The sequence below is a fragment of the Rutidosis leptorrhynchoides genome, chromosome 10, assembly GCF_046630445.1.
Source record: "Rutidosis leptorrhynchoides isolate AG116_Rl617_1_P2 chromosome 10, CSIRO_AGI_Rlap_v1, whole genome shotgun sequence".
In the NCBI taxonomy this organism is placed as follows: domain Eukaryota; kingdom Viridiplantae; phylum Streptophyta; class Magnoliopsida; order Asterales; family Asteraceae; genus Rutidosis; species Rutidosis leptorrhynchoides.
Window position 1 is genome coordinate 310,165,084 of NC_092342.1, and position 72,089 is coordinate 310,237,172.

General features: G+C 32.0%; 2 protein-coding genes across 2 annotated transcripts; one reads left to right on the plus strand and one right to left on the minus strand.

The window, feature by feature from the left end:
• The first annotated feature begins 44,603 nt into the window (after positions 1 to 44,603).
• LOC139873061 (probable LRR receptor-like serine/threonine-protein kinase At1g53440) lies at positions 44,604 to 51,596 on the plus strand. The gene is made up of 24 exons (XM_071860991.1): positions 44,604 to 44,836; positions 45,655 to 45,835; positions 46,049 to 46,120; positions 46,272 to 46,340; positions 46,427 to 46,498; positions 46,584 to 46,655; positions 46,748 to 46,819; positions 46,912 to 46,983; positions 47,071 to 47,142; positions 47,229 to 47,300; positions 47,396 to 47,467; positions 47,565 to 47,633; positions 47,741 to 47,806; positions 47,921 to 47,980; positions 48,059 to 48,100; positions 48,198 to 48,247; positions 48,343 to 48,698; positions 49,161 to 49,362; positions 49,444 to 49,578; positions 49,681 to 49,802; positions 49,892 to 50,102; positions 50,199 to 50,436; positions 50,517 to 50,667; positions 51,061 to 51,596. The coding sequence occupies exons 1-24, from the start codon at positions 44,710 to 44,712 to the stop codon at positions 51,427 to 51,429; spliced, it is 3,024 nt and encodes a 1,007-aa protein (XP_071717092.1). The 5' UTR covers positions 44,604 to 44,709; the 3' UTR covers positions 51,430 to 51,596.
• Positions 51,551 to 54,849, minus strand: LOC139873062 (uncharacterized). The gene is made up of 7 exons (XM_071860992.1): positions 54,032 to 54,849; positions 53,294 to 53,533; positions 52,953 to 53,042; positions 52,645 to 52,794; positions 52,451 to 52,575; positions 52,207 to 52,336; positions 51,551 to 51,912 (listed from the first exon to the last, which is right to left on the minus strand). The coding sequence occupies exons 1-7, from the start codon at positions 54,599 to 54,601 to the stop codon at positions 51,787 to 51,789; spliced, it is 1,431 nt and encodes a 476-aa protein (XP_071717093.1). The 5' UTR covers positions 54,602 to 54,849; the 3' UTR covers positions 51,551 to 51,786.
• Between the last annotated feature and the right edge of the window lie 17,240 nt (positions 54,850 to 72,089).

Genomic DNA, 72,089 nt, shown 5'->3' on the forward strand with positions numbered 1-72,089 from the left:
TTTTCTAGGGCATGCCGGTTTTTACCGACGTTTCATAAAAGATTTTTCTAAAATTGCCACTCCTATGAATAAACTCCTAGAAAAGGATGCTCCATTCATCTTTTCAGATGAGTGTATCAAATCTTTTAATATTCTTAAAAAAAAACTCACTAATGCGCCGATCATGATAACACCAAATTGGAATCTACCATTTGAACTAATGTGCGATGCAAGTGATTTTGCAATGGGAGCCGTTTTAGGACAAAGGATTGAAAAACGATTTCAACCTATATATTATGCTAGTAAGACGTTACAAGGAGCACAAACAAACTATACAACTACTGAAAAAGAACTCCTTGCTATTGTCTTTGCTTTTGACAAATTTCGATCATATCTCGTTCTAGCAAAAACGGTGGTCTATACTGACCATTCTGCTCTTAGATACCTATTTTCAAAATAAGATGCTAAACCAAGATTAATCCGTTGGATCTTACTCTTACAAGAGTTTGATATTGAAATCCGAGATAAAAGAGGAGTAGAAAATCTCGCCGCTGATCATCTTTCTCGTCTTGAAAATCCTGAGTTAGAAGTTCTAAATGAATCAGCCATACAAGACAACTTTCCTGATGAATATCTATTGAAGATAGATTATAAAGAAATACCATGGTTTGCAGACTATGCAAACTACTTAGTTTGTGGATTCCTTGAAAAAGGATTATCATACCAAAGACGAAAGAAATTCTTCAGTGATATAAAACACTATTTTTGGGAAGATCCACATCTGTTTAAAAGTTGTCCCGATGGAATAATACGCCAATGTGTATTTGGAGATGAAGCTAGTAAAATTTTAAACCATTGTCACACAGGACCAACAGGAGGGCATTATGGGCCTCAACTAACAGCAAGAAAAGTTTATGAAGCTGGATTCTATTGGCCTACAATTTACAAAGACGCACACCTTCTTTGCAAATCCTGTGATGCATGTCAAAGGGCCGGAAAAATAAGTCAACGTGATGAAATGCCACAAAATGTCATCCAAGTATGTGAAGTATTTGATATTTGGGGTATTGACTTTATGGGTCCATTTCCAAAATCTCATAATAATCTATATATACTCGTAGCCATTGATTATGTATCTAAATGGGCGGAAGCACAAGCTCTCCCAACTAACGATGCACGAGTTGTAGTCAACTTTTTAAAAAGTCTTTTTGCAAGGTTTGGAACACCGAAAGCTTTAATAAGTGATCGGGGTACTCATTTCTGTAATAATCAACTTGAGAAAGTTCTTAAAAGATATGGAGTAACTCATAAAATCTCCACCGTATATCATCCACAAACAAGTGGACAAGTTGAAAATACCAACCGAGCTTTAAAACGTATTCTAGAGAAAACCGTAGGATCAAATCCGAAGGAATGGTCCATTAAATTGGAGGATGCACTCTGGGCTTTTAGAACATCCTACAAAACTCCAATTGGAACCACACCTTTTAGACTTGTTTATGGAAAAGTATGTCATCTTCCAGTAGAAATTGAACACAAAGCATTTTGGGCTTTGAAGACATGTAATCTTGATTTACATGAAGCCGGACGTCTACGATTAAGTCAACTAAACAAATTAGAAGAATTAAGACATGAAGCATACGAAAATTCATTAATCTATAAAGAAAGAACGAAGAAATGGCATGATAAAAGAATCAGAAGTTCAAAAGAATTTAAAGAAGGAGACAGAGTTCTTCTTTTCAATTCACGATTCAAGCTATTTCCTGGAAAATTGAAATCAAGATGGTCTGGACCATTCATAGTCAAAAGAGTTTTCCCATACGGAACGATAGAATTAATAAATTCAAATGGGATTGAATTTAAAGTTAATGGTCACAGAGTTAAACATTACATACATGGTCCGATGGAAGTCGACAACGAAGTTAATCACAATTTCGACACCACAGCTAACTAAGTGTGGGGAGAATCAAGTCTTTAAAGGATAATATGTATTTCTGTTAGAGTTAGATTGTCTGTTTTCGTGTAGTTCTCGAAAATGGAACCCGAATGGTGTTTCCCTAGCAGACCCTAAAGAACTAGTCTTCTCCCCCCATTCTGAATTTTTTTTTTTTTTTAGGTTTTTACGAAATGAAGACTGCCTGTGAACTAAACCATGGTCTAATGCTACACGCTTTGATCACTAAACGTAATAATGACATACTCCCAAGTGAAATAGTATCAGTAATCAGAGAAAGAATGGACGGAGTTAGAAAAGAATCCAGATGCGAAGATAATAAGTTACAATTTGGTAAAGGAAAATCAAAATCCGCAGCGAAAAGAAGAGCACGACACCTAGAACGATGTCACAAATGCGGAAAATGGTCACATGGAGGTAAATGTTCTAATAATCAAACCTATTCAAATACCGAATTTGTTACTTTATGCAGAGACGGACCGTTCATATGTTTAGAAGATAAGATACTGAATGCTCGAGGTTACGCCTATGTAGCCATGGAAAACCAATTAAACTGACTATCTTATGAATGGGATAGATCATATAACTAAGAAATCTATTTCACAGGTATGTCTATACAGTTTTTATTTTTATTTTTATTTTTAACCTTTTGATAATAAACGCTAATTTGTTCGTTAAAAAGTATTAAATTGGTATTGAATAAAATTAGGTTTGGCGACCAAAATTATTGATATCATTCAAAAATTTATTACATCACTGCGAAATTTAACGTTTATTCTTAAGGTATAAATATCTTTAATCAATCAAACCAAAATATTTCAAAAATTCGTCATGAGTTAAATTAGGTCTTGGAACCGAAATAACTTTACCGAAAAGAGGGGCGCATATTTTTGATAATATTTGATTGATTAAAGTGGGATAAAAAGACAAAAAGATTTTTAATTTTATTTTTACCATATTTTTAAAATTAATATTTAAATCTTAAATTAATATTGTAAACTTTGTAAAAACAATATATTTAAAATTGTAAATATTTGAAAAATTAATATAAGTTTAGTATGAATTTATAAATTTTTAAATTAAGTTTGGTGTGAATTTTTAATTTTTAAAATATTAATTTTTAATTTTATGCATTTCAAATTTTAAGTTTGGTGTGAATTTTTAATATTAATTTTGAATTTTATATTTAAGTTGTGTGAATTTAAAAACAAAAATTTACTTTATCTCATTAAGTTAAGAATATGATTTTTAAAATTCGTCGTAAGTTGAAGACTAGGTCTTTGAACCGAAATTGCTTTACCCGAGGAAGGGACGAGAACTTTTATTATCATTATTTTTAATCTTATTGAATTAGAGTATGCCAAAAACATTGAAAAAACCCAAAAATCTTAGCTTTTAAAACAATCGCTACAAAAAGACAAATTTTAAAATTTTGTCGAAGGACGGACTAGGACATCGATCCGAAATGACCTCGTCCTAAATAATAAGGGAAACAAAATTTTAAAATTAATTTCTTAATTGTTTTCAAAAGTTAATGATTATAAAAAAAAAAAAATACCAAACTCCGCAACTCGCGGAGTTTGGAGCATAAATCTCCGCGACTCGCGGAGGAGTCGGGTTACAGAAAAAAAAATAAGAGCTGCAACAGCTCAGTTTCACACTCCACAAACTCAAAAACTGCTGCGAAAAAACTCCGAAAAACCACCCAAAAACACCCCAAAAATCACAATTTTTAACCGTTAATCACCAAATCTTTTGCTAAAATCATGTTGAGAAGGATGCTATCTAAGAATTACTCAAGAAAAACGGTAAATTTCTACACCTAAACACCATTTAATCCGAAATTTGGTGTTCTTGAGCTATTTTTTCTCCAATTTGATTTTGATGCTTTTTAGTGTAATTAGGCTTAAATTGTTTATGTATTATGCTTGTATAACCTAGATTGATGCTGTTTAACATGATTAGAAGCCTTAAACTTCAAATTTTGAATAATCTAGGGTTTGTGTTCTTGAGCAATTTGGGGCTTTTTGATATAAACAGGTTATGTCCGATTTTTGTCATGAATTGTTGCTAAATTGAGTAGTGTAACATTTCTAGGTAGTTAAATGATCCAAACTTTGAGCCTAAACATGATTTTGAGAATTAAAGTGGACTTTTTCAAGTCTAAAATTCATGAACTTGATTTTTGAAAGATAATGCCATTTGAGACTTGTTTAATTGCTAGTAATGATTATTTTGACATGTTATTTGAGTTGAATGCTTATGAACTTGGCGAACATTTTCGTTTATGCTTATTTGAAAAAGTGTAGATTTGATGAAAATATGAAAATGAGCTTAAGTTTGATATAAATTGATAATGTCATTGTAATTATTTTGATTGATGATTTTGCTGACACTAATGCATATTTGGATGCACAAAAATTGTGTTTGATGTGTTTTGCAGAATGAAAGGGGTGAATCTTCATCCCAAGCCCGCAATGCTCCTGCTGAGAATTTGGAACAACAGGAGGTGGATAACTACTACACGCAGGATATACCTCATCCAGTCATGACCTTTTTCGATATGCACTTGGAAGAGTTGCACCCGAACCTGAGATTTGACAGACTTTGGATAGATTATCCAAAATATCAACGGGGTTTGCATACTCTTCATTCTAAGGTTGTTGAGGTACCGAGGGTCATAGAATGGGGACCCTTAGAAGCTGTAGAATTGGCCGGGCCAATTAGGGAATTACTTGTACAGAGGTATGGTAATTCTTCTTTTAATGACTGGGTACATTTATTCACCATACGTAGACCTGTATATAAAGTATGGTGTGAAGAATTGTTATGTAGTATAGAGTTGAATGATCGGGTAGCTAGTTTAACCGATCGTTCTTTTATTAGATTTTTGTTAGGCGGTTCGATGCGCCACATGTCTTTACTGGACATGGCTCAGGCTTTACATATATATACGCCTGAGGAGTTAGCGTCTGCCGATTGTAGAGGGTTGATACTAAACGGTAGAAAGATAGATAAGAATTTTGATACACACAGTGTGTGGAGTCAAATGACAAGCCATCACCGTTTCAAAGGGGGAAATTACTCTTATTTGGATATAGATAGAGCCGAATTAAGAGTGATACATAGGTTTTTAGCTAATTCGATTACACAAAGGGGTAAGAACAAAGAAAAAGTAAATGAACAGGATTTGTTTTACCATATGTGTATTCGAGACCTACAAAGCGCTGTAAGTATACCATATTGTGTGGGTTATTATTTATCAGCTATGGTTCGGGGGATGCGACCACATAGCATAATAGGAGGTGGTATTTTTATTACTTTGATTGGTGAATATCTCGGTGTGGATATAAGTCGGGGGGGATTATTACTAGAAGAGCCGGAACCCCGCGATACTATAGGTTTAAATGTATACCATGGTGCGAAAGTTTTGAAGAGGCGAAATAACGCCGCAGTACGATACCATGGTAGACATCCACAGGTGGAGAGAAACCAGCAGCAAGGTAATGTAGGAGGGGGGAATGAGATGCAAGAAATGCATAGGTTTATAGCTTCTCAGGAATACGAAAATGCTAGACAGAGAGCATTTGAAGATTGGCAAGTTCATCAGAACCAGATCATAGCTCATTGCCAACATATAGGTAGAAACTATATTCCTACACCGAAACCCATCTTCCCTCCTTGGTCTATAGAGATGCAGCCACCATATCCTACGTATGACCCTGCCGAAGCATTCTATAGCACTTATGGTTATGCCTGGAACCCCTATTGGTACCAATATCATCCTTAGTTTACTTATTATTTTTTTTTATTTTGTAATTTGTAATTATTGATACGTTTAATACTTTTGTTAATATTGTAATCATTTTTATAATTGTCTAACTTTTATTCTTAGATTTTAATAATTTTTGAATGTGGGGTAATATACCAAACTTCAAAAATATGTATATATGTTTGCAGTTTATCTTATGTACACAACAGGGTAAAACAACGCATTTTCAAAGACTGGCATTAAGTTCAGCAAAAGCAACTAATTTTGACGACAAGATGCAAAATATATGTGAAATAACAACAAGACGGAATGAACAAATGATGTGCACCATTTATCATTCAGCAAACAAACGCAATATATTTGGAAACTTTGGTAAAATTTAATCATTTTCACACAAATCACCCTCAATAATTTAAATTGTTACTGATTTCTTGCAAATGAGGGCATTGCAAGATCTTAAGTGTGGGAAGGGGTTAAATTCTTTCGGATTTTAAAATTTTTTACTTTATACACTTGGTTACCATTAAAAATACTAGTAAAGCAGTAGTTGTATTAGAATCTAGTGCTCTCTGATAAAAAAGAACAGCCCTAGTCTTATATACTGACTACCCAATTCTAGTAAAATTTTTCAAAATTTTCAATTAAATGAATTCAAATCATGTTTATACATATTTATGAACGATAAAACTAGGTTTTAACACCGAAATTATTGTTACCTCGGAAAGGACATTGATGTTATGCGAGGTGTATATAAAATAGTTATTAATTTTAGCAGAGAAATACTATTAAATACGATACAATTTTACACAAGATATTTATTTATTTATAGAATGGATATACTTAAACCTTGCTACAACACTTATAGGCAGTGTACCTAATCGTACAGTAGTGTAGTTTTTAGTAAGTCCGGTTCGTTCCACAGGGAAATTTTTAAACAAAGCTCAACGCTATATTAGTTTACTTTTATAAAAATACAAATATATATATAAGTAATATTATTATTATAAAGGGGGGTTTTTACCGTTTAATGACCGGTTTGTCGATTTTAAAACTTTAGTCGCAGTTAAAACCTAATAAATAAAAGACTTAATTTAAAGCGTAAAGTAAATAACGATAATGAAATTGCGAATAATAAAAGTGCGATAAAATAAAATTGCGATAATTAAAAAGTACGATAATTAAAAGTGCGATTAAATAAAATAACAATAAATAAAAGTGCGATAATTAGAAGTGCAATTAAATATAAAATAAAGGAAATTAAATATGAAATAAAAGAATTATGCTTATTTAAACTTCCGTAATCATGATGTTTGACGTGTTGATTTTAGTTTTATGCCCATGGGTTAATTGTCCTTTGTCCTGGATTATTTAATATGTCCGTCTGGTTTTTGTCCATAACAGTCCATCAGTCATAAATATAAAGTGCGAGTGTCCTCGTCAAATTATTATTATACCCGAAGTTAAATATTCCAACTAATTGGGGATTCGAATTGTAACAAGGTTTTAATACTTTGTTTAATGAATACACCAGGTTATCGACTGCGTGTAAACCAAGGTTTTACTACTTTGTTAACAATTACACCAATTACCCTTGAATGTAATTTCACCCCTGTTTTAATTATTCTAGTGGCTATTAATCCATTCCCGTGTCCGGTTAAATGAACGATTATTCGTACATATAAATACCCCGCCCATCGTGTCCGATCGAGTGTATATGGTAATTTATAGGGACGCCCAATTGTAAATCTTTATATTAACATTAACAAACTTTCATTTAGTTAAACAAATATAAAGCCCATTAATAGCCCATAGTCTAATTTCCACAAGTGTCGTTCTTTTGTCCAAACCCCAATTATGGTACAAAGCCCAATTACCCAATTTTAGTAATTAGCCCAACATCATGATTACTTCGTTTTAAATAAGCATAATAATAACTTAGCTACGAGACATTAATATAAAAAGGTTGAACATAACTTACAATGATTAAAAATAGCGTAGCGTTACACGGACAGAATTTCGACTTACACCCTTACAACATTCGCTAACATACCCTTATTATTAGAATTAAAATTAAAATTAAAATATAAATTATATATATATATATAAATTTTACGTATGATAAGAGAAGAAAAAGATATGAATTGTGATCAGAATTCGGTTGGCTTTATAGGGAATTTCGATTTTTGGGGCTCCGCGACTCGCGGTGAATTTTGCCTTCAAACTCCGCGAGTCGCGGAGGTTACTTTTACAGCTCAGAGGAGTTTGGCTCTTTGTTTACCGACGGTTTATAATATATATATAATATATATATAATATATATATATAATATATATATAATTAATATAATTAATTATATATTATATTATATTTATATACATAGTTAACTTGTAATTTTTAGTCCGTTGCGTCGAGCGTTGAGAGTTGACTCTGGTCCCGGTTCCGAATTTTCGAACGTCCTTGCGTACAATTTTATATTTTGTATTTTGCGTTTTGAATCTTGTACTCTTGTAATTTCGAGACGTTTCTTATCAATAATTAGAACCTCTTTGATTGTCTTTTGTTCTTTTGAGCTTTTTGGTCGTTTGCGTCTTCAATTCGTCGAATCTGTCTTTTGTCTTCACCTTTTATTATTTAAACGAATATCACTTGTAAATAGAACAATTGTAACTAAAAGCTTGTCTTTCTTGAGGAATAATGCTATGAAATATATGTTCGTTTTTAGCATTATCAAATATTCCCACACTTGAGCGTTGCTTGTCCTCAAGCAATATCGTCTTGAAATACAAGAATCACTTCTTTATTCTTCACACTTTGTACATCAGTGATTTCTATACGGTGGTATAAACAATGGTAGTAACGATATGGTTTACAGTCCCACATGACTATAAAAATTTAGATCCATTAAGGAAATTGGATCTTTATGAAAACATTTGATCTTTTGAAAATTAAATCTAGTTTTTACCCTAGATAAGTTTTCCGGAATAACCCTTTACCGGTGTTTGCAAAATATTTTTGTGGGTTTGGTGGGTTTCAGATTTGAAAATTTTAGCTCAAAACTTGCGGTTTTTGTGTCACCCACTTGCTAACCTTGTATTTGGAAAGCAACACGTCCAGTTTACTTGTCCCGTATATTACCTTTCGGTAAACTACCGTCCGGTTGTAAAGGAAAGCGTTGAACACGCAACTGTTAAGGCAATGTCCCCTGACATGCTTTTAATTATGGTCTATAACGTGTCGGACGCAATTACTATCCTTGGTAGGAGCAATAGTAAAGCTCACCCTTATAATTTTTCGGTATGGCACAAGGTCCTGTCTTTGACCACTATGCAACCACCGTTTTTACGGTTGACACCCGATTTGGTTCAGGTGACCTAATGAATTCTAGGTAAATTCCTAGGATTTTGCGTTCAATGGTAATGAACGCATTGAAAATAGGGTTTTCAGAAAACAAATCGGTTTGTAATTTTGATCAAAATATTTTCTCGTTCAAGCTCAAGTTTAGATATCATTGAATTCCATGAGTTTGTAATTCTCAATCTTTAAGGTCAATCTCTAGGATTGAGTAATATCAGTCTTAAAAGCTGATTTTTAATCTTTAAGGAGATTATCCTTTCTGGGAATCTGATTCATTAGTCTTATCAAGCTAATTTGCACGGTGCCCCCCCATTGTACGAGATAAATCCTTCTCATGGTTAGGATAAATCTGACCACATGGCGACCCTGTTTAATGCTGAGGTCAGTGGATTTCCTGCTGATTTTAGTGATGACTTTTCTAGATTTTTCGTCAACCAACAGCTGGTCTGGACGACAACTTCATGACCTAAATCAAGAAGCGCGTGTCTTTTTCGGAAGACTTTACTTCCTTTTAATGATGGAATTGATTCATCGTGTAGATCCATCTCTTCTTTTCTTTCATCGGGTAAAACAGTTTAGTTTAGTCCAAAGCAAAAGTATTTTCAGTTATTTGTTACAGATATATGTGACATATGTTTAAGATAACTTGGTAAATTTTCCCACACTTGGCTTTTATTTTCCTTTTTATCGTCCTCTATTCCATTTTAAATGAATTTTAACATTTTAGTTTGTTTCTTAATTTATGTCCTTTCCGAGGTAACAATAATTTCGGTGTTAAAACCTAGTTTTATCGTTCATAAACATGATTTTGAATTCATTTAATTGAAAATTTTGAAAAATTTTACTAGAATTGGGTAGTTAGTATATAAGACTAGGGCTGTTCTTTATTATCAGAGAGCACTAGATTCTAATACAACTACTGCTTTACTAGTATTTTTAATGGTAACCAAGTGTTTAAGATAAAAATTTTAAAATCCGAAAGAATTTAACCCCTTCCCACACTTAAGATCTTGCAATGCCCTCATTTGCAAGAAATCAGTAACAATTTAAATTATTGATGGTGATTTGTGTGAAAATGATTAAATTTTACCAAAGTTTCCAAATATATTGGCGTTTGTTTGCTGAATGATAAATGGTGCACATCATTTGTTCATTCCGTCTTGTTGTTATTTCACATATATTTTGCATCTTGTCGTCAAAATTAGTTGCTTTTGCTGAACTTAATGCCAGTCTTTGAAAATGCGTTGTTTTACCCTGTTGTGTACATAAGATAAATTGCAAACATATATACATATTTTTGAAGTTTGGTATATTACCCCACATTCAAAAATTATTAAAATCTAAGAATAAAAGTTAGACAATTATAAAAATGATTACAATATTAACAAAAGTATTAAATGTATCAATAATTACAAATTACAAAATAAAAAAAATAATAAGTAAACTAAGGATGATATTGGTACCAATAGGGGTTCCAGGTATAACCATAAGTGCTATAGAATGCTTCGGCAGGGTCATACGTAGGATATGGTGGCTGCATCTCTATAGACCAAGGAGGGAAGATGGGTTTCGGTGTAGGAATATAGTTTCTACCTATATGTTGGCAATGAGCTATGATTTGGTTCTGATGAACTTGCCAATCTTCAAATGCTCTCTGTCTAGCATTTTCGTATTCCTGAGAAGCTATAAACCTATGCATTTCTTGCATCTCATTCCCCCCTCCTACATTACCTTGTTGCTGGTTTCTCTCCACCTGTGGATGTCTACCATGGTATCGTACTGCGGCGTTATTTCTCCTCTTCAAAACTTTCGCACCATGGTATACATTTAAACCTATAGTATCGCGGGGTTCCGGCTCTTCTAGTAATAATCCCCCCCCCCCCCGACTTATATCCACACCGAGATATTCACCAATCAAAGTAATAAAAATACCACCTCCTATTATGCTATGTGGTCGCATCCCCCGAACCATAGCTGATAAATAATAACCCACACAATATGGTATACTTACAGCGCTTTGTGGGTCTCGAATACACATATGGTAAAACAAATCCTGTTCATTTACTTTTTCCTTGTTTTTACCCCTTTGTGTAATCGAATTAGCTAAAAACCTATGTATCACTCTTAATTCGGCTCTATCTATATCCAAATAAGAGTAATTTCCCCCTTTGAAACGGTGATGGCTTGTCATTTGACTCCACACACCGTGTGTATCAAAATTTTCATCTATCTTTCTACCGTTTAGTATCAATCCTCTACAATCGGCAGACGCTAACTCCTCAGGCGTATATATACGTAAAGCCTGAGCCATGTCCAGTAAAGACATGTGGCGCATCGAACCGCCTAACAAAAATCTAATAAAAGAACGATCGGTTAAACTAGCTACCCGATCATTCAACTCTATACTACATAACAATTCTTCACACCATACTTTATATACAGGTCTACGTATGGTGAATAAACATACCCAGTCATTAAAAGAAGAATTACCATACCTCTGTACAAGTAATTCCCTAATTGGCCCGGCCAATTCTATAACTTCTAAGGGTCCCCATTCTATGACCCTCGGTACCTCAACAACCTTAGAATGAAGAGTATGCAAACCCGTTGATATTTTGGATAATCTATCCAAAGTCTGTCAAATCTCAGGTTCGGGTGCAACTCTTCCAAGTGCATATCGGAAAAGGTCATGACTGGATGAGGTATATCCTGCTTGTAGTAGTTATCCACCTCCTGTTGTTCCAAATTCTCAGCAGGAGCATTGCGGGCTTGGGATGAAGATTCACCCCTTTCATTCTGCAAAACACATCAAACACAATTTTTGTGCATCCAAATATGCATTAGTGTCAGCAAAATCATCAATCAAAATAATTACAATGACATTATCAATTTATATCAAACTTAAGCTTATTTTCACATTTTTATCAAATCTACACTTTTTCAAATAAGCATATACGAAAATTTTCGCCAAGTTCATAAGCATTCAACTCAAATAACATGTCAAAATAATCATTACTAGCAATTAAACAAGTCTCAAATGGCATTATCTTTCAAAAATCAAGTTCATGAATTTTAGACTTGAAAAAGTCCACTTTAATTCTCAAAATCATGTTTAGGCTCAAAGTTTGGATCATTTAACTACCTAGACATGTTACACTACTCAATTTAGCAACAATTCATGACAAAAATTGGCCATAACCTGTTTATATCAAAAAGCCCCAAATTGCTCAAGAACACAAACCCTAGATTATTCAAAATTTGAAGTTTAAGGCTTCTAATCATGTTAAACAACATCAATCTAGGTTATACAAGCATAATACATAAACAATTTAAGCTTAATTACACTAAAACGCATCAAAATCAAATTGGGGAAAAAATAGCTCAAGAACATCAAATTTCGGATTAAATGGTGTTTAGGTGTAGAAATTTACCGTTTTTCTTGAGTAATTCTTAGATAGCATCCTTCTCAACATGATTTTAGCAAAAGATTTGGTGATTAACGGTTAAAAATTGTGATTTTGGGGGGGTTTTTTCGTGTTTTTCGGGTGCAGTTTTTCGAGCTGTATTTTTGGGTTGAGGAGTATGAAACTGATCAGTTTGCAGCTCTTATTTTTTTTCTGTAATTCGGCTCCTCCGCGAGTCGCGGGGATTTACCCTCCAAACTCCGCGAGTCGCGGAGTTTGGTATTTTTTTTTTTTTTTTATAATCATTAACTTATTAAAACAATTAAGTAATTAATTTTAAAATTTTGTTTCCCTTGTTATTTAGGACGAGGTCGTTTCGGATCGATGTCCTAGTCCGTCCTTCGACAAAATTTTAAAATTTGTCTTTTTGTAGCGATTGTTTTAAAAGCTAAGATTTTTGGGCTTTTTTTTTTTATGTTTTTGGCATACTTTAAATCAATAAGATTAAAAATAATGATAATAAAAGTTCTCGTCCCTTCCTTGGGTAAAGCAATTTCGGTTCAAAGACCTAGTCTTCAACTTACGACGAATTTTAAAAATCATATTCTTAACTTAATGAGATAAAGTAAATTTTTGTTTTTAAATTCACACAACTTAAATATGAAATTCAAAATTAATATTAAAAATTCACACCAAACTTAAAATTTGAAATGCATAAAATTAAAAATTTATATTTTAAAAATTAAAAATTCACACCAACTTTAATTTAAAAATTTATAAATTTATATCAAACTTATATTAATTTTTCAAATATTTACAATTTTAAATATATTGTTTTTACAAAATTTACAATATTAATTTAAGATTTAAATATTAATTTTAAAAACATGGTAAAAATAAAATTAAAAATCTTTTTGTCTTTTTATCCCACTTTAATCAATCAAATATTATCAAAAATATGCGCCCCTCTTTTCGGTAAAGTAATTTCGGTTCCAAGACCTAATTTAACTCATGACGAATTTTTGAAATATTTTGGGTTGATTGTTTAAAGATATTTATACCTTAAGAATAAACGTTAAATTTCGCAGTGATGTAATAAATTTTTGAATGATATCAATAATTTCGGTCGCCAAACCTAATTTTATTTAAAACCAATTTAATACTTTTTAGCGAACAAATTAGCGTTTATTATCAAAAGGTTAAAAATAAAAATAAAAATAAAAACTGTACAGACATACCTGTGAAATAGATTTCTTAGTTATATGATCTATTCCATTCATAAGATAGTCGGTTTAATTGATTTTCCATGGCTACATAGGCGTAACCTCGAGCATTCAGTGTCTTTTCTTCTAAACATATGAACGGTCTGTCTCTGCATAAAGTAACAAATTCGGTATTTGAATAGGTTTGATTATTTGAACATTTACCTCCATGTGACCATTTTCCGCATTTGTGACATCGTTCTAGGTGTCGTGCTCTTCTTTTCGCTGCGGATTTTGATTTTCCTTTACCAAATTGTAACTTATTATCTTCGCATCTGGATTCTTTTCTAACTCCGTCCATTCTTTCTCTGATTACTGATACTATTTCACTCGGTAGTATGTCATTATTTCTTTTAGTGATCAAAGCGTGTAGCATTAGACCATGGTTTAGTTCACAGGCAGTCTTCATTTCGTAAAAACCTAAAAAAAAATAAAAATTCAGAATGGGGGGAGAAGACTAGTTCTTTAGGGTCTGCTAGGGAAAGACCATTCGTGTTCTATTTTCGAGAACTACACGAAAACAGACAATCTAACTCTAACAGAAATACATATTATCCTTTAAAGACTTGATTCTCCCCACACTTAGTTAGCTGTGGTGTCGAAATTGTGATTAACTTCGTTGTCGACTTCCATCGGACCATGTATGTAATGTTTAACTCTGTGACCATTAACTTTAAATTCAATCCCATTTGAATTTATTAATTCTATCGTTCCGTATGGGAAAACTCTTTTGACTATGAATGGTCCAGACCATCTTGATTTCAATTTTCCAGGAAATAGCTTGAATCGTGAATTGAAAAGAAGAACTCTGTCTCCTTCTTTAAATTCTTTTGAACTTCTGATTCTTTTATCATGCCATTTCTTCGTTCTTTCTTTATAGATTAACGAATTTTCGTATGCTTCATGTCTTAATTCTTCTAATTCGTTTAGTTGACTTAATCGTAGACGTCCGGCTTCATTTAAATCAAGATTACATGTCTTCAAAGCCCAAAATGCTTTGTGTTCAATTTCTACTGGAAGATGACATGCTTTTCCATAAACAAGTCCAAAAGGTGTAGTTCCAATTGGAGTTTTGTAGGCTGTTCTAAAAGCCCAGAGTGCATCCTCCAATTTAATGGACCATTCCTTCGGATTTGATCCTACGGTTTTCTCTAGAATACGTTTTAAAGCTCGGTTGGTATTTTCAACTTGTCCACTTGTTTGTGGATGATATGCGGTGGAGATTTTATGAGTTACTCCATATCTTTTAAGAACTTTCTCAAGTTGATTATTACAGAAATGAGTACCCCGATCACTTATTAAAGCTTTCGGTGTTCCAAACCTTGCAAAAAGACGTTTTAAAAAGTTGACTACAACTCGTGCATCGTTAGTTGGGAGAGCTTGTGCTTCTGCCCATTTAGATACATAATCAATGGCTACGAGTATATATAGATTATTATGAGATTTTGGAAATGGACCCATAAAGTCAATACCCCAAATGTCAAATACTTCACATACTTGGATGACATTTTGTGGCATTTCATCACGTTGACTTATTTTTCCGGCCCTTTGACATGCATCACAGGATTTGCAAAGAAGGTGTGCGTCTTTGTAAATTGTAGGCCAATAGAATACAGCTTCATAAACTTTTCTTGCTGTTAGTTGAGGCCCATAATGCCCTCCTGTTGGTCCTGTGTGACAATGGTTTAAAATTTTACTAGCTTCATCTCCAAATACACATCGGCGTATTATTCCATCGGGACAACTTTTAAACAGATGTGGATCTTCCCAGAAATAGTGTTTTATATCACTGAAGAATTTCTTTCGTCTTTGGTACGATAATCCTTTTTCAAGGAATCCACAAACTAAGTAGTTTGCATAGTCTGCAAACCATGGGATTTCTTTATAATCTATCTTCAATAGATATTCATCAGGAAAGTTGTCTTGTATGGCTGATTCATTTAGAACTTCTAATTCGGGATTTTCAAGACGAGAAAGATGATCAGCGGCGAGATTTTCTGCTCCTCTTTTATCTCGGATTTCAATATCAAACTCTTGTAAGAGTAAGATCCAACGGATTAATCTTGGTTTAGCATCTTGTTTTGAAAATAGGTATCTAAGAGCAGAATGGTCGGTATAGACCACCGTTTTTGCTAGAACGAGATATGATCGAAATTTGTCAAAAGCAAAGACAATAGCAAGGAGTTCTTTTTCAGTAGTTGTATAGTTCGTTTGTGCTCCTTGTAACGTCTTACTAGCATAATATATAGGTTGAAATCGTTTTTCAATCCTTTGTCCTAAAACGGCTCCCATTGCAAAATCACTTGCATCGCACATTAGTTCAAATGGTAGATTCCAATTTGGTGTTATCATGATCGGCGCATTAGTGAGTTTCTTTTTAAGAATATTAAAAGATTTGATACACTCATCTGAAAAGATGAATGGCGCATCCTTTTCTAGGAGTTTATTCATAGGAGTGGCAATTTTAGAAAAATCTTTTATGAAACGTCGGTAAAAAACCGGCATGCCCTAGAAAACTCCTAACTCCTCTAACATTGGTGGGATGTGGAAGTTTAGCAATTACATCTACTTTAGCTCTATCCACTTCAATTCCTTCTTTTGAAATTTTATGTCCAAGAACGATGCCTTCTTTAACCATGAAATGGCATTTCTCCCAATTAAGTACTAGATTTGATTTTTCGCATCTAATTAGCATTCGTTCCAGATTAACTAGACATGATTTAAATGTATCACCGAAGACTGAAAAGTCATCCATGAATACTTCCATGCATTCTTCTATCATGTCGTGAAAAATCGCCATCATACACCTTTGAAAGGTTGCAGGGGCGTTGCAAAGTCCAAATGGCATGCGTTTGTAAGCAAAAGTACCATAAGGGCACGTGAATGTGGTTTTCTCTTGGTCTTCGGGTGCTATTGGAATTTGAAAATATCCGGAAAATCCATCTAGAAAATAATAGTAACTATTTCCGGCTAATCTTTCCAACATTTGATCTATGAAAGGTAAGGGAAAGTGATCTTTTCTGGTGGCGTCATTTAATTTTCTATAATCAATACATACACGCCATCCTGTTACAGTCCTAGTAGGAATAAGCTCATTTTTCTCATTTGTAATGACAGTCATGCCACCCTTCTTAGGTACGCATTGAACTGGGCTTACCCATGGACTATCAGAGATTGGATAAATTAGACCTTCGTCTAGCAGTTTAATAATCTCTTTCTTAACTGCATCTTGCATATTAGGATTTAGTCTTCGTTGGCGTTGCACATACGTTTTATGACCTTCTTCCATAAGGATTTTATGTGTGCAATACGAAGGACTTATTCCTTTAATATCATGAATCTTCCATGCAATGGCTGGTTTATGAGCTTTCAACACAGAAATGAGTTGTGATTTCTCATTTTCAGTAAGAGAAGACGATATTATTACAGGTAATTCAGATTCACCATGTAAATAAGCGTATTCCAAATGGTTTGGAAGTGGCTTTAACTCTAATTTCGGAGGTTCTTCTATCGATGATTTATATCGATATCTGTCTTCTTCTTTTAGCATTTGAATTTCTTCTGTTGTTGGTTCATATCCATTAGCTATAAGTGTAGCTAACATTTCAGCTTCATCAATTGGTTCATTACCTTCTCCTAAAGAACATTCTCCTGTTCCTTGTAATTCTGGAAATTCTTCTAATAATTCTGCATGTGCATCTATAGTTTGAATATAATAACATGTATCATCTGCAGATTGTGGTTGTTGCATTGCTCTATCAACTGAAAAGGTAACACTCTCATCCTCTATACTTAGGGTCAATTTCTTACCGAACACGTCTATCATTGCTTTAGCCGTGTTTAAGAATGGTCTTCCTAATATGAGAGGAACTTGAGAATCTTCTTCCATGTCCAAAACAACAAAATCTACTGGAAATACTAAAGTACCAACTTTAACTAGCATGTTCTCCATTATCCCTCTAGGATATTTTATTGATCTATCGGCTAGTTGTATGCTTATTCTGGTTGGTTTCAATTCTCCAAGGTCTAGTTTAGCGTATAGTGAATACGGCATTAGATTTATACTAGCACCTAAGTCTGCCAATGCTTCTATTGAACTAAGACTACCCAGAAAACATGGAATTGTGAAACTTCCTGGATCAGATAATTTTTCTGGTATCTTATTCAACAGCACTGCTGAACAATTAGCATTCATAGTAACAGCCGAGAGTTCTTCCATTTTCTTTCTATTTGAGATTAGATCTTTCAAGAATTTAGCATATCTTGGCATTCCTGAAATCACATCAATGAAAGGAAGATTTACATTTATCTGTTTAAACATATCCAAGAATTTGGATTGCTCGGCTTCAAGTTTCTCTTTCTTCATTTTACTCGGGTAAGGAAGTGGTGGTTGGTATGGTTTAACATAAGGTTTATCCTTAACTGTGTTATTTTCATTAACCTTTTCAACTACCGGTTCTTTTTCCTTTTCTTGCTCGGATTGTGGTTCTTGTGGATTAGGAATAGAATCATCTGAATTTACAGGTATTTCAGGTGGTTTAAGTGTAATACCACTTCTTGTGGTAATGGCTTTAGCTGTTTCATTCCGGGGGTTAGCATTTGTATCACTAGGTAGACTTCCCGGTTTTCTTTCACCTATTAACCTTGCTAGGTTACTTACTTCTTGTTCCAGATTTTGAATAGAAGCTTGTTGATTCCTAAATGCTTGAGCATTTTGTTCATTGGTTTGTTTCTGAGATGTGAAAAACTGCGTTTGAGTTTCAACTAGCTTCGTCATCATATCTTCTAAATTTGGTTTTTTATCATCGGTTTGTTGTGGTTTAATCGGAAAAATAGGTCTTTGCTGATTGTAAGTATTGTTAGATACTTGTTGATTGCTAGGACCTTGTTGGTTGTTGTATGGAATATTTCGGTTATAATTCTAGTTTTGATTGTAAATCGGTCTTGGCGGTTGATAATTATTCTGATAATTATTTCCAGGCCTTTGGTTTATGTATGAAATATTCTCTCTTTGTTCCATTGTTAATTCAATACTGAGACAATCTTTTGTCAAATGTGGTCCTCCACACTGCTCACAACTAATTCGTATTGAATGAATATCCTTAGTCATCTTTTCCATTCGTCTCTCCACAGCATCTATCTTTGCGGAAATGGAATCTAAGTCATGGCTAGAATCGGCTCTAGCTTCTTTAGATGATCTAACGATATCTTTTTCTTGGTGCCACTCATGTGAGTGGGAAGCAGTATTATCAATAATTTTGTAAGCATCAGTTTCGGTTTTCTTCATAATAGAACCACCAGCTGCTATATCTATGTCTTTCCTTGTAGTGATGTCGCATCCTTGGTAGAATATTTGTACTATTTGACAGGTGTCTAAACCATGTTGCGGACATCCTCTTAACAACTTTTCATATCTAGTCCACGCCTCATATAGAGTTTCATTTGGTTTCTGTGTAAACGTAACAATTTCTGCTTGAAGTCTTACGGCTTTAGATGCAGGAAAGAATTGTTTAAGAAATTTGTCAACTAAAACGTCCCATGTATCAATCGCCCCTTCAGGTAACGATTCCAACCAATCTTTGGCTTCTCCCTTTAAAGTCCAGGGAAATAACATGAGATATATCTGTTCATCCTCCACTTCTCGGATTTTAAATAGTGTGCAGATCCTATTAAAGGTACGTAGATGTTCATTTGGATCTTCCTTCGGCGCACCACTAAATTGGCATTGATTAGTCACCATGTGTAGAATTTGTCCTTTGATTTCATAATCTGGCGCATTAATGTCTGGATGAGTAATTGCGTGACCTTGGCCAGTGCGTTTAGCTCTCATTCGGTCTTCCATACTTAAAGGTTCCAGATTCTCCATAATTGAATTTGTTGAATCGGTATCACTAGATGATTCTGATTTAATGGTTCGTTCCTCAATAATCTCTGTTTGAATGATTGGTGGCTCCGGAGGAAAGTTTAATGGTTCAGGATCTACGAACCGTTCCTGAATATTTTCCGAATTCTCAATTGTGAGGTTGGGTTCAAAAAATGGATTATCGGAAATTTGAACTGAAGTACTTGGTCGACTGGATGACGATTCTAAAGAAAAATCAACGGCGGTTATATTTGCTAAATGTCTTGATCTAGTTAAAGGTGGTGAACGTACAAAAGGTGATGAACGTCTTGCTCGGTGCATTCACTGAATATCCTATTAGTTTTTAAAAGGAAAGAAAAATTATAATAAGTTATCCAATTAATAGACTTTTCTGATTTTGCCCACGTTTCGAATAGCCAAAAGATGCAGCATGTGATGACCCGGGAATTTCCGACAAAATTTAAACATAATCTTATATGATTCGACTCGATAAGCAAAGTCTATTAAACCGAGTCTCATTATGTTTGAACTATTTCATGATAACATTTGACCTTTAACTATTTCCGACGATTCACGAACCTTTAATTGTAACTAAGAATGTAAATATAAATAATTATATATAAAACTAATTATATTAGTATTAATGAACTATTAAGTAATTTTGTTATTATAAAAGATAACATTTAATAACTAAAGATTTTCATTTTGAATATATATAGTATATTGTATATAAATGATTCAAACATATTTTACCAACGTTATCAAAATATTAAATGTACAATGTTATACTTTGTAGTTAATTGTTTAATATACATAATTAATCATCTACTCAACATTTAAAACATGATTTTATATATATGGTAGTATACATATATACATAAATATAACTATATATATATGATTTTATACATAATTATTATATTATGTATATGTAGAAATTTATAATATATCTATGATGAAATAATGTACTATTTTAATAAATATATATAATACTTACATATATAAAACATTTATATTTTTCATAATTACATACATAAGTATAATATAATTAGTATGTAAATAAATATTATAATATATTTATATTAAAATGCATAAATATATAATATTCAGTATATGTTACAATACATATTACATAATTATTAAATATTACATAATAATATATGATATTAATAAATTAAATTTAAATACAAATATAGTTGTTGTAGTAATGTTATTTGTATCGTCAAATATCAATATTTGTATTCATAATATCACTTTATATCATATAAAGATGAAATTGGATGTATAAATTAGATTATTATTACTAATATTATTATTATCGATAAAATATTAATATTATCATAATTAGTATGGTATTATTATTATTATTATTATTATTATTATTATTATTATTATTATTATCATTTTTACAATTATTATTATCATTAATATTATATTTATCATTATTATTAATTTTATTAATATTATTAGATATTAATAGTATTGTTATTATATATTATTATTATTAATTAAAAAAACAGTAGGGATCTATATTATACGCTTGACCTCTGTATCCTTTATCTCTATTATTATTATTTTTTTTGTTTCTTTCCTGCTCCAAACTCGTGAACCTGTGTTGACATTTTCTCCATTTTTTATCAACCGATCTCTATTATTATAAAATGATTATGTATAATTGCAAATCAAATAAAAAGGAAATCCAATGGGATTAAAGAGCACAGCGATATTTTTTTTTTTCTTCTTCTCTGCACGCTCCAATTTTTTTTTTCTCTTAATTCAATTTCGAATAAAGTTTCAAAATCTAAAAATGCAGAAAGGTTAGAAATCTTTCTTTGAATCTATCTGCAAAATCTCAACTCTCAAATCTTTATATCGATCTTGAATTTTGAAGTCAAAGTTTAGTTTAAAAAAAGTCAACAATTGTTCTTGAGACAAATTCGCGTTCGTGTATATGTTTCTGATCAAATTGACGATTCCAGTAGTTTTTATACATGTTTAGAAAACTATTTCGTGTTATAAACATTATCTATAATGTTATCTATTAGGAAATCAATTTTTTTTGTTTTGTTCCAAGAACCGACGCTGCAGTAGGCCTTTAGTGTTTTTTATTTTTTTTATTTTAGAACCCAAATTATTTTTTTTTCTGTAATGTTTTGAAGCTTTAAAAGGAACCCTGATTTTTTTTTTTTTTTTTTTGGTTATTGATGTTTTGTTGAATCCATGAGACTTGTGGAGAAGAAGAGGAATAGAAGAAAAACAGTTTATATATAAAATTTAAATTCGATATTAGTACAGAGAATCAGAATTGGTGGGATGGTCGAGAGTGTTTGCGTGTGAGCATGTGGTCACGAGATCGAGTCCAGAGGACGGTAGTTTCTTTTTTTTTTTTGAAACTCTTTTCATGTGAGGTAGTTTTCTTTTCTAATTTTATTATTGTTATTATATATTAATTATTATTAGTATTATTATTATTATTGTGATTGTTTTGATTGTTATTGTTATTGTTATTATTAGTATCATACTTGTTATCATATTTGAAAGTATTATAGACATTACTATTATTATTATGATAGGTATTAATAATATTATTATTAGTAATAAACTTATCATTTTAGTATTTTATCATCATTAGGATTATGATTATGATTATCATTATTATTATTATTATGAAGGAAATAAAAATATATTATTATCATCAATATTAGAATTTGTACCGGTTTATAAATAATAGTATCATCAGTACATTTACAATTAATAATATCATATTTATCAGTATCATCATTAATATTTACTAGTATTATTATGATTATCATTTATCATTTTATAAATATTAGAACCCTTATTATTAACATAAGTATGGTATTAGTATTAATATTATTTTAGAGTTATTATTATTAGTATCATTAACAGTTATCATTTTCATTTTTTTTGCTATTAGTATTATCATTATTAATAAAATTATTATTATTATTAGTAAATCATTATTATCTAAATTATTATTTTAACAAATAAATCTTTTGTACACTATATATATACTTATGGTATATACTAGGATTGTATTAATAATTCACATAACAAACTAATAAAATTTCATAAATACAATACTAACCACAAATATATGTATATAAATATATTAATGTCACTATTTATATAAACGTAAATCATTATAGATATATATACATAAAATCGATATATATATAAAATATAACTTAAAATATAATATAAGTATACGTTTTAAAATAAAGGTTAGAATAAATTCTACAAAACTATAATATATAAATAATACATATTAATAAATGAAATTTTGTAACTTACATTATACGTATTAATATATACACAATTGATATAGGTTCGTGAATCCGAGGCCAACCCTGCATTGTTCAATGACGTCATATGTATTTTTACTACAAAATACAGTATCATGAGTTTCATTTGCCTTTTTACCCTTTATATTTTTGGGCTGAGAATACATGCGCAATTTTTATAAATGTTTTACGAAATAGACACAAGTAATCGAAACTACATTATATGGTTGAATGATCGAAGCCGAATATGCCCCTTTTTATTAAGTCTGGTAATCTAAGAATTAGGGAACAGACACCCTAATTGACGCGAATCCTAAAGATAGATCTATCGGGCCCAACAAGCCCCATCCAAAGTACCGGATGTTTTAGTACTTCGAAATTTATATCATGTCCGAAGGAGGATCCCGGAATGATGGGGATATTCTTATATATGCATATTGTTAATGTCGGTTACCAGGTGTTCAATCCATATGAATGATATTTTTGTCTCTATGCATGGGACGTATGTTTATGAGAAATGGAAATCTGAAATCTTGTGGTCTATTAAAATGATGGAAACGATTGTTTAAGTTAAACTAATGAACTCACCAACCTTTTGGTTGACACTTTAAAGCATGTTTATTCTCAGGTACGAAAGAAATCTTCCGCTGTGTATTTGCTCATTTTATAGATATTACTTGGAGTCATTCATGGCATATTTCAAAAGACGTTGCATTCGAGTCGTCGAGTTCATCAAGATTATTATCAAGTCAATTATAGTTGGATATATTATGAAATGGTATGCATGCCTGTCAACTTTCGATGTAATGAAAGTTTGTCTTTTCAAAAACGAATGCAATGTTTGTAAAATGTATCATATAGAGGTCAAGTATCTCGCGATGTAATCAACTGTTGTGAATCGTTTATAATTGATATGGACTTCGTCCGGATGGATTAGGACGGGTCTTCACAGTTGGTATCAGAGCGGTGGTCTTAGCGAACCAGGTCTTGCATTAGTGAGTCTAACTGATAGTCGTTAGAATGCATTAATGAGTCTGGACTTCGACCGTGTTTGCATGTCAAAAGTTTTGCTTATCATTTAGTGTCGAAAAATTATTTGCTTATCATCCTTAAAGTCTAAGACACGTCTTACTGCCTTTATTGCATAGACAGTGTATAGTTAAATTCATATCTTAGCGTATCTGTTATTGTTACCTTTGCCTGACAGCTTCCGTAGATTCCTCCGTAGCTTATGGGATTTTAGTATTATATATGCATATGTAAATTATGTATTGCAGGGTACTAATCTACATCCTATAATCTATTTCTTATCGAAAATCCTTCATCTGATCGTACGAGATGAATCCCTCAACCAGTTCGAGTCCATCTGATTTCGATAGCTATTTCGATAGTTATTCCGACAGCTATTTCGATATGGATTTCCACTCGAGCTCCGAAAGCAGAGTAACCGGAATGAATCGATCAATTAGCCATCATCTATTCTGAATGAATTGGAGATGGGTTCGTAGTCGACTTAATCAATGGAAACGCGAAGAAGGCGATCATTTCCACTAACCAAATTCACCTCTTGACAATGGACCTAAAACGTTTACCGGCGAACCTGTTCGAGACACCATTTTCTCTCTCATTTCCAAAGTATCTCATCACGATCATATACTATCTCAGATTCTAAACCTCATTCATCCGCTCGTCCGAACCGACAATCATCCCGGTGTAATAGAAGAAGTTAACGAACTTCGCGCATAAGTTGTAGTCTTGGAAAATATGGTGCAAAACGTACCAGCTTCATCCAAATCACCGGCACCAACGGTACCACCAACAACCCAAATTTCAATATCACATGCCTCAACATCTCAATCTATACCTCGAGTATAATCATCATTCTACATGACATTCTACATCAGTTATCTTCGTTCGACATGGTGATTATGTAATCTCTAATGTTTTAGAGATTATTTATTCTAGTTCCAACTGAAAACTAAATGAGTTTAATATCATGTTAACTCATTAAATTCATGATTACATCTGAAGAAAATATATATGTATATATGTTTTCATAAAGATTGTAATTAAAAATTCTTTTGTACAAACTGTTAATAATAAAAATATTTTAACGGGTAGGTAATACCCGAGGAATATTTAAATTTCACATTAATAAGTTACACTGTATATTCTTCGAATCTGATTCAACAGTTATTCACTATCCTATTTACAACCACCGGGATACTTATCCGTTCACCAAAGAATAACTATTTTCATTCAAATTCAATTTCATATTTGAATTTTGACCTATCAGAATCCAACAAGTGGCATAATGAAGAAATAATGGACACAATAAAAATTGATTAGAAACAGACTAATTAACAATATTAAATTTTATTAAGAAACCACGCTAACAAAATCCTAGCTAACTGTTCCTAGCTAACTGTTAATTCCGTATTACATTTTATTTATCGCAATTTATTTATCGCAATTTATTTTATCGCAATTTATATTCTCGCAATTTTATTTATTGTCATTTAATTTCTGTTATTTACTTTACGCACTTTATTTATCGTCATTTAATTTCTGTTATTTATTTTACGCACTTTAAATATCGGGACACGTATACAAGGTTTTGACATATCATATCGACACATCTATATATATTATTTGGAATCACCATAGACACTCTATATGCAGTAATGATCGAGTTCTCTATACAGGGTTGAGGTTGATTCTATAATAATATATATACTTTGAGTTGTGATCGAGTCTGAGACATGTACACGGGTCACGATACGTATTAATTAATTCAAATATTATATATTAAACTATATATGAATGATTGCACTGTCAACTGTGGACTATCGACTGTGGACTAATAACATTGGACAATTAAAATGAATTAAAATATTGAATATAACATATGAAACTAAACAATTCTTCAAGTTTGCCACTTGATTTCGTCTTAAACCTCATTTGTATCTTCACGATTACATTCTGCGTTCAAACCTTTCATGATTCTTGAAAACACCTCAATCGATAGGATGAATCAACCGCACTTCATCTACGGAAGGAAAGATTTATGCATATAGTTATGCACCTGAGAAACTCTCGGCAATTGAGTAAAAGTTCAACACGTAGCCGCGTCAGATCCTTTGGCATTTATTAACAAAAACAACTTTGCGATCCCTTTTCAAAATTAGCCAATTTTGTCACAACTCCAACAAGTCAACTTCGACTTTTCGTACGAAACAACCTTATTATAACGTTTATATATACGCGTGCTCTTTTATTGTTACCAGGTAACCTTTCATATTCCATCATATTACCATCAGCGTTTAATCATCTAAAAACACAATTCTCCTGAAACCACCTCGGATTAATAACCGATGATTCATATATCATAGCATTAAATGCAGAGGAAACAGAAAAATGGTAGATGGTCTAAACGGACAAAAGTTTGATGATAAAGAAAGGAGTGTTAGGAACGCTCGATAGAAAATTGGGTATTGAAAAACAGATTGAGTTACCCATGAAGGAGACCAAGGACAAATACAAGGACCAAATCCTATATTCAAAGGATTCAGGTAATTCTGGATCCGTTGAAATCTTTAGAGAATATCTTGCTCCGAAGTCATGTTAAAATCTTGCGGAAAATCTTTCTCCATCAACCGTCGAACTTAGAAATTCCAAAATATCATCATCAATATCTTTGATATTTCTGAGGATATTTTCATAAATATTCTCGTCCGAAATTATATACCTCTTCGTGCTTCCTGTGTATCAATATATTGGAAACATTCAATAGAAAATATAGTACCGAAAAGCAGATTATGCGAAACTATGAAGAAAGCCGTGGATAAATCACAAAGAATAAGTTTGACTTCAAAGAATCCAAATAATTCAATGTCTGCTAAAGTCTATAGTGAATAACTTGCTCCTTACTCTAAACCCTTGCAGACAATAGTTTCTATCATCCTCTGATCTTTAGATATTCTGAGATATTATCGTACCTTTCATTATAAATATCCTCCATATTTCTGGAGATATTTTTATAACTATTCTTATCTGAAATCATTAATCTTTTCGTGCTATCAGTATTACATCATATAGAAACTGTTAGTTTCTATATTCTGTAAATTTTCAAGCTTAAAATATGAATGTTATTGTAGTAATGATGGGAACTGATGCATGAGTTAGTATAATATAATGACACTTGATCAACGTGATTATATTACAGTAAGTCATGCTGAGTTTCTAAATGAAACGTGATGATTCACAGATCATAACGTCATCATGTGCCATGTTACATAACTCTTTCATCCTACTTAACTCCGTAACAAATCAAGAAAATGTATTCTTGATGGTTCTATCTTCCGTGATGTTGATAAATTTGAAAATCAAATCGTGCTATCACGTTCCTTCATGCTTAGAACATTATAATCATTCGAAACTCTATATCTATAAATTCTGGACCATTATTCGCTTGACTTGAAGTCGGGAAGAGAAAACAAAAGCATAGAGCTTTGAAATATAAGGGAGAATATAAAGTCCGATAACAACACATAAATTACAAACCGTGTATATCAATGTTTATCGCAACATAAAGACACGGGAGAATTAAAAACATTATAATCCCGAGGGCGAAGTAGAAGAAAGCAGATTCCTCTGGTGGAAGTTGGAAAAGGAGAATGATTGTTGCGATAGTAAGGATGAGGACAAGGATCAGAACTGGATTAATCATTTTCAGAATCTTTTGGATGTATGAACTAAGAAAGAAAGTATAAGAATGGTGAGAATAATGGAAAGGAAGAGCTTAATTTATACTGGAAATATCAGACGTAGTAATCGGGGCAGATCACCGTATTTAATTAAAGAGATCTTAATTTCCATAAATCCCGAAGAATCAGATTTTATAGATCTTCAAGATTTTCTTTAAATCCCTTAAATTCCGGAATTCAACCAAGGCAATGTCAAAAGTTAAGACGCGCCTTATTTTCTAAATTCAAACCTGACTACGTCAAAAGTTAAAAACAAATCTTTGTTTCTCATTTCATCCTTTTGTGAATAGCTTCATTCGCACTCTTCGAATAATTGAATTATTTTTATCCATATTACTCAATGATGATAAAACTCAAGTTATCAACTCATATTCGTCAGGAAAACATATTTATTGTTAGCTATGACGACCTCACTCAAATTTCGGGACGAAATTTCTTTAACGGGTAGGTACTGTGATGACCCGGGAATTTCCGACAAAATTTAAACATAATCTTATATGATTCGACTCGATAAGCAAAGTCTATTAAACCGAGTCTCATTATGTTTGAACTATTTCATGATAACATTTGACCTTTAACTATTTCCGACGATTCACGAACCTTTAATTGTAACTAAGAATGTAAATATAAATAATTATATATAAAACTAATTATATTAGTATTAATGAACCATTAAGTAATTTTGTTATTATAAAAGATAACATTTAATAACTAAAGATTTTCATTTTGAATATATATAGTATATTGTATATAAATGATTCAAACATATTTTACCAACGTTATCAAAATATTAAATGTACAATGTTATACTTTGTAGTTAATTGTTTAATATACATAATTAATCATCTACTCAACATTTAAAACATGATTTTATATATATGGTAGTATACATATATACATAAATATAACTATATATATATGATTTTATACATAATTATTATATTATGTATATGTAGAAATTTATAATATATCTATGATGAAATAATGTACTATTTTAATAAATATATATAATACTTACATATATAAAACATTTATATTTTTCATAATTACATACATAAGTATAATATAATTAGTATGTAAATAAATATTATAATATATTTATATTAAAATGCATAAATATATAATATTCAGTATATGTTACAATACATATTACATAATTATTAAATATTACATAATAATATATGATATTAATAAATTAAATTTAAATACAAATATAGTTGTTGTAGTAATGTTATTTGTATCGTCAAATATCAATATTTGTATTCATAATATCACTTTATATCATATAAAGATGAAATTGGATGTATAAATTAGATTATTATTACTAATATTATTATTATCGATAAAATATTAATATTATCATAATTAGTATGGTATTATTATTATTATTATTATTATTATTATTATTATTATCATTTTTACAATTATTATTATCATTAATATTATATTTATCATTATTATTAATTTTATTAATATTATTAGATATTAATAGTATTGTTATTATATATTATTATTATTAATTAAAAAAACAGTAGGGATCTATATTATACGCTTGACCTCTGTATCCTTTATCTCTATTATTATTATTTTTTTTGTTTCTTTCCTGCTCCAAACTCGTGAACCTGTGTTGACATTTTCTCCATTTTTTATCAACCGATCTCTATTATTACAAAATGATTATGTATAATTGCAAATCAAATAAAAAGGAAATCCAATGGGATTAAAGAGCACAGCGATATTTTTTTTTTCTTCTTCTCTGCACGCTCCAATTTTTTTTTTCTCTTAATTCAATTTCGAATAAAGTTTCAAAATCTAAAAATGCAGAAAGGTTAGAAATCTTTCTTTGAATCTATCTGCAAAATCTCAACTCTCAAATCTTTATATCGATCTTGAATTTTGAAGTCAAAGTTTAGTTTAAAAAAAGTCAACAATTGTTCTTGAGACAAATTCGCGTTCGTGTATATGTTTCTGATCAAATTGACGATTCCAGTAGTTTTTATACATGTTTAGAAAACTATTTCGTGTTATAAACATTATCTATAATGTTATCTATTAGGAAATCAATTTTTTTTGTTTTGTTCCAAGAACCGACGCTGCAGTAGGCCTTTAGTGTTTTTTTTTTTTTTTATTTTAGAACCCAAATTATTTTTTTTTCTGTAATGTTTTGAAGCTTTAAAAGGAACCCTGATTTTTTTTTTTTTTTTTTTTGGTTATTGATGTTTTGTTGAATCCATGAGACTTGTGGAGAAGAAGAGGAATAGAAGAAAAACAGTTTATATATAAAATTTAAATTCGATATTAGTACAGAGAATCAGAATTGGTGGGATGGTCGAGAGTGTTTGCGTGTGAGCATGTGGTCACGAGATCGAGTCCAGAGGACGGTAGTTTCTTTTTTTTTTTTGAAACTCTTTTCATGTGAGGTAGTTTTCTTTTCTAATTTTATTATTGTTATTATATATTAATTATTATTAGTATTATTATTATTATTGTGATTGTTTTGATTGTTATTGTTATTGTTATTATTAGTATCATACTTGTTATCATATTTGAAAGTATTATAGACATTACTATTATTATTATGATAGGTATTAATAATATTATTATTAGTAATAAACTTATCATTTTAGTATTTTATCATCATTAGGATTATGATTATGATTATCATTATTATTATTATTATGAAGGAAATAAAAATATATTATTATCATCAATATTAGAATTTGTACCGGTTTATAAATAATAGTATCATCAGTACATTTACAATTAATAATATCATATTTATCAGTATCATCATTAATATTTACTAGTATTATTATGATTATCATTTATCATTTTATAAATATTAGAACCCTTATTATTAACATAAGTATGGTATTAGTATTAATATTATTTTAGAGTTATTATTATTAGTATCATTAACAGTTATCATTTTCATTTTTTTTGCTATTAGTATTATCATTATTAATAAAATTATTATTATTATTAGTAAATCATTATTATCTAAATTATTATTTTAACAAATAAATCTTTTGTACACTATATATATACTTATGGTATATACTAGGATTGTATTAATAATTCACATAACAAACTAATAAAATTTCATAAATACAATACTAACCACAAATATATGTATATAAATATATTAATGTCACTATTTATATAAACGTAAATCATTATAGATATATATACATAAAATCGATATATATATAAAATATAACTTAAAATATAATATAAGTATACGTTTTAAAATAAAGGTTAGAATAAATTCTACAAAACTATAATATATAAATAATACATATTAATAAATGAAATTTTGTAACTTACATTATACGTATTAATATATACACAATTGATATAGGTTCGTGAATCCGAGGCCAACCCTGCATTGTTCAATGACGTCATATGTATTTTTACTACAAAATACAGTATCATGAGTTTCATTTGCCTTTTTACCCTTTATATTTTTGGGCTGAGAATACATGCGCAATTTTTATAAATGTTTTACGAAATAGACACAAGTAATCGAAACTACATTATATGGTTGAATGATCGAAGCCGAATATGCCCCTTTTTATTAAGTCTGGTAATCTAAGAATTAGGGAACAGACACCCTAATTGACGCGAATCCTAAAGATAGATCTATCGGGCCCAACAAGCCCCATCCAAAGTACCGGATGTTTTAGTACTTCGAAATTTATATCATGTCCGAAGGAGGATCCCGGAATGATGGGGATATTCTTATATATGCATATTGTTAATGTCGGTTACCAGGTGTTTAATCCATATGAATGATATTTTTGTCTCTATGCATGGGACGTATGTTTATGAGAAATGGAAATCTGAAATCTTGTGGTCTATTAAAATGATGGAAACGATTGTTTAAGTTAAACTAATGAACTCACCAACCTTTTGGTTGACACTTTAAAGCATGTTTATTCTCAGGTACGAAAGAAATCTTCCGCTGTGTATTTGCTCATTTTATAGATATTACTTGGAGTCATTCATGGCATATTTCAAAAGACGTTGCATTCGAGTCGTCGAGTTCATCAAGATTATTATCAAGTCAATTATAGTTGGATATATTATGAAATGGTATGCATGCCTGTCAACTTTCGATGTAATGAAAGTTTGTCTTTTCAAAAACGAATGCAATGTTTGTAAAATGTATCATATAGAGGTCAAGTATCTCGCGATGTAATCAACTGTTGTGAATCGTTTATAATTGATATGGACTTCGTCCGGATGGATTAGGACGGGTCTTCACACAGCAGAGGGGCAGGATTCGTTTGGTCTCAATATAATTGAGGACTGTTTGGCTCCAATAACCCGGTCCACGTACAAATCCAACTATTACTACGAACCAGAAAATTTTGATGTCTATTAATTTAACCACTTAAAATAAATTTTCGTAATTTTAAGAAATTAAGATAAGAAGTAGAAAAAATTCTAAGTCCTAAAAACTAGAATGGCGAGAAATAAGAGAGAAAAAGAGTTCGTCGAAAAAGGTCGAAAAAGGAAAAATGGTTGAAAAATAAAAGGTGACGGAAAAATAAAAGAAACTTATAAAAACTTAAAAATACTTGACTAACCTAACCTTATTACTACAACTAACTTAAAATTATAATCGCAAATTGAAATTACTAATTGGAATGATAATTGATACATAGTAAAAGGTGTCTAAAAATATTAAAGCTTACAGGAAAAACTAAATACCAAATGGAAATAACTTAAAAAGAAACTAAAACTTAAAAAGGCGTCGCAAAATTCTAAAGCACCTAAATTTTAGTCTAAAGAAAAAGCACTTAAGGAATTCTACGGCAAAGCCTAAAAATATAGGAGTAAAAATAACTATGGCAAAAACTAAATTTAAAATTAATTATGAGAGAAAAATACAAATATTATGCTATAACGATTAAAAAGGGACAAAATATAAAAATATACAAAAAGTTGTAAAAATTACAATTTTTATAAAAATATTATTTTTATATTATTATTTTTTTTTTATAAAACTACTAATTTTACAATTTAATAAAACTAATTTAAACAAAATAAAACAAGTTAAATAAAAAGTAAATCTTAAAATAAAACTAATAATAATAATAATAATAATTAGGGTTAAATAATAATAATAATTAATTAATACCCGTAATTAATGCTGAATTAGGGCTTCCTGTTCGCCTGTGTCAGGTACCCTCCGCGAGTCGCGGTAATTAATGAAGAAAACCCCGCGAGTCGCGGGGTTCAGAAATTCAGTTGACAGATTTAATCTTCGACGCGTTTTTTCTTTATTTATTTATTTTTATTTTATGTTTTCTATTTTTATATAAATAAAAGATATTTAATAAAATTTATATTATTATAAACTAAGATAAAGATAAAGAAACTTATAAAACTTAAATATTTAACAAAATCTTAAAAATGCTTATATTTTTGTTTTTTTCTTTTTATATTTTTGAATAATTAAAACGTATTTTTACAAAAGCGAATTTTAATAAAAGTAAACAAAAAATCTTTTTTTCTTTTCTTATATTAGCGTTGCGCTTCCGGCGTTTAAGACTGTTCCCCGGCAGCGGCGCCAAAAATACTTGATGTTATGCGAGGTGTATATAAAATAGTTATTAATTTTAGCAGAGAAATACTATTAAATACGATACAATTTTACACAAGATATTTATTTATTTATAGAATGGATATACTTAAACCTTGCTACAACACTTATAGGCAGTGTACCTAATCGTACAGTAGTGTAGTTTTTAGTAAGTCCGGTTCGTTCCACAGGGAAATTTTTAAACAAAGCTCAACGCTATATTAGTTTACTTTTATAAAAATACAAATATATATATAAGTAATATTATTATTATAAAGGGGGGTTTTTACCGTTTAATGACCGGTTTGTCGATTTTAAAACTTTAGTCGCAGTTAAAACCTAATAAATAAAAGACTTAATTTAAAGCGTAAAGTAAATAACGATAATGAAATTGCGAATAATAAAAGTGCGATAAAATAAAATTGCGATAATTAAAAAGTACGATAATTAAAAGTGCGATTAAATAAAATAACAATAAATAAAAGTGCGATAATTAGAAGTACAATTAAATATAAAATAAAGGAAATTAAATATGAAATAAAAGAATTATGCTTATTTAAACTTCCGTAATCATGATGTTTGACGTGTTGATTTTAGTTTTATGCCCATGGGTTAATTGTCCTTTGTCCTGGATTATTTAATATGTCCGTCTGGTTTTTGTCCATAACAGTCCATCAGTCATAAATATAAAGTGCGAGTGTCCTCGTCAAATTATTATTATACCCGAAGTTAAATATTCCAACTAATTGGGGATTCGAATTGTAACAAGGTTTTAATACTTTGTTTAATGAATACACCAGGTTATCGACTGCGTGTAAACCAAGGTTTTACTACTTTGTTAACAATTACACCAATTACCCTTGAATGTAATTTCACCCCTGTTTTAATTATTCTAGTGGCTATTAATCCATTCCCGTGTCCGGTTAAATGAACGATTATTCGTACATATAAATACCCCGCCCATCGTGTCCGATCGAGTGTATATGGTAATTTATAGGGACGCCCAATTGTAAATCTTTATATTAACATTAACAAACTTTCATTTAGTTAAACAAATATAAAGCCCATTAATAGCCCATAGTCTAATTTCCACAAGTGTCGTTCTTTTGTCCAAACCCCAATTATGGTACAAAGCCCAATTACCCAATTTTAGTAATTAGCCCAACATCATGATTACTTCGTTTTAAATAAGCATAATAATAACTTAGCTACGAGACATTAATATAAAAAGGTTGAACATAACTTACAATGATTAAAAATAGCGTAGCGTTACACGGACAGAATTTCGACTTACACCCTTACAACATTCGTTAACATACCCTTATTATTAGAATTAAAATTAAAATTAAAATATAAATTATATATATATATATAAATTTTACGTATGATAAGAGAAGAAAAAGATATGAATTGTGATCAGAATTCGGTTGGCTTTATAGGGAATTTCGATTTTTGGGGCTCCGCGACTCGCGGTGAATTTTGCCTTCAAACTCCGCGAGTCGCGGAGGTTACTTTTACAGCTCAGAGGAGTTTGGCTCTTTGTTTACCGACGGTTTATAATATATATATAATATATATATAATTAATATAATTAATTATATATTATATTATATTTATATACATAGTTAACTTGTAATTTTTAGTCCGTTGCGTCGAGCGTTGAGAGTTGACTCTGGTCCCGGTTCCGGATTTTCGAACGTCCTTGCGTACAATTTTATATTTTGTATTTTGCGTTTTGAATCTTGTACTCTTGTAATTTCGAGACGTTTCTTATCAATAATTGGAACCTCTTTGATTGTCTTTTGTTCTTTTGAGCTTTTTGGTCGTTTGCGTCTTCAATTCGTCGAATCTGTCTTTTGTCTTCACCTTTTATTATTTAAACGAATATCACTTGTAAATAGAACAATTGCAACTAAAAGCTTGTCTTTCTTGAGGAATAATGCTATGAAGTATATGTTCGTTTTTAGCATTATCAGACATAAATTAAGAAACAAACTAAAATGTCAAAATTCATTTAAAATGGAATAGAGGACGATAAAAAGAAAAATAAAAAGCCAAGTGTGGGAAAATTTACCAAGTTATTTTAAACATATGTCACATATATCTGTAACAAATAACTGAAAATACTTTTGCTTTGGACTAAACTAAACTGTTTTACCCGATGAAAGAAAAGAAGAGATGGATCTACACGATGAATCAATTCCATCATTGAAAGGAAGTAAAGTCTTCCGAAAAAGACACGCGCTTCTTGATTTAGGTCATGAAGTTGTCGTCCAGACCAGCTGTAGGTTGACGAAAAATCTAGAAAAGTCATCACTAAAATCAGCAGGAAATCCACGGACCTCAGCATTAAACAGGGTCGCCAAGTGGTCAGATTTATCCTAACCATGAGAAGGATTTATCTCGTACAATGGGGGGCACCATGCAAATTAGCTGGATAAGACTAATGAATCAGATCCCCAGAAAGGATAATCTCCTTAAAGATTAAAAATCAGCTTTTAAGACTGATATTACTCAATCCTAGAGATTGACCTTAAAGATTGAGAATTACAAACTCATGGAATTCGATGATATCTAAACTCGAGCTTAAACGAGAAAATATTTTGATCAAAATTACAAACCGATTTGTTTTCTGAAAACCCTATTTTCAATGCGTTCATTACCATTGAACGTAAAATCCTAGGAATTCACCTGGAATTCATTAGGTCACCTGAACTAAATCGGGTGTCAACCGTAAGAACGGTGGTTGCATAGTGGTCAAAGACAGGACCTTGTGCCATACCGAAAAATCATAGGATGAGCTTTACTATTGCTCCTACCAAGGATAGTAATTGCGTCCGACACGTTATAGACCATAATCAAAAGCATGTCACGGGACATTGCCTTAACAGTTGCTTGTTCAACGCTTTCCTTTACAACCGGACGGTAGTTGCCGAAAGGTAATATACGGAACAAGTAAACTGGACGTGTTGCTTTCCAAATACAAGGTTAGCAAGTGGGTGACACAAAACAGCAAGTTTTGAGCTAAAATTTTCAATTCTGAACCCCACCAAACCCACAAAAATATTTTGCAAACACCGGTAAAGGGTTATCCCGGAAAACTTATCTAGGGTAAAAACTAGATTTAATTTTCAAAAGATCAAATGTTTTCATAAAGATCCAATTTCCTTAATGGATCTAAATTTTTATAGTCATGTGGGGCTGTAAACCATATCGTTACTACCATTGTTTATACCGCCGTATAGAAATCACTGATGTACAAAGAGTGAAGAATAAAGAAGTGATTCTAGTATTTCAAGACAATATTGCTTGAGGACAAGCAACGCTCAAGTGTGGGAATATTTGATAATGCTAAAAACGAACATATATTTCATAGCATTATTCCTCAAGAAAGACAAGCTTTTAGTTGCAATTGTTCTATTTACAAGTGATATTCGTTTAAATAATAAAAGGTGAAGACAAAAGACAGATTCGACGAATTGAAGACGCAAACGACCAAAAAGCTCAAAAGTACAAAAGACAATCAAAAAGGTTCCAATTATTGATAAGAAACGTCTCGAAATTACAAGAGTACAAGATTCAAAACGCAAAGTACAAAATATAAAATTGTACGCAAGGACGTTCGAAAATCCGGAACCGGGACCAGAGTCAACTCTTAACACTCAACGCAACGGACTAAAAATTACAAGTTAACTATGTATATAAATATAATATAATATATAATTAATTATATTAATTATATATATATTATATATATATTATAAAACCGTCGGCAGAGAAAGACTCCAAGGGTGTGAGCTGTAAATTCATTCTCCGCGACTCGCGGAGTTTGAAGAGGATTTTGCCGCGAGTCGCGGAGCCCCAAAAATCGACTCTGCCTATAAAGCAAACCGAATTCTGATCATTTTTCATAATCTTTTTCTCTCTTCTCTCATATATACGATATATATATATAATTTATAATTTATATTTTAATTTTAATTATAATTCTAATAATAAGGGTATGTTAGCAAATGTTGTAAGGGTGTAAGTCGAAATTCTGTCCGTGTAACGCTACGCTATTTTTAATCATTGTAAGTTATGTTCAACCTTTTTATATTAATGTCTCGTAGCTAAGTTATTATTATGCTTATTTAAAACGAAGTAATCATGATGTTGGGCTAATTACTAAAATTGGGTAATTGGGCTTTGTACCATAATTGGGGTTTGGACAAAAGAACGACACTTGTGGAAATTAGACTATGGGCTATTAATGGGCTTTATATTTGTTTAACTAAATGATAGTTTGTTAATGTTAATATAAAGATTTACAATTGGGCGTCCCTATAAATTACCATATACACTCGATCGGACACGATGGGCGGGGTATTTATATGTACGAATAATCGTTCATTTAACCGGACACGGGAATGGATTAATAGCCACTAGAATAATTAAAACAGGGGTGAAATTACATTCAAGGGTAATTGGTGTAATTGTTAACAAAGTAGTAAAACCTTGGTTTACACGCAGTCGATAACCTGGTGTATTCATTAAACAAAGTATTAAAACCTTGTTACAATTCGAATCCCTAATTAGTTGGAATATTTAACTTCGGGTATAAGAATAATTTGATGAGGACACTCGCACTTTATATTTATGACTGATGGACTGTTATGGACAAAAACCAGACGGACATATTAAATAATCCAGGACAAAGGACAATTAACCCATGGGCATAAAACTAAAATCAACACGTCGAACATCATGATTACGGAAGTTTAAATAAGCATAATTCTTTTATTTCATATTTAATTTCCTTTATTTTATATTTAATTGCACTTCTAATTATCGCACTTTTTATTTATTGTTATCGCACTTTTAATTATCGCAATTTTATTTTATCGCACTTTTATTATTCGCAATTTCATTATCGTTATTTACTTTACGCTTTAATTTAAGTCTTGTATTTATTTTATATTTTACATTAGGTTTTAACTGCGACTAAAGTTTTAAAATCGACAAACCGGTCATTAAACGGTAAAAACCCCCCTTTATAATAATAATATTACTTATATATATGTTTGTATTTTTATAAAAGTAAACTAATATAGCGTTGAGCTTTGTTTAAAGATTTCCCTGTGGAACGAACCGGACTTACTAAAAACTACACTACTGTACGATTAGGTACACTGCCTATAAGTGTTGTAGCAAGGTTTAAGTATATCCATTCTATAAATAAATAAATATCTTGTGTAAAATTGTATCGTATTTAATAGTGTTTTCTGCTAAAATTAATAACTATTTTATATACACCTCGCATAACATCAATCATCATTCAAGTCTTTAGGCTAGTTGAATTAATTGATTACAAATAGGAGGTCTTAGATGACAAGAACATCACTTGCGTCGTGTAATCCCGTTTGAGTGTTTGCACAAGACTACTCTTGGTAAACCAATTAATTAGTTCTCGTACGTAGTCAATCAATCCAGTCTTAATCCTAAAACAACAATCAACATTCGAGGTTAAAAAGTCTAGACGAGCATATTTGTTTAGTTTGATATAAAAACTATCTTTTCATTTTTTTAAAAATCTAAAATACCAAAAATATTGTCTTTTAAACTTATTCCTTTATTGATTTGTCCATCGTTAAACGGCAACCCAATATCTTGTATTTGTTTGATTTCATTTTATCTAGTTAAAACTCAATTTAGTTTATACAATCTTAACTTGCACATATAACTGTCCTTGAAACGATACACGGATTTTACCATTATCTATACTACTACACGATCGGGTACACTGCCCGTTAGTGTGTGTAATCTTTAAAACCGGTATTTTCTATACAACAATTCATATACCACGTTTCACACATCAAGACTGATACACGATCGATTCTACGGTTGACCGTGTGGTTGACCGTGTGTGATCTGACAGAAATATAGATTAATCAGCTCAATTTAAACAGATTCCAAGAAATTTTCAAATAGTCACACAGTTTATTACAAAACAAGTTATTCAACCAACATTATAATAACTTTATCTTCTCTCACTTCCTTCACCTTCTACTTCTCACATCGCTACTACTTCGACATGAGAAAGCCTTTTTAGCTTTCTTCAGCAGCAGTCAGATCTTGGATTGATACTTCTTTATCTTCGCTTGATTCACGTAGATTCGTTCAACTTTTGAATCACGATCCAAGCCGTAAAAAGGATCATTAGCTTCATCTGAAAACTGTTCCTCATCACTGTCGGATATATCTTCCAAGTTCATTTGAGAGTTGGTCATGGCTTCATAGACTCTTTCAATCTCATCAGAGTCATCTTCATCATCCCACCCCATCAATGTTAATGTATGGCGATTAAATATTTGATTGGTTAGATTCATGCGAATGTCATATGTTGTTCTTAGTTTTTCGAATAACTTTGTAAGATGCATTCCATAAGGAAGAGCTCTTGTTGAGTCTTTTGGTACATCGCTCATTCGTATGGCCATAAAGTAAGCCATGTTCACTGGTTCTTGCATTTCTAGACACCAAAGGAGAGCCATCTGAACAGCATGGATATGTGAACGATTTCCCATTTTACAGTAAATATTGTAGCCGATCACTGTGTTCCATGTCCGGAACTTCTTTCGCAGATGTTTGCCCAATACTCCTCGACTGAGGATTTCTTTTCTTGGAGCGTTGTCTTCACACAGTGTTTAAATGGCAGCATCTTTGTTAATGAAATCAGGAAGATAGGTCGACTGTGTCCCGTGTGGAAGAACCTGTGTCCACTTGCTGGAACTCCTAAAAGTTTTCCAAATTCTTGAAATGTTACAGTTGTTCTTGTTGTTTTTAGCCTTAAGGAAACTGATCCGTTGGTATAGACGAAACTAGAGTAAAAGTCTCGAACAAGTGATGAATAAATTGGCCCATTTAGATCAAGAAATACATCCCAGTTTAAATCTGAGAAAGCTGCCACCATTTCAGGAAAATCTTCTGCTTCAATTCTTCTTCCTTCTGCTATTTTTCGATTTTTCACTTTTTCTCTATTGAGTGTCGATTGGTGTGGACGAAAGTTGGATGAGCTTTCTCCTCGATTGGCCATTTTCTGCGTATTGACACTTCAAATTAATTCAAAGTGTATAATTCAATTGTAGGCAACAAGTTTTGCAAACTTTAATTATCATCAATACTTAGATGTTTTGATGTTAATGTTCTTCACATTTTCACTCTTCATTAGTGTCAATGAGTTTGCAACTAGATTAAGATTTTCACAAAGTTTATATGTGTTCTAGACTTTTGAGATCATCATCAACACATGTTTTGACATCTAACATTATTACACTCAATTTGCAACAATGTCATTTATATCATAAGAACAATGTTTCTATGAAAATCTAACCTAGATGTATAATGAACCCTAGAATTGTCCAAAGTTAAATCAATGCATAGATATACTACAATCACTACTACAGTCGTTTCCAAATTGTTCTTCAAGAACAATTTTGATTGTTTGCATCAATTTAAGTTTTGATTCATTCTAGTTAGGGTTTCTTCATAACCCTAATTCATCATACAAACACAATTGAATGTTAGGAAAGCAAGGATTAATCATACCAAAAGTAGGAATTGAGATTGAAGGAATGAACGTTCTTCTTCGTGCGGTCGATCTCCTTAGCCGTGTGTGAAGTGTGTGTGTTTTGAAGTGAGTTGGAAAGAAAGAAAAGTGGGATTTTATTTAATTTAAAACAGAATCAGATCACGCACGGTCGAAGCACGGTCGATCGTGGTGTTAGCCGTGTAGGAATTTTCACACGTACATGGCAGGAGTCTGCGGTCGGGTATTCGATCAGCCGTGATACTGCCGTGGATTCTTCTGATCACCAATTTCTTCACTTCTTCTTTCTTTTAACGCGTTTTGACGATTTTTAGGTTCTATAGAATACTTGAGGACAAGTTTTCTTTTCCTAACATTGAATGATTACATCCTCCCGATATTTAATCATCATTGACACGTAATATACTGTATATATATATATATATATATGTATATATATATATATATATGTATATATATATATATGTATATATATATATATATATGTGTGTGTGTGTGTGTGTGTGTGTGTGTGTGTGTGCGCGCGCACACACACATAGTATACACAAAACGCATCAATCTTGTATTTAGCATGCAATACATAGTTTTTTTTTTTTTTTTTTTTTTTTTTTACGAGGAACCCCCCTAGCGACGAGCCATAATGGCTCCCCTCTAGTTGGTAAACCCCGGGTAAACGGCAAGCCAGGCCTCCACCGCTACCAGGCAAAGCATCCTCTATTCAATCAGTCACTAAATGGAGCTCGCCCCAAGGTATTTGCCTTGAAGGGAATCGAACCCGTGACCTCTTGCTTCATTGGAAGTCCTGGTGGCCACTCAGGCTATGCCTGGATGGTTTGCAATACATAGTTTCACACAAGCACACAATCCTAATATAATTAAGCTTCCTTCAATAATCTTTTAAAATCATTTTTTCAAAACCATTTTGTATTTGTAAGAGAAACCTTTCATTAAAACAAAGTCTTTTGAGAAAATTATTCCCATTAGCATTTTGATCATTGATTTTGATTGATTTTAAGATTACCCAATCCTTGACTTATCCCTACCATTGAATTGTTAGCTTGATCCATTTTCCCCATGTTCTCAATGCTTCTAATAATGGACAATGGACTTTGATTACATGATTTGTGTTTACTAGAGTCGTGACATACATTTCAAGTGTATCTTTTGATGAACCATAAATAGTTATCCTTTCAAGTTTTCTTTTCAAGGTGTTATTTTCATCAATTAAAACTTTGTTAAGTTGTCTAACTTTGTGTAATTCTTTCTCCAAAAGTTTTACTTTGTCACGACTACTATCATACACAAATTTAATAGTCTTGTAATCATCTAACAATTCTTCATAATTAGAAGGATAGAATACATGTACCTTATTACAATCCATGCTTGAGACATCATCTTCTTTGAAAGGAGATTCAACCTCTTCCTCACTTTGACCATCTTGATCCATATCATTCCAAGAACTCATGAGGCAAAAGTCTTCATATCCATTCAAACCTTTTGCTTGAGAATCACCAAGCTTCTCCAAATCCTTCCCTATTCCTTTACCCTTTAAACTCCTAGAGTTTTTTTCTTCTTGAGAACATAGTGAATCTCAACATTCCTTTGCACTTTCACATGAGATTATTTTCAATCTTTCTTCACTAGGAAGAATTCCATGAAGTACTGAAATTGCATCAATTTGTTTCAAAATATCATTGTTTTGAAATGTTGCCTTCACTAGTCTTGAACTAGCTTGTGGAACAAAGTCTCCTACTTTGATTATTCTCCAAAAGTAGTAATCTTTGGATTTGAGATAAGCCTCAAATCTTAATTTCCACACATCAATATCCATCTTATCAAAGATTGGTGCTTCTTTCGTCAATTCTTCCAAGTATCCCATAGTTTGAGTTGATCCGAGAATCGTTGACTCAAGTTTTTGCACAAAACGAATTTTGACACCTTCAAAAACGTTTATAGAACAATGATTTGATACTCCGTAATACATGTTTATGTTTATATGTTTATTATTTGGATTAATTAATCACTATAGAATCGTCCATTATTATTATTAATTAATTATAATTATTATATTAATCTCCATTCCTCATCCTCATTCTTAATTATATTGTTCACATAAAAGCTTTTTGATGCAATATATGATCTTTGGGGACATAAAATCAGAACATCCTATGAGAGTTATAGACAGAACGATTAAGGCGTATATTTTCTTTTCTATTGGAGTATAAGATTTGCATTTATGGAATAAAACCAATCGAAATAATATAGCGGTTCAGTTGAGGTCAGTTTCATAACATATCTCAACTTTAAACCTCACTAGCTTCAAATCATGAGTTAGTCAACATATCTCAACTTTAAACCTCACTAGCTTCAAATTATGAGTTAGTCAAGAAAATGATCGAAAATAATCAGGGGATAATTTGATTATTTTGTGTACATCTAAGTAAAAATATTCATTTTTCGTGAATAATTTGAATCGAAAATTCATCCGTTTATTTGTTTCCGTTTTGCATTTTGATTAAACTTTTCGAAGCTTCTTTTAACCTTTAAAGTTCCATATATGTTAGGTAGATATGAAACGTAGGTAGTTTTCATTTGATAACTTAAGTATAGACAAGAAAGACATAGGTTGTGGGTGATATTTAATTTTCATAAGATGTTTTTAGTTCAAAGGTCAATACTCAATCTTTAAATATGTAAACTGTTATTACTTATTACAGTACATACATATCAAAAGTGTCCGATCGCACTCAATTTCTTTTAAAGGTTAAACGGAAATGTGACCCATCTTCCTATAATTATAAGGAGTAAGGAGTATTATACGGAGTAATTTGTTATTTTATTTTTTAACAATTCCGTATTGTTTTCATTATCAAATATTTAAGTTGAACGTAATGAAAAGCACGAACAATTAACACCTATGCATACATACTCTCTTAAAATCATTTTCCAGTTAGTATCATTTATTATTTAGTATTTATAATTTATTTACTTTTGGTGTAAACCAGAAAAAAAATATGAGAAATTTTATGATTAAAAAAATTTAATAACAATTTCCTACAAAATATCTGCATGGTCTAATTAAAATAACTTTTCATCTTTTACTTCTCTTTACATAATTCAATGGAGGCTTCGTGAAGTGTTTCTATAGGAGTTAAAGTTCTACACTATTTCTCCTTATTTCGAATATTCCTTGATTACCATTTTCATAAGCACGAATACCTTATTTGGCATTCTAAACCGGCATAAAGATTTGAAAAGTCTTTAGCGCTTTTATAATATATTTGCGATTCTTCTCAATTTGTAATCCATTATTTTATTAGTACTGCTAATTTGTAACGTATGCTATAAAAATATTACTCCGTATAATTTGATCGTTATAAATTTCTGATTAAAGATATATTAGTTCACTCAAAATTAACATAAAAAAATCCAGTCAATAATATGACATTCAAGTTGGTCCAATCATATATATTACTTTAACCTTTCTTTCTCATGCTTAATTCTGGTAATTTTATTGGTACGTGATTAAATTTTTGTACAAAATATGGGTGAATGTAACATTCTCTATTTCTCTTTTCGATTATTCATTATGGAGTATGTTTATTTATATACGGAGTATATAAAGTCAAAGGTCAATATAACCCCGTGATATTTAGTTGACTAATGGTCAAAATCATGGACAAGTACATACATACATAAATCATCATGGACAAGTATATACATACAGTTTCTGTTTGTTAATTTTAAATATAATCTTCACAAACACACACATCCATTTTTAATTTTCAACTTCTTAACTCACTCTCAAAAACCATAAATCATCAATTTCTAATAATCATCATCACCGGCACAATTCTGGTTTACGAAGTCCGTCAATGACGTCATGTAACCGGAGACCGGCAACGGCGAGGGCCGGATTAACATACCTCTCCGCTATTCTGTCTATATTGTCAATTCTGTGTGATTTTAGATCTGCTGCTCAACTTTTGCCAACAGAAGAAGGTTTAACATCATTCTCTTTTAATTCTTCATTTCTCTGCTTCTACAAGTTAAAATTCGTTAGTGCACAATTGTGAATATGTGTGTTTGTTAATTTAAAAAAAAAAAAAAGCTAGTGTAAGTTAACTGAATTTGTTAGAGCAGGAATTGAACTACTAACAGAATCAACGAACTACCTGGAAAGTTGTTTCCTAATTTTTAGATATTAACGTGTTTTAATTGATTATATTAATAATAATTATATTATATTTGATTGTTGTATAATTTTATCTGCTACAGAATGAACAGAATTATCATATCCTTTATGTGTCAAACAGTATATTGAATAGAAAGAAGAATAGTCTTTGGATATTAAAGTGAATACGTGGTGCTCATTCTTATTATTATTTTTCTTTCTAGTTGTTGTTTTCTTTGATTTGTGTTTGATTAAATCATTATTAAAGCTTAACTAACTTTTAGAAAAATCAAAACAAAATACCTAAAATAAGTTTAGACTTTCTAACACATTTTTTCTGACTTGGAAACTTTTGGTTGGTGGGTGATACAGTTACGGCTGATTGCCTGTGGTCAACTGGTCAAACATACTACAGTAGTAGTATTTTATACGGATCAATAAAATAATGATCTGTTCTGGTCAAACATGCAACTAAAAATAAATAAATTAATACAAGTAAAGTTGGATTTGAACACTATATCAGGCCAAAAGTTACAAAGTTTATTCTTCTTTGGCTGAATTGTATGATGGATGGACAGGATGGTAATTGTAGATAACTATGCATTTGTTTAAATTTCATTGTTGTTTTTATTATGATGTACAACAGTTGATGCTCTCCAGACAATAGCTTCGAGGCTACAGATAAGGGATTGGCGAGTTGCTAGGAATTCATGCAGCGAAGGTGGTGGTCTTAATAATACGATTTCTTCAAACAACCTAGGGCTTATAGTTTTCGGCAGCAATGTAACCTGCAACTGTAGCACCACTGAATGCCACATTACTCACATGTGCGTATATATCATTTTACATTACATTATTTCCTATATATTATGAACAGATAGATAGATATGTAGGTAAATGGGGTGACATTACCACAAGTTACCTTGAAAAACCAGATACAATGCAGTAATGAAATTACAAGGCAGGACTTATATTTGGGATGTTAGTATATATTTTGTATTAATGTTTTTGAGTTTTGAGTTATTAAATTTGGATTTCAGCCAGATGAAGGGACTTAACTTGACTGGAGTGTTACCCGAAGAATTTGCAAACCTCACTTTTCTACAAGAACTGTAAGCGTACATTTCCAACTTCCTATTAATTATATTGTTTCTCCGACATTAATAATTGTTCCGCTTTAGCTTCATACTGGTTTTTATTAAAAAATTACCGCTAAAAAATATACCAGTTTGGTCATTTTTATGATTTTAAGCTGTCATACAGAGATCTCACTCGCAACTATATCAGTGGACGTATTCCATCACGTTTTGCTCAGCTTCCCCTTACCATATTGTAAGAGTTATCTTTTGCTTTTACTGTCGCTTACGTTTTCTTGTGTAAGCTTGTTGAAACATTTTCCTGATATTTTTTCTTTACAGGAGTCTTTTGGGAAACCGCATTAGTGGTCCCATACCTAGTGAAATAGGTGATATCGCAACACTCGAGGAACTGTAAGTAAAGATCTTTAGACGATAAACATAACTTTATGTCGTTATCAGACTTTTCGTTATTCTTACAATCAAGACGTTATAACAGAGTCTTGGAAGACAATTTGCTTGAAGGACCACTTCCTCCAAACCTTGCTCGTCCACCTCGATTGCGAAGACTGTAAGATTACCTCGCAGTTGTAATTTCGTTAATTATATAACTGTATTGTTTATTGTTTATTCACAATGAAGAATTCAAAATTTTCTTTGCAGCCTTCTTTCTGCAAATAATTTTTCAGGGACCATACCAGAATCATTTGGCAATTTGACTAATGTAGAAGATTTGTAAGTAGTTCTTATATTTATTAGTTTATATTTTCTAGTCATCCATCAAATATATTATCCTGATGATCGATACTTCTTTACAATACTTGCAGTAGGATAGATGGGAGTTCATTATCAGGACGAATACCTAGCTTAATTGGAAACTGGACAAGAATCAAAAGAATGTAAGTACAACTTTTTTTTTAATTTTTTGTTTTGCAAACTGTTCCAGATATATGTGTTGTTCATAATAAATACCATATTCTACGCAGTGATATGCAAGGAACATCAATGCAGGGACCTATTCCGTCGACAATTTCTCTTTTGACAAATTTGACTGAACTGTGAGTTTGATTTGTACCACCAACATTATTTTTAATAACCATTGTAGTTTCCAGCCTATTAACTTATTTCGTATCTTTCATTTCAGGAGGATAACTGATTTGACTGGACCTAGTACACCCTTTCCTAATCTGCAAAATATGACGCGTATGATTAGATTGTGAGTTGATTTCATGGTTATGAGTCTTTATGGAAACAATAACTTCGAACAAAAAGTTGTAACATGTTTTATTTTTCTAATTAAATTCCTCGCAGGCACCTGAGAAATTGCATGCTTACTGGTTCAATACCTGATTACATTGGACAGATGACTCAATTGAAAAACTTGTAAGTCAACTTGTAATGTCACTCTTAAAGCTAAATTGTTCACTCTGCCTTGATATTTATTTAATAGTTAATATTTTGTTGTATTGTATTATTACAGGGACTTGAGCTTTAACAAGTTGGAAGGTCAAATACCTGAGTCAATTGGGAGGGTGCAATTCGACACCGTGTATGCAAACTAATATGAATAGATTTTGTACATAATCTATACTGCATTAAAAATCTATTTCTATTTACCAATCAAGTTTAGAACTCAATATTTTTCCATGAGTGCAGGTTTTTTAATAACAACTCCTTATCTGGAAACCTTCCTCAATGGGCATTTATCGGCAATCGAAAGATGTTAGCAATTCCCTTGACTAGTATTACTTAAATGTATAGTATATACTAATATATTGTCATAGGAATAGGATGTATATATAGATTCAAAATTTTATTACCTACCTTTTATTGCAGTGACTTATCCTATAACAACTTTGCACAAATACAACAACAAACTTGCAATCCATCTAGCTTGTAAGTTTTCCTTACTTTAACCACCTGAAAATATCATCTGCTACATTCACTTATTCGCCACTTTTAACACGTTCACAGGAATTTAGTTTCTGCCCTTTCGTCATCAGTAACAAACAACGCGTATCTTCTCATCTCCTACTTAAAATATGTTTTTCATGTTATTTTTAAGTTCTAAACTTATGCTGTTGTTGGGCTAAAAACTGCGTTTATCTTTTAGAAATGCATGGTGTATGACGGACGGACTTACTTGCAGCAATAACCCAACCTGTAAATCATTCTCTTTATGTGACTTTATTATTATATTCTTATAACTCGTATTAATTAATAATATCTAATATTACTGTTGTTAATTGACATTGCAGATTATTCTTTATTTATTAATTGTGGTGGAACCACTTTAGACTTTGATGGTAACGAATACCAACAAGACTTAACTAGTGAACAGTCTTACTTTTACCCTTCTGGTGAGAGATGGGCTTATAGCAGCAATGGTGTTTACTTGAACAACGATAACGCCCCATTTGTAGCAACTACCACAAACGTGACAGGTGGCGATTTATACAGAACTGCCCGTCTTGCTCCTACTTCGTTAAGATACTACGGATTATGTTTGAGAACGGGTAGCTATAAAGTACGCCTACACTTCGCTGAAATTATGTACACAGATGATAATACGTTCAGTAGCCTCGGAAGGCGTTTTTTCGATATATCAATCCAAGTGAGTGAGTCTGACATGCCACACTTATTCAATTATAAAATTCTTGTCCATATAATTAGGGTGTGTTTGTTACCTCTTAATTTGAATTGAACCATTCAGCATATAGCGCAATTTCTGACATCTAAATGACATGTGGTGGTTCGGCATTTAGTGTTAAAACACTCTCTTAACCAGCACCTAAAATTTTTGTAACATCTTTCTTAAAATATATCAAGAACATTTTGTTAAGCAACTATATTGAATTTTTTTCTACGTAAAAGGCTAATAAGGTAATTTTACATCATTCATAAGGTAATTTTACATCATTCATAGTGTTAATTCATAATAATTATAACTTATTATCATTCAGAACCAAATTCATTGAGAACATTTAAATCGTTCAGATTATGAAGCATTTAATACTTGATCATTCAGTTTTATCAAACGTAGCCTTAGTTACTAATATAGTTGTGTTTCATACAGGGACAATTAGTATGGAAAGACTTTAACATCAGGGAAGAAGCTAATGGTACTGGCAGGGGTATCTACAAAGATTTTGATAATATTATTGTTAATAATGGTAGCACGATAGAGATTCATTTATACTGGGCGGGTAAAGGGACTACTGCAATTCCGGATCGAGGTGTATATGGCCCGCTTATATCAGCTATCACTATAACACCAAGTTAGTAAATTTCCTTGACATTTACATTTTATGATTTCCAACATTAAAAACGAGCCTAAACGTATTTATTATTCCTTGTAGACTTTAAAATCCCGACAGATGGGCTCTCTGCTGGTGCGATAGCTGGAATCGTGATTGTTTCGTGTGCATTTGTCGTCTTGATTTTAGCTGTTCTTTGGAAGAAAGGTTATCTGGGTGGGAAAGATGAAGACAAAGGTTCGAATATCATACAATAGTTTAAAACTGTGAATTACTAGTTATAATAAATAATATAATAATAATAATAATAATTATAACCGACGCTCATTTTTGTCTCAGAACTTCGGGGGGCTCTTGAATTACAAACAGGCTATTTTAGTCTGAGACAAATCAAAGCTGCTACAAATAACTTTGACACTGCAAATAAGATCGGTGAAGGCGGATTTGGACCAGTTTTCAAGGTACATGTTTCATAATCCGTCGACAAAAAGACCATATAAGCAACAGCTTTTTAGTCTAAACACGATTTTCTCATTCATATTATCTGTAGGGTGTACTCTCGGATGGTTCTGAAATTGCTGTTAAGCAACTCTCGTCAAAATCAAAGCAAGGAAATCGTGAATTTGTGACTGAGATAGGCATGATATCTGCTTTACAACATCCCAACCTCGTTAAGCTTTATGGATGTTGTATTGAAGGTAACCAGCTGTTATTGATCTATGAGTACCTTGAAAACAATAGTCTCGCACGCGCTCTTTTTGGTAAATATTTTAACATCCTCTATTCATATATATCCTATATCCTATATATATTCACGATTCGATGATATTAATCATTTCTGTTTGAATCATCTTTAGGTAAAGACAACCAACGTCTTAATTTAAACTGGGTCACAAGACAAAAGATATGTATACAAGTAGCCCGGGGCTTAGCTTACCTCCACGAAGAATCGAGATTGAAAATTGTTCACAGAGACATAAAGGCCACAAATGTGCTTCTTGATAAGGAACTTAATGCAAAAATATCAGATTTTGGTCTGGCGAAACTTGATGAAGAAGAAAACACCCACATCAGCACACGAATTGCGGGGACAATGTGTGTGTTATCGTATATTACATTAAAACTGTATGATATGGTTTAGTATGACTTATTTATATGATTGTACATTATTTCAGTGGGTATATGGCTCCAGAATACGCAATGAGAGGATACTTGACAGATAAAGCAGATGTTTATAGCTTTGGTGTCGTTGCGTTAGAAATTGTGAGCGGAAAAAGCAATACAAATTATCGGCCAAAGGAGGAATTTGTCTACCTTCTTGATTGGGTAAAACTAACATTTTAACAGTGTTGCAGAAATCGGAATTACTCGGCGAGTAATCGGTTTTGGCAGCTCGGCAAGTACTTGGTCAATCTCAGTCAAACTTGGCCAAAGTTTGTCAAGACTTGGTCAAAATTCGGTCAAACTCAGCCAAAACTCGGGATTACTTGGAAAATCAGTCAAAATTTGGGATTACTTGGGTTAAAATTGGTCAAAAAACTGCCAAAATCGGTCAAAGTCAAACTTAGTCAACATCCGAGTATTGCTCGAGTACTTCCCGAGTTGCTGAGTACTACCTAAAAAGTCCCGAGTAGCGATTTTTGCAACCATGCATTGTAAGATTTCACAAATGTAAAACAAATAAAATTGACTCTATTTATGTGTTTGTTGAACTTGAAGGCGTATGTGTTACAAGAGCAAGGGAATCTACTTGATCTAGTGGACCCGGGACTCGGTTCAAACTACTCAAAAGAAGAGGCGATGAGAATGCTGAACATAGCTCTACTATGCACGAATCCGTCACCATCATTAAGGCCCGCCATGTCAGCAGTGGTGAGTATGCTAGACGGAAAGATTCCTGTTCAGACACAGATAGTGAAACGGGGTGCAGCCGATGCTGACATGAGGTTTAAGGCATTGGAGACGCTATCACAAGATAGTCAAACGCTAACCTCTTATGTCTCTGGGGAAAGTCAACGAACAAGGACCATATCTACTGATGCCCCATGGGTTGATTCATCATCTAGAGATAATCAATCTACCTTATAATTTATTTATATTAGGTTATATAATATGTATCTTCTGATGCATTGCATATTAATTAGAGTGTACTTATATAGAATTACCTGAATGTATAAAAAAAATGAAAAATTTGTAGGATGCTTCATACAAATGTTGAATGTGTAGTTATTTATGTGCATAATATATATAAACCTTACGAGTTTACTTGATCGGTTATCGAAACCTATAGATTAATTGTTCGTTTACATTACAACACTTTCTGAAATACATCCGGGCAAACATCTGAACATGTCTTCAAGCTCCGTGTAATACAAAAAAAAGTTGCTAGTAAGAAGCACTATATATATACACATGAACAACTTATATAGTGTCTATACTTTGTGATCAGAATTCAATGCCACTATTCAACTGAAGAGAAAAAGAAGGTTCTGTAAAATTAGTAAAAGGTGTTTCGACTCTCAATACTATCCCTGTTTTCCCAACATTCCCATTCCACTTTGACCTGCCAAGCTGCATACGCAGTAAAACAAGGATCTTAGAAGTAAAACATGTATCAACTAATGCATTGATAATGATCACAAAACCATTATTATTATAGCATTAATTTAACTACTTGAACGTTTTACCCGTGCCCCTTTTCACTAACTTTTTTCTGTATGATCATTTAGAAAATCAGCACCCAAATTTGCCCCATATAAGATTCTAAACTCAAATTGACCCAATAATTAGTAAATGGGTCAAAAACGGCAACGCTATATGAGAAGAGTATAAGAGAATAAGTAAAAATTAAAAAAAATAACATACCGATAGTGAGGCATATGCAGAAGGATGTGACACGAAAGAACAACCGCCAATGACACTTAGTTCTTCATTAAGGGAATGTACAAGTTCTGCCTTTAATCCTGGATTGCTTCCACCAAACGTCGGTTGTAGGCTGATTAAAAAAAAAAAAAAAAAAAAAAAAGGATGAATTAAACCAAAAAATAACAATTCACTAGTGTTGCAGAAATATGTGAAGTTTTGATCATAGACCCAAATTTGATTATACCTGAACTGGACAGTCGGGCGCACCATGAGACCAGATCGTTTCCAAGCCAAAGCTTGGTCAAAACCCAAAGTAAACGATTTTGTAGGCAATCGTACCATGGGTGTAATGCGTGTTCCCCACTTATTCTGCTAGAAAAATCTCTGTATCAGAAATAATTAAGGAAATTGGACTATACGATTGCACAATATTCTCACCTTGCATGAGAAACTGAACTTCATTTCTCCTGGATATTGACCTTGTGCCTGAAGCAGACCACCAAAGACGGGTAAATATGCACTGGTGGATATACCTTCACCTGCAATATAGGTGAGCTGACCATTTGGAAACTGCAAATCCAAAAACGTCTGCAAAGTGTAACATACAAAAAGGCTAAATTAATAATCAGCAAAAAGAGGCTTGGTAATTGGTATCTTTTCTAAATTTTAATCATTGTTATACTTAATAAATTACAAGATTAATAGTAGAGAAGAAATAGCATCAGTACTATTTTATTGAAACCTACACAAGCCAAAGGATTCAGACATAACATTGACATCAATAGCCATCTTCTATGCTTTGACCATACAGCTGGACAAAGAGAATGCCTTCCATTCTGAAAATCAACTAACAAGAGTATTAGAAGATGGGCAGGACGTAACTGCGTGATCATGACCATGATCACGTACTTGGAGGACAAATTGTAGTTTATATAGTATAGATACACTTTCCATATTGTATTTATCTGTAATCTGTATCAATAAATACTGCAATATATCGAACCCTACAAATGTGGAGAATTATTTCTCTAATATAAGTGGTAAATTTTCAGACCAGCATGTTAAAATGACCGGACACTGATTGTACCTTCCTGTCATAACCGTACCAAAGCAAGTGTTGTTTGGACAAATGAACGGGTAGAAGAAGAGTTGAATCACGAATGAAGAGTACTGGTCCAAGTTGAACAAGGAAAAGAGACGAATTCCCGTTTCCGGAACCGGAACTGCCTTGTGATGCTTCTACTCTCCAGAAGTCTCCCCTTGCAGCCAAAGAACTTTCGACGCCACATGTACGACTTTCAAACATCGTTGAAAGATTAAGAATTCCCTGTAAAAATATAAACCAAGTATCAGCAGTACTAACAGTCTATTACAGTCTACAAATCAGAACAAACAAATAAGAATCACTATAACACTGTGAAACATCCTAAATGTATACTGTATCAATATTTCAATCAAGAAGAATAATAATTAGTACCTAACAATTGCATACTGATTCCAAACAGTACTTCGGTTTCTTGATGTAGCCTTGTCGTTTAGTTTGCTAGTCTAGTTAATCTTTGTTCACCCTGTTGGTGGTTACGGTTGCTATTGAGGCTAGTTTTGTTAGTTTGATCACTTGTTTTGTGTGTTTGTTGAGTATGCTAGTTTTCTGGTTATTGTTCTATCATTAATGTACCGTGTTGAACTTCGGATTCGTATATTTGTATTATCCTTTTTCGAAGAAAATAAATCAAACAGTAACATAATAAAAAAATTACAAGCACAAGTAAAAATAAACAATATACTCCTTCTACTTAAATCGTTAACCTCAAGCCAACTTTACCTGAGTTCTGCCGAAAATTCCAGCAGCTTTCAAATCAAACCCTGGAACCTCATTACCACCCGAATCGTTATCTTTCACCTTATTTGTCTCCTCAAATTCAAAATCCTTAAACTGTTCCACTAATGCCCCCAAATCATCATGAACTTGCTGCACATCAACCCCTAAATTACCACCCATCTCATCATCATGTTTACCAAGTTTCAACATCGCATCATCATTCGTAAAAGGCACAGGCAAACTCCTAAAAAACTGCTGAACGACACCATCAAAATTGGCTCCAAAATCAGCCCCAACTTGCCCTAACTTATGCCCCATATCAAAAACTGCTGAAACACCATTAATTCCATGACTAGAATTCTCAACCAAAGCTCTGAAATCTTGTTTCATGAAACTAAGGGTATGAAACTCAACATCAAACAGTTGGTGTACATTAGGGTTTGGCCAATTAAAAGATGGTGGATTTATGTGTGAGTGAATTAAATCAGTAAAGCTTTGTGTGAATTTATCTGCTAAGTCTAATCCATGGCGTTGTACTTCTTCCCATGCTTCAAACGATCTCTCAACAGACATTTATATTTATATATGCGTACCAATATGTCTATAACAGTAACTGATAGCAACTGTTCAAATAAATGTATTAAAAGAAAGCAAGTGAAACCATACCGATAATGCAAAATTGAAACGAGTAACAGTTGCTGGTGACTGTTAACTCGATTAAAGTTTGAAACTTTTTTAGTGAGAAATTGAGGATGGGAATGAAACTGGATAAGAGGTTGCAAGTAAATTGTTAATGGTGGGTGGTCGTTGAATGTAAGTTTGGTATCTAACGAGGTTAAATGAGTAAAAACGCTCATAAAACAAATTGCAAGACATTGGGGGTGTATGTGGGGTAGGGGTTGGGTCACAGATAAGGATGGTATTGAGTAGGGTTTGCACCGGTTTTACGTAATTTCAAATCCGAACTCTTTTAAAAAGAAAAACTCGTCTCAAATTTGAAAACGGACCTTCGGGATTTACATTTAATTAAGAATTAGCGGGTAGACGAGTTTCTTCGCGGGTATTCAGGTCCCCGTTTAATTCGAACTATCTGGTAAACGTGTTTTTCCACTAGTAAAAATGTGAAGTAATTGATATGATCCGTTTCGGGAACGTAGAATGTAAGAGAAATTCAAATGTTAGAACTCCAGGGATGACATTGGGCCGTGTCACAAATAGAGATGCATCGGGTAGGTTTGAGCCGGTTTTAAGTAATCCTTGACCCGAACTTGAATAAAAAAACTCGTCCCAAATCTGAACCCGAACCCGCCGGATCCTCAGTTAATTACTAACTAGCGGGTAAATAAGTTTCTCCACGGGTATTCGGGTCCCCATTTAATTACAAACTATCCGGTAAACGTGTTTTTCCACGACTATTCGAGTCTTTTTCGGGTATACAGGTCGGGTAATCGGGTATACGAGCCCAGTAGTCAGGTTTATGGGTCGGATAGTCGGATGTACGGGTCGAGTATATGGACTCGGATCTTTTTTCGAGTATACGGAACGGGTAATCGGGTCTGTGTCTAAAACCATCCCCGGACTCAGACCCGCGAAAAAAATAAAAAATCATCCTCAAACCCAACCCAACACCTATTTATTCGGTCCGAAGTCAACCCAAAAATATCGAGTTTTGAGATTCTTCATCGATTACGAGTTTTTTTTACCATTCCTAGTCACAAACCCTACCCTTTTGAGAAGACTCATCTCAATTAAATTACTGCCATCCATTACAAAATACATGTAGCATTATACTTGTAATTTGTAAAAATTTTATAAGTTTTACATTCTCAATTTCAACTTTAAAAACTTTTATTTATTATTTATGTTATATAAAATATTGAATTAAATTTATATAAAAAGATTAATTTTAATATATTTTATTACTATAATTTTCATTAAGTGCTATGTGATACATATATAAAATCATGATTGAAAAAGAAACACTTTAAAAAATTAAAATGGAAAAAAATTTATAAGAGTGATGAAGCATCTCCTTCTCAAACAAAAACACGTAATATAGAAAGATACGTAGTATTATGTAGTCTAATGTTAGCCTTTTACCTTTTTAATTATTTCTTTAGATTACGTGTATATGTATATAGCTAGTGAAATGACCCATGGAACCATGAGTTTGTTTAAACGAAACAATTTAATGATATGTTTTAGGTATTAAGTGAATGTAAATGTTAAAGTCATTTAGTTTAATGACCCGTGGAACCATAGAGTCCGATTAAGAAACTCGTCAGCTGAACATTTCATCAAACACTTAAAATGCATATTAAACAATCCACATCCAATCATAAGAGATAATATTGGTTGTCATTTTATTTTAAAAGTGTAAATTAAAATATAAATTTAGAATTTGTTTCCTCCTGCCTATCTTTTATACCTTCTCGTACTCAATTTAAAATAATTAATTAAAATAATTCAAAATTATTTAATTTTAATAATTAAAATAACTATTAATAAGATTTAATAATAATAATTAATTAATTAATAAGATTAAATTTTAATTCAAAATTATTTAGATTAATAACATCACCCACTATGCTTAGATTTTTTTCTTTTATTTTTTTATTTTTATTTTTTATTTTTTTAATAAAAGAATTAGTTTAATAATGACATCATCATTATATGATTTTAATAGAAACTATAGATAACAGCATAAAGAAACTTTACATTATTTATATTTATATCTATTTAAGAAATTAACAATTAATTTGATACAAAACACAAAATGATATATTGAATAATTTAAATTGCGATATAAAGATTAAAAAAAGATTTTTATGAGATAGAAGGACTTTTTGTGAACTTTTTACGGAGATGTGTTGATGTGTGTGTTTAACGTATACTCTGTATGTAGTTAAATTCATTCTCATTCGGCACCACATCACTTATAAAGTTCACCCTAATGAGAAAATTTGAAACTTAACATTTTCATGATGGGTTCGGATTTGGGTATACGGGTCTAAGCAAAGTACATAGATGGTTTTAATTTTTTAGTAGTCCATAAACGGTTTTACATACAAACCCGCATACTCAACCCGTATATCAAAAAATGAATTGACCTCATACCCAGTCTGTTGCCACCTGCACAAAGCTTACTGTGATATAACCATTTCTACGTCTTTCTCGTAGAATTGGTCAAAAACCTCCAAAATAACTCCTATCCTAATAAAAGTTAATAGGTGTTGTATGAAAAAAATCCACTTGATCATATTTAACAAACAACATTTTACGAGAAATTGGTCAAAATGTCCTCATTCCGAGATACGTGTTGCACCGGAAATTAGGTTAATCTAGGTAAGATGCACCACACATGGACTTCCACGCGTCATGCGTGGTGCTGATCCGAGAGCATTTATTCAATTACGATTTTTGAATACATATTGTTAAACACTTTCGAAAATGAAATCATTTCTCTCAATATCCCTTATTTTTATTTATAAACAGTCATATGCAAGTATGCAACACTCTGAAGCCCATTTAGGTATACTATAGCCCATTTAGTTGTATCAACGTCCATTTAATTGTCGTTATTTATTTTAAGTTTAAACCCTAAAGTTAGAGCCAAAGACTTGCTCGGATTGTATAAACTCTTAACCCATTGTATTCTTAATTAACGTAAAATAAACTATTGAGTTTCTAAAAATTAAATATCTAAAAGAATAAAGTAATAATTATGTTTGATTTAAACATTAAAAAAATGGCGAAAGTTTAATCATGTAGTTGGTAATCTAATTATCTAAGGTTCCAAATTGACAATTTTAATGTATACCTAACACAATAACACTTAAAATAGTAATTGGGTAAAATCCTCTCGAATAACTTGATTGATTAAGTAGTTTTTGTTATATTGTATATATGAGAAATGAAATAAATAAATTGAATAAATGAAAATTTATAATAATAACCTTCTAATTTTTTTCCCACACAAAAACATTCAAGTTATTTTATTACTTGAAAGGATTTCAAGAAAATCTGTAAACAAAATGGGAAAAAAAAAAGAAAAAAGAATAATCATAAGATTAATGGTTAATATGTATATTTATATATTATACTAGATTTATGAGTCCGTGTGTTGCACGGGGACTGATCCGCCAATTTTTTTGTTACTTAAATGTATATATCAGTTAACGATAGTATAGGAATATTGTTAAAAGTATTGTTGTCGGTGAATTATCAAAGTTTGTTTTAGTACACTTCAACCGACACTAAAGTTTTGATAAGTTAGTGTTTATAATTTTATTGATTACAGAACATATAGTTATGAATTAATCCAAAACATTTAACTTCTTGTTAACTGAACGATCATTTACACGATTATTGTACCGCAACACATTCCTGTTGGCAGCTTAACTACTATAAACGCTTACCATCACAATTCACAAACCACAATCAATGGTAGGAATGATATTGTTTTTTAGAAAAATAAAAAGGTGTTGGGACCGATTAGGTGTATGATACAATTACAATGAATCTAAAATGCCATACATGGTTTCATCTTCTAATATAACGTATTAAATATCAAAGTGAATACTTAAAAACTTTAGTCACTCTCCAAAATACTTAAGAGCCTGTGCGTTGCACGAGGGACTTGTAATTAGACTAAACCGAAAAGTAAAATGTTATATCATTTGAAGTTATGATTAGGACAGTCTTGAAAGTATCATTGTGCATCAAATAAACAGAAAATGTTATATCATTTAAAGTTACGACACTACAACTTCTGTCAATGCAACCTTTCCTTGATGAAAATGGGAGGTAAGTAGGGGCAAGTGCGCAAGATGAAAATGGGAGGTAAGTAGGGGCATTTGCAGAAATCTAACATAAAGTTTGATTACTTGAGAGTGCTCATTCACTGGAGTATCTGACTACTATATATAGATAGATAGGTATTCAATTTACTATAAGTTATAAATCATAGAATTTTAGGGAGAGACAGTTATAACTTTTTTTTTTTTTTGTTAGGAAATTTGAACAGTTAATGGTTGTATTGTAAATGGTTTTGGTGCTTACCTGAGATCGATGATGTTCATTGATCTTCTATCTTTTGGTTGCACATATGGGAAAGACATTGAATTTTAGGGAGAGGCAATATCGCTTACTCATCATACACAAGCATATTATCCATATCTCTTACTCATCAATTATTCAATAATCTCCCAAGGTGGTTCTTTCTTTCTCCGCAAGCCAACACGGCCACCCTCACAACAACGTTTGAAGCACAAACTGTTGGAAGAGTATCTTAACCGTTTATCATACCAAAACATAGCCCCACAATAACTATAGGTACATATACAGTCACCAATATCATTATAGTAACTTGTTACACCTAGGAAGTCAAAAAACAGAAACATGAATCAGATGTTAAATAAGCACATTTGCATAATTCAACACACATAACAACAACCATAGACTAATAAATATAAAAGGCAGGAACAAAAATACCTTCGGCTGTAACAGAAGGTGGTGGCGAATGTGACAAATTCAAAACACAAGAAACAAAACATACATATGCGGCACATAAAACCATAAGAAACAACTAACAAACAACAATAATCCAACATCAAAAACATAAATGATACGTTAATATAAAATACATGTATCATCAGAAGATCCAGCTAACGATTAGAACACGGTTCTTATCGCAAACAGACAAACGCATTAGAATTCGTTTCGACTACATCGTCCGGTTAATCTAGTACCACTACTACAATTTCTAAAAAATGAACCCCTAATACATTTTTTTTAACTGTCAAAGAAGCCGAGCAAGTGGAGCCACTCACACCATCAGGCATCGATGATGAAGCAGCCTCAAAACACAAGCCAGACTTCGTTTTAGGTGGCATTTGACAGAGACAAACAACCACTGATAACGAAAATATAAACTTCATAAAAACAGAAACCCAAAGTCAAACAAACATCAAGCTAAAAACCTTAATGATTCCAAAAAAATAAAAGCCAACTAACAAAACCTAATCAGATAAGGGACTACGTGATGCGTATAAAAAATCATAAAGTAAAAGTCAAATACCAAAGAAACAAAATACCTGTTGACAACCTCCAATCGAAAATCAGACCTATTGACGAACAACAAAACGTCCACGAAAACAGCAGCAAGAAAACCACGAGTAAGACCGTAGATTTATTCCATGTGTAAAAAAGATGAACCATAAGCACGCACACATAGTACTTCCCGCCCTTCAAAGTCTGAATTGTCGTCCTGCACATACAAATAAGACAAAGCAACATAAACCATCAATAAAATGAGCATACTTAATTTAACTAATTACACGTAACCCACAATCCATTTTGATTTGATACACAATTTGTTGAACAGTCGTCTTTCCCAAGGATCCCAATAGTAAAAAAGTTACTTCCAATTTTTGAGTTCCAAGTAGTGATATCAATTACCCCTGGAAAAACATCCTCGAGGTACTTGACTTTTTAATCAAGATCACATCAATCTCCAAAAGCAAGAGAGTCAAGACGGTTCAAAAGACACTTACTGGAATTCGATTTATATATGCTTAAGTTTTAATTAATTCCTCATCCGATACAACAATCAACTACTACATCTCAATTCGTATGAATGACATCAGAACGAAGGTTGAAGTACCGAGCCTAGTAATTATATGAATCTGCAGGCCACTATAACGTTGAGTAAAATCGAAACAAACGTATTGGCTGGTCAAACAATGACCCAACCCAGCCCGTTTTAGCGACTCTAAAGAATTAACCTATTTAAACATGTTTTTGGAAGTTGCCTAAATAACCCATTTTGACACCTATAAAGACAGATACCAAAGGAGCACTCCAAGTGTCATAACCCGTCCAAATCCACTTGAACGAACACAATAACATCTGGTACCAACGCGATGAACTGACGTATATATGCCATGAACGACTCCATGTAATACCTTTAAAATGAGCAAATGCACAGCGGAAGATTTCTTTTAGACCTGAGAATAAACATGTTTTAAAAGTGTCAACCAAAAGGTTGGTGAGTTCATAGGTTTATCATAAACAATAAAATTTATCATTTTGATAGACCACCAGATTTAAATGTGCATGGTACAAATGGGCCCGAATCCTACACCCACCTGTAATGTACTGATGTTAAAGCTAAGGGGTATAAAATACTATTAAATTTTACAAGGAAATGCTATTAAATACGATACAATTTTACACAAGATATTTATTATTTATTTACTAATGGGATATACCTAAACCTTGCTACAACACTATAGGCAGTGTATCTAATCGTACAGTAGTGTAGTTTTTAGTAAGTCCGGTTCGTTCCACAGGGAGCGGGCTTATTGCACACTATATTTTTAAACAATTATATTTGTACAAAATATATTATATTAATAATATATAAAAGGGGGTTTTTACTGTTTAATGACCGGTTTGTCGATTTTAAAACTTTAGTCGCAGTTAAAACCGAATGTAAAATAAATATAACTTAATTTAAAACGTAAAATAAATAACGATAATGAAATTTCGATAAATAAAAGTGCGATAATTAAAAAGTACGATAATTAAAAGTGCAATTAAATATGAAAATAAAGGAATTATGCTTATTTAAACTTCCATAATCATGATGTTTAACGTGTTGATTTTAGTTTTATGCCCATGGGTTAATTGTCCTTTGTCCTGGATTATTTAATATGTCCATACGGATTTGTCCATAATAGTCCATCAGTCATAAATATAAAGAGCGAAAGTCTTCGTCAAATTATTCTTATTCCCGAAGTCAAATATTCCAACTAATTGGGGATTCGAATTGTAACAAGGTTTTAATACTTTGTTTAATGAATACACCAGGTTATCGACTGCGTGTAAACCAAGGTTTTACTACTTTGTTAACAATTACACCAATTACCCTTGAATGTAATTCACCCATGTTTCAACAAGTCTATTAACTATTAATCCAGTTCTTGTCCGGTAAAATGAATAATTATTGGTATTTATAGATATCCCGCCCACCTTACCCAGTCAAGCGTATGTGGTTATATAGAAATACGTCAAATTATAAGTTTGTATATTAAATTAACAAGGTATTGTTTAGTTAATATAAAACCCATTAATAGCCCATAGTCTAATTTCCACAAGTGTCGTTCTTTTATCCAAACCCCAATTATGGTACAAAGCCCAATTACCCAATTTTAGTAATTAGCCCAACATCATGATTACTTCGGATTAAATAAGCATAATAATAACTTAGCTACGAGACATTAAATTAAAAAGGTTGAACATAACTTACAATGATTAAAAATAGCGTAGCGTTACACGGACAGAATTTCGACTTACACCCTTACAACATTTGCTAACATACCCTTATTATTAGAATTAAAATTAAAATTAAAATTAAAATATAAATTATAAATATAAATATTACGTATAGATATAGAGAGGATGGATTATGGATGATAAAAACGAACAAACTGCGTTGCCTTTTATAGGGATTTGAGTCCAGGGAAGCTCCGCGACTCGCATAATTTTTGCACTGTAAACTCCGCAACTCGCGGAGTTCCTTTTTCCAGCTCACACTAATTTGGAACCTTTCTTGCCGACGATTTTTAAATATATTATAATATATATATAAATTTTAATAATTAATTATATATTATATTATATTCATGTGCATAGTTGACTTGTAATTTTTAGTCCGTTGCGTAGAGCGTTGAGAGTTGACTCTGGTTCCGGTTCCGGATTTTCGAACGTCCTTGCGTACAAATTAATATCTTGTATTTTGCGTTTCGAATCTTGTACTCTTGTAATTTCGAGACGTTTCTTATCAATAATTGGAACCTCTTTGATTGTATTTTGTACTTTTGAGCTTTTTGGTCGTTTGCGTCTTCAATTCGTCGAATCTGTCTTTTGTCTTCAACTTTTATTATTTAAACGAATATCACTTGTAAATAGAACAATTGCAACTGCAAGCTTGTTTTTCTTGAGGAATAATGCTATGAAATATATGTTTGTTTTTAGCATTATCAAATATTCCCACACTTGAGCGTTGCTTGTTCTCAAGCAATATAGTCTTGAAATACTAGAATCACTTCTTTATTTTTCACACTTTGTACATCAGTGATTTCTTTACGTCGGTATAAACAATGGTAGTAACGATGTAGTTTACAGTCTCACATGACTATAAAAATTTAGATCCATTAAGAAATTGGATCTTTATGAAAACATTTGATCTTTTGAAAATTAAATCTAGCTTTTACCCTAGATAAGTTTTCCGGAATAACCCTTCACCGGTGTTTGCAAATTCTTTTTGTGGGTTTGGTGGGTTTTAGATTTGAAAATTTTGGCTCAAAACTTATGGTTTTGTGTCACCCACTTGCTAACCTTGTATTAGGAAAGCAACACGTCCAGTATACTTGCTCCGTATATTACCTTTCGGTAAACTACCGTCCGGTTGTAAAGGAAAGCGTTGAACAAGCAACTGTTAAGGCAATGTCCCCTGACATGCTTTTGATTATGGTCTATAACGTGTCGGACGCAATTACTATCCTTTGTAGGAGTAATAGTAAAGCTCACCCTTATAATTTGTCGGTCTGGCACAAGGTCCTGTCTTTGACCATGCTATGCAACCACCGTTTTTACTGTTGACACCCGATTTGGTTCAGGTGACCTAATGAATTTCAGGTGAATTCCTAGGATTTTACGTTCAATGGTAATGAACGCATTGAAAATAGGTTTTCAGAAAACAAATCGGTTTGTAATTTTTGATCAAAATATTTTCTCGTTCAAGCTCGAGTTTAGATATCATTGAATTCCATGAGTTTGAATTCTCAATCTTTAAGGTCAATCTCAAGGATTGAGTAATATCAGTCTTAAAAGCTGATTTTTAATCTTTAAGAAGATTATCCTTTCTGGGGATCTGATTCGTTAGTCTTATCCAGCTGATTTGCACGGTGTACTTCCCATTTTACAAGACAGATCCTCTCATGGTTAGGATAAGTCTGACCACTTGGAGACCCTGTTTGATGCTGAGGTCCGTGGATTTCCTGCTGATTTTAGAGATGACTTTTCTAGATTTTTCATCAACCTTCAGCTGGTCTGGACGACAACTTCATAACCTAAATCAAGAAGCGCGTTTCTTTTTCGGAAGACTTTACTTCCTTTTAATGATGGAATTGATTCATCGTGTAGATCCATCTTTCTTACAGTAAATCGGGTAAAACAGTTAATTATCGTTCAAAACAAAAGTATTTTCAATTATTTGTTATAGAAATATGTGACATATGTTTAAAATAACTTGGGAAATTTTCCCACACTTGGCTTTTATTTTTCCTTTTTGTTCTCCTCTATTCCATTTTAAATGAATTCTAACATTTTGGTTTGTTTCTCAATTTATGTCATTTCCAAGGTAACAATAATTTCGGTGTTAAAACCTAGTTTTATCATTCATAAATATGTATAAACATGATTTTGAATTCATTTAATTGAAAATTTTGAAATTTTTTTTCGAGAATTGGGTAGTCAGTATATAAGACTAGGGCTGTTCTTTGTTATCAGAGAGCACTAGATTCTAATACAACTACTACTTTACTAGTATTTTTAATGGTAACCAAGTGTTTAAGATAAAAATTTTAAAAATCCGAAAGAATTTAACCCCTTCCCACACTTAAGATCTTGCAATGCCCTCATTTGCAAGAAATCAGTAACAATTTAAATTATTGAGGGTGATTAGCGTAGAAATGATTAAATTTTACCAAAGTTTCCAAACATATTGTTGTTTGTGTTGAATGATAAATGGTGCATATCATTTGTTCATTCCGTCTTGTTGTTACATCACATTTATTTTTCATCTTGTCGTCAAAATTAGTTGCTTTTGCTGAACTTAATGCCAGTCTTTGAAAATGCGTTGTTTTACCCTGTTGTGTACATAAGATAAACTGCAAACATATATACATATTTTTGAAGTTTGGTATATTACCCCACATTCAAAAATTATTAAAATCTAATAATAAAAGTTAGAAAATTATAAAAACTATTACAATATTAACATAAGTATTAAATGTATCAACATTACAAATAATAAAATAAATAAAACTAAGTAGACTAGAGATGATACTGATACCAGTAGGGGTTCCATGCATAACCGTATGTGTTATAGAATGCTTCGGCTGGGTTATACGTAGGATACGGTGGTTGCATCTCTATAGACCAGGGAGAGAATACGAGCGTTGGTGTAGGAATATAGTTTCTACCTATATGTTGGCAATGAGCTATGATTTGGTTTTGATGAACTTGCCAATCTTCAAATGCTCTATGTCTAGCATTTTCATACTCTTGTGAAGCTATAAACCTTTGCATTTCTGTCATTTCATTTCCCCCTCCCACATTACCTAGCTGTTGGTTTCTCTCAACCTGTGGATGTCTACCATTATATCGTACTGCGGCGTTATTTCGCCTCTTCAAAACTTTAGCACCATGGTATACATTTAAACCAATTGTATCGTGGGGTTCTGGTTCTTCGATTAATAATCCCCCCGACTTATATCCACATTGAGATACTCAACAATTAATGTAATAAATATACCACCTCCTATTATGCTATGCGGTCTCATCCCCCTAACCATAGCTGATAAATAATAACCCACAAAATAAGGTATACTTACAGCGCTTTGTGGGTCTCGAATACACATGTGGTAAAACAAATCCTGTTCATTTACCTTTTCCTTATTCTTACCTCGTTGTGTAATCGAATTGGCTAAAAACCTATGAATTACTCTTAACTCAGCTCTATCTATATCCAAATAAGAGTAATTTCCCCTTTAAATCGGTGATGGCTAGTCATTTGACTTCATACACCATGCGTATCAAAATTTTCATCAATTTTCCTACCATTTAGTAACAACCCTCGACAATCGGCAGATGCTAGTTCCTCAGGCGTATATATACGTAAGGCCTGAGCCATGTCTAGTAGAGACATGTGTTGCATCGAACCTCCTAACAAAAATCTAATAAAAGATCGATCGGTTAAACTAGCTACCCGATCATTTATTTCTATACTACACAATAATTCTTCACACCATACTTTATATACAGGTCTACGCATGTTGAATAATCGTACCCAATCGTTAAAAGTAGAATTACCGTACCTCTGAGTAAGTAATTCCCTAATTGGCTCGGCCAATTCTACGGCTTCTAATGGTTCCTATTCTATTACCCTAGGTACTTCAACAGCTTTAGAAGAAGAGTATGCAAGCCCCTTTGGTATTTTGGATAATCTATCCAACGTCTGTCAAATCTCAAGTTCGGGTGCAAATCTTCCAAGTGCATATCTGAAAATGTCATAACTGGATGAGGTATATCTTGTTTGTAATAGCTATCTACATCCTGTTGTTCCGCATTCTCAGGAGGAGCATTGCGAGCTTGGGATGAAGATTCACCCCTTTCAGTCTGCAAAACACATCAAACACAATTTTTGTGCATCCAAATATGCATTAGTGTCAGCAAAATCATCAATCAAAATAATTACAATGACATGTCCAATTTATATTAAACTTATCCTCATTTTCATATTTTTATCAAATCTACACCTTTTCAAATAAGCATATACGAAAATGTTCGCCAAGTTCATAAGCATTCAACTCAAATAACATGTCAAAATAATCATTACTAGCAATTAAACAAGTTTCAAATGGCATTATCTTTCAAAAATCAAGTTCATGAATTTTAGACTTGAATAAGTCCACTTTAATTCTCAAAAATCTTGTTTAGGCTCAAAGTTTGGATCATTTAACTACCTAAACATGTTACACTACTTAATTTAGCAATAATTCATGAAAAAAAATCGGCCATAACCTGTTTATATCAAAAAGCCCCAAATTGCTCAAGAACACAAACCCTAGATTTCTCAAAATTTGAAGTTTAAGGCTTCTAATCATGTTAAATAGCATCAATCTAGGTTATACAAGCATAATACATAAGCAATTTAAGCATAATTACAATAAAAAGCATTAAAATCGAATTGGGTATAAAATTGCTCAAGAACACTAATTTTCGGATTAAATGGTGTTTAGGTGTAGAAATTTACCGTTTTTCTTGAGTAATTCCTTGATAGCATTCTTCTCAACATGATTTTAGTAAAAAATGTGATGAAAAACGACCCAAAATTACGAATTTGAGATGTGTTTGTGTGTGTATTTCGCAGTATTTTGTGGAGTGTGGTTTGGGACTGATCATTTCTTGCGTATATATTTTTTTTTTCTGAATTTTGGTCTCTCCACGACTTGCAGTGTTTGACCCTTACAAACTCCGCGAGTCGCGGTGTTTGAATTTTTTTTTTTTTTTTGCAATCTTTAACTTATAAAACAATTAAGTAATTAATTTTAAAATTTTGTTTCCCTTGTTATTTAGGACGAGGTCGTTTCGGAACAATGTCCTAGTCCGTCCCTCAACAAAATTTTAAAATTTGTCTTTTTGTAGCGATTGTTTTAAAAGCTTAGATTTTTTTTTTGTTTTTTAATGTTTTTGGCATACTTTAATTCAATAAGATTAAAAATAATGATAATAAAAGTTCTCGTCCCTCCCTCGGGTAAAGCAATTTCGGTTCAACGACCTAGTCTTCAACTAACGACGAATTTTAAAAATCATATTTTTAACTTAATGAGAAAAAGTAAATTTTGGTTTTTAAATTCACACAACTTAAATTTAAAATGCATAAAATTCAAAATTCATATTTAAAATTAAAAATTCACACCAAACTTAAATTTAAAATGAATAAAATTAAAAATTAATATTAAAAATTCACACCAAACTTAAATTTAATTTTGTTTTTATACATACAAACTTATATTAAAAATATCAATTTACAATTTTAAATAAGTTTACAATATTAAATTAATATTTATATATTAATTTTAAAAACATGGTAAAAATAAAATTAAAAATCTTTTTGACTTTTATCCCACTTTAATCAATCAAATATTATCAAAAATATATGCCCCTCTTTTCGATAAAGTAATTTCAGTTCCATGACCTAATTTAACTCATGACGAATTTTTGAAATATTTTGTGTTGATTGATTAAAGATATTTATACCTTAAGAATAAACGTTAAATTTCGCAGTGATGTAATAAATTTTTGAATGATATCAATAATTTCGGTCACCAAACCTAATTTCATCGAATACCAATTTAATACTTTATAGCGAACAAATTAGCGTTTATTATCAAAAGGTTAAAAATGAAAATAAAAAATAAAAACTGTACAGACTTACCTGTGAGATAGTATTCTTAGTGATACGATCTATCCCACTCATAAGATAGTCGGTTTAATTGATTTTCCATAGCTACATAGGTGTAACCTCGAGCATTCAGTGTTTTTTCTTCTAAACATATGAACGGTCCGTCTCTGCATAAAGTAACAAATTCGGTGTTTGAATAGGTTTGATTATTTGAACATTTACCTCCATGTGACCATTTTCCGCATTTGTGACATCTTTCAAGGTGTCGTGCTCTTCTTTTTGCTGCGGATTTTGATTTTCCTTTACCAAATTGTAACTTATTATCTTTGCATCTGGATTCTTTTCTTACTCCGTCCAATCTTTCTCTGATTACTGATACTAGTTCACTCGGAAGTGTGTCATTATTACGTTTAGTGATCAAAGCGTGTTGCATTAGACCATGGTTTAGGTCACAGGAAGTCTTCATTTCGTAAAAACCTAAAAAAAATAAAAATTCAGAATGGGGGGAGAAGACTAGTTCTTTAGGGTCTGCTAGGGAAAGACCATTCGAGTTCCATTTTCGAGAACTACACGAAAACAGAAAATCTAACTCTAACAGAAATACATAAACCTCCCTATACTTAGTTGAAATTGTGATTAACATTATTTTCAATTGAATCATCAACAACTTGTATATCTTTGACTTTTACTTCAATCCATTTGTTGATTTCCTCCGTAACTTTCACAAATTCAACTAACATCGCCTTTTCTTTTGACAATAAATTGGATATTAATCCTTTACATAACTTAAAGTTTCCTTTAATCTTAGCATCGTGAATCCGTTTATAAATTTTCTTCGTTGAACTGTTAAAAATGGGTTCATCTAATTTCGTATCATCAACGGCATTCTTTGTGATTGGATCATCATTAAGTGTTTCTTCATCTTCCCCACACTTATGCATTTTTATTGGTCTAACAGTTTTGGTTGGTGGAGATCTAAACTTTCGGTTCACAAAGGTGATCGATGTATCACCATCCCTAAGTGTCATTCTACCTTCTCTTACATCAATGAATGCCTCGGTGGTTGCTAAAAATGGGCGACCTAGAATTAGAGGAATATCAAGGTTTTCCTCCATATTAATCACTATGAAGTTTGCAACAAAGGTCAAACTTCCCACGTTAACAAGTAAATTATTTGCTATTCCAACCGGGTGTTTAATGGTTTGGTCAAATGATTGAACACCTATTTTGGTTGGTTTTAATTTACCCATGCCTAATCTTTTGTATAAGGAAAGAGACATAATATTTGCACTTGCTCCTAAATCTGCGAGTCCATTATATACAGCACCATCATTAAGCAAGCAAGAAATGATAAATTCACCCGGGTCTCCTGCTTTAGTAAGTCGAGTTGGTTTGTAAACCTTTTTCGGGTGTTCTTTTCTTGGTTCTTTCACTTCTATTTGAATTTCTTGTTCACATTTTTCTTCGTTTCTTGGAATGGGAGGTTTGTATAAGAATTCTTCTTCATCACTCAAATTTGAATCCTCCCTATATTCTAATTTTGATTTTTCATATGTTGTTGATAACATATTTATGTTTTCATTTTGAAGGTTTTCTTGGGTGGTGAAATTATGATTAACTTTATTGTCAACCTTAATCGAACCATGTATGTAATGTTTAACTCTGTGACCATTAACTTTAAATTCAATCCCATTTAAATTTATTAATTCTATCGTTCCGTATGGGAAAACTCTTTTGACTATGAATGGTCCAGACCATCTTGATTTCAATTTTCCAGGAAATAGCTTGAATCGTGAATTGAAAAGAAGAACTCTGTCTCCTTCTTAAATTCTTTTGAACTTCTGATTCTTTTATCATGCCATTTCTTCGTTCTTTCCTTATAGATTAACGAATTTTCGTATGCTTCATGTCTTAATTCTTCTAATTCGTTTAGTTGACTTAACCGTAGACGTCCAGCTTCATGTAAATCAAGATTACATGTCTTCAAACCCCAAAATGCTTTGTGTTCAATTTCTACTGGAAGATGACATGTTTTTCCATAAACGAGTTTAAAAGGTGTGGTTCCAATTGGAGTTTTGTAGGCTGTTCTAAAAGCCCAGAGTGCATCCTCCAATTTAATGGACCATTCCTTTGGATTTGATCCTTTGGTTTTCTCTAGAATACGTTTTAAAGCTCGGTTGGTATTTTCAACTTGTCCACTTGTTTGTGGATGATATGCGGTGGAGATTTTATGAGTTACTCCATATCTTTTAAGAACTTTCTCAAGTTGATTATTACAGAAATGAGTTCCCCGATCACTTATTAAAGCTTTCGGTGTTCCAAACCTTGCAAAAAGACGTTTTAAAAAGTTGACTACAACTCGTGCATCGTTAGTTGGGAGAGCTTGTGCTTCTGCCCATTTAGATACATAATCAATGGCTACGAGAATGTTGAGATTATTATGAGATTTTGGAAATGGACCCATAAAGTCAATACCCCAAATGTCAAATACTTCACATACTTGAATGACATTTTGTGGCATTTCATCACGTTGACTTATTTTTCCGGCCCTTTGACAAGCATCACAGGATTTGCAAAGAAGGTGTGCATCTTTGTAAATTGTAGGCCAATAGAATCCAGCATCATAAACTTTTCTTGCTGTTAGTTGAGGTCCATAATGCCCTCCTGTTGGTCCTGTGTGACAATGGTTTAAGATTTGATTGGCTTCATCTCCAAATACACATCGGCGTATTATTCCATCTGGACAACTTTTAAACAAATGTGGATCTTCCCAGAAATAGTGTTTTATATCACTAAAGAATTTCTTTTGTTTTTGGTACGACAATCCTTTTTCAAGGAATCCACATACTAAGTAGTTTGCATAGTCTGCAAACCATGGAATTTCATTATAATCTATCTTCAATAGATATTCATCAGGAAAGTTGTCTTGTATGGCCGATTCATTTAGAACTTCTAATTCGGGATTTTCAAGACGAGAAAGATGATCGGCGGCGAGATTTTCTGCTCCTCTTTTATCTCGGATTTCAATATCGAACTCTTGTAAGAGTAAGATCCAACGGATTATTCTTGGTTTAGCATCTTGTTTCGAAAATAGGTATCTAAGAGCAGAATGGTCGGTATAGACCACCGTTTTTGCTAGAACGAGATATGAACGAAATTTGTCAAAAGAAAAGACAATAGCAAGGAGTTCTTTTTCAGTAGTTGTGTAATTTGTTTGTGCTCCTTGTAACATCTTACTAGCATAATATATAGGTTGAAATCGTTTTTCAATCCTTTGTCCTAAAACGGCTCCCATTGCAAAATCACTTGCATCGCACATTAGTTCAAATGGTAGATTCCAATTTGGTGTTATCATGATCGGCGCATTAGTGAGTTTCTCTTTAAGAATATTAAAAGATTTGATGCATTCATCTGAAAAGATGAATGGAGCATCCTTTTCTAGGAGTTTATTCATAGGAGTGGCAATTTTAGAAAAATCTTTAATGAAACGTCGGTAAAAACCGGCATGCCCTAGAAAACTCCTAACTCCTCTAACATTGGTGGGATGTGGAAGTTTAGCAATTACATCTACTTTAGCTCTATCCACTTCAATTCCTTCCTTTGAAATTTTATGTCCAAGAACGATGCCTTCTTTAACCATGAAATGGCATTTCTCCCAATTAAGAACTAGATTTGATTGTTCACATCTAATAAGCATTCGTTCTAGATTAACTAGACATGATTCAAATGTATCACCGAAGACTGAAAAGTCATCCATGAAAACTTCCATGCATTCTTCTATCATGTCGTGAAAAATCGCCATCATGC

Excerpts from the sequence above, each read along its gene's own strand:
- LOC139873061 (XM_071860991.1), top strand. The coding sequence starts at position 44,710 with ATGACGTCATGTAACCGGAGACCGGCAACGGCGAGGGCCGGATTAACA. Across the intron at positions 46,820-46,911 it reads TTGACTAATGTAGAAGATTT|TAGGATAGATGGGAGTTCAT; the intron begins GTAAGTAGTTCT and ends CAATACTTGCAG. Across the intron at positions 47,468-47,564 it reads ATGACTCAATTGAAAAACTT|GGACTTGAGCTTTAACAAGT; the intron begins GTAAGTCAACTT and ends GTATTATTACAG.
- LOC139873062 (XM_071860992.1), bottom strand. The coding sequence starts at position 54,601 with ATGTCTGTTGAGAGATCGTTTGAAGCATGGGAAGAAGTACAACGCCAT. Across the intron at positions 53,043-53,293 it reads GGTACGGTTATGACAGGAAG|AATGGAAGGCATTCTCTTTG; the intron begins GTACAATCAGTG and ends GTTGATTTTCAG. Across the intron at positions 52,795-52,952 it reads GTCTGAATCCTTTGGCTTGT|ACGTTTTTGGATTTGCAGTT; the intron begins GTAGGTTTCAAT and ends TACACTTTGCAG.